At 35.0% G+C, this 72,089-nt stretch overlaps 3 protein-coding genes across 3 annotated transcripts in view; 1 reads left to right on the top strand and 2 right to left on the bottom strand.

The window, feature by feature from the left end:
* edar (ectodysplasin A receptor) overlaps positions 1–5,909 on the top strand; it is a 59,432-nt gene extending 53,523 nt beyond the window's left edge. The window contains exons 11-12 of the mRNA XM_048194801.1: positions 3,495–3,555; positions 5,171–5,909. Of these exons, the coding sequence (XP_048050758.1) occupies positions 3,495–3,555; positions 5,171–5,514 (405 nt within the window). The 3' untranslated portion in view covers positions 5,515–5,909. The remainder of the gene's footprint in view (positions 1–3,494; positions 3,556–5,170) is intronic.
* A 17,524-nt stretch (positions 5,910–23,433) lies between these two features.
* LOC125270818 (coiled-coil domain-containing protein 138-like) lies at positions 23,434–48,505 on the bottom strand. The gene is given in 16 exon segments (XM_048194800.1): positions 23,434–26,369; positions 27,805–27,943; positions 30,512–30,688; positions 37,503–37,659; positions 38,006–38,122; positions 39,644–39,796; positions 40,198–40,296; positions 41,537–41,614; positions 42,697–42,816; positions 42,976–43,026; positions 43,028–43,135; positions 45,316–45,473; positions 45,561–45,622; positions 45,706–45,775; positions 45,857–45,902; positions 48,349–48,505. Coding segments are annotated over 16 exon segments (1,755 nt in total). The 5' UTR covers positions 48,427–48,505; the 3' UTR covers positions 23,434–26,227.
* A 945-nt stretch (positions 48,506–49,450) lies between these two features.
* Positions 49,451–63,395, bottom strand: LOC125270817. Its single transcript, XM_048194799.1, has 11 exons — positions 62,850–63,395; positions 61,328–61,423; positions 60,730–60,963; positions 60,304–60,481; positions 58,481–58,723; positions 57,677–58,396; positions 52,697–52,852; positions 50,894–50,982; positions 50,607–50,704; positions 50,013–50,289; positions 49,451–49,865 (listed from the first exon to the last, which is right to left on the bottom strand). Exons 1-10 carry the CDS (start codon positions 63,393–63,395, stop codon positions 50,097–50,099), a joined length of 2,553 nt encoding a protein of 850 aa, XP_048050756.1. The 3' UTR covers positions 49,451–49,865; positions 50,013–50,096.
* Positions 63,396–72,089: the final 8,694 nt, after the last annotated feature.

Here is a 72,089-nt window from a genome sequence, read left to right as displayed (position 1 = left end):
TAAAATAATCTTATTTCAAACTGAAAACAAGATTATTTTGCTTTGGGAGGAGAGTATTTAAATGAATTATTTGTGGGAGGAGAGTATTTAAATGAATTATTTGTGGGAGGAGAGTATTTAAATCAATTATTTATGGGAGGAGGAGAGTATTTAAATGAATTATTTGTGGGAGGAGAGTATTTAAATGAATTATTTGTGGGAGGAGAGTATTTAAATGAATTGCGCAACACAGTTTACTAATGTTTGAGCTAGTCAATTTACTGGTATTTGCACCATTATTTAACGCCTAAATAAAAAGCATGTCTTAACCCATTTTGCGACATGGCTGCAATTGTTGCTGCTAGGAGGAGACACCGCAGAGAACAGAGAGCGCATGGTAAATATTTTCCACTCGTATTCATTTCTTTGAAATGCCAGAGGAAGACGTTATCCATATATTAAATGTAACAAGTTGGGCCTGTGTCGACGCGCACCTGATGAGCATCAGCTCTGCTTATTTGCAACCCAACGCTAATTGCCCAATTGCGCTGCTTTTGGAAGATTGCGTTGGTCATTATGTAAATGATTTGACTGCGTCTGTGTTCTTTAATTTGCGCGTCAGCAGATCACGCGCAGAATTTACCACTCCCATCGGCGCATTTTTGGAATTGCACTCTCACGCTAATTTGCAGCATTTAGTAAATCTGGCCCAAAAAGTCATAATTGACATACTAATTTGAAATTAGGACAGTCAAAATTGACATTATGACATACTAGGTCATAATTATGACATACTAAAGTCTATGAGAGAAGAGTCGAAATAAAGATTAAAAGTCGAAATTGACAAAAAGTTAAAATTGACAAAATCAAAGTTCACTTACTAAGTCAAAATTCATATACTAAGTTGAAGTTATAACATAAAAAGTAGAAATTGACTTTCAAAGTCGAAATGAACAAAAAGTCAATTATGAGAGAAGAGTCGAAACTGAGATGAAGTCTAAATTATGAGATATAATTGACATACTAAATTGAAATGATGACAGTCAAAATTGACATTCAAAGTCGAAATTATGACATACTAAGTCGATTTTGAGAGAAGAGTCGAAAGTGAGATGGAAAGTCAAAATTGACAAAAAGTTGAAATTGACAGTCAAAATTGATATAGTAAGTTAAAATTATAACATAAAAAGTAGAAATTGACTTTCAAAGTCGAAATTGACAAAAAGTCAATTATGAGATAAGAGTCGAAACTGAGATGAAGTCTAAATGATAAAATAAAAAGTTATAATTGACACTAATTTGAAATTATGAGTCAAAATTGACATTCAAAGTCGAAATTATGACATACTAAGTCAATTTTGAGAGAAGAGTCGAAAGTGAGATGAAAAGTCAAAATTGACAAAAAGTTGAAACTGACAGTCAAAATTGATATACTAAGTTAAAATTATAACATAAAAGGTAATGATTAAAAGTTAAAATTGTCAAAATCAAAATTCACCTACTAAGACAAAACTGATATACTAAGTTGAAATTGATGGTCAAAATTCATATACTAAGTTGAATTTATAACATAAGTAGAAATTGACTTTCAAAGTGGAAATTGACAAAAATTCAATTATGAATTATTGAAATTGACAGTCAAAATTGATATAGTAAGTTAAAATTATAACATAAAAAGTAAAACTTGACCTTCAAAGTCAAAATTGACAAGTCATAATTATGACATACTAAAGTCTATGAGAAAAGAGTCGAAATAAAGATAAAAAGTTAAAATTGACAAAATCAAAGTTCACTTACTAAGTCAAAACTGATATACTAAGTTGAAATTGACAGTCGAAATTCATATACTAAGTTGAAATTATAACAAAAAAGTAGAAATTGACATTCAAAGTTGAAATTGACAAAAAGTAAATTATGAGAGAAGAGTCGAAACTGAGATGAAGTCTAAATTATGAGATAAAAAGTCAATTGACACTAAGTTGAAATAATGACAGTCAAAACTGACATTCAAAGTCAAAATTGACAAATCATAATTATGACATACTAAAGTCTATGAGAGAAGAGTCGAAATAAAGATAAAAGGTCGAAATTGACAAAAAGTTAAAATTGACAAAATCAAAATTCACTTACTAAGTCAAAACTGATATACTAAGTTGAAATTGATGGTCAAAATTCATATACTAAGTTGAATTTATAACATAAGTAGAAATTGACTTTCAAAGTGGAAATTGACAAAAATTCAATTATGAGGTAAGAATCGAAACTGATTAAGTCTAAATTATAAAATAAAAAGTTATAATTGACACTAATTTGAAATTATGAGTCAAAATTGACATTCGAAGTTGAAATTATGACATACTAAGTTGATTATGAGAGAAGAATCGAAAGTGAGATGAAAAGTCAAAATTGACAAAAAGTTGAAATTGATATAGTAAGTTAAAATTATAACATAAAATATAACATAAAGTCTATGAGAAAAGAGTCGAAATAAAGATAAAAAGTTAAAATTGACAAAATCAAAGTTCACTTACTAAGTCAAAACTGATATACTAAGTTGAAATTGACAGTCGAAATTCATATACTAAGTTGAAATTATAACAAAAAGTAGAAATTGACTTTCAAAGTTGAAATTGACAAAAAGTAAATTATGAGAGAAGAGTCGAAACTGAGATGAAGTCTAAATTATGAGATAAAAAGTCAATTGACACTAAGTTGAAATAATGACAGTCAAAACTGACATTCAAAGTCGAAATTATGAAAGTCGATTATGAGAGAATCGAAAGTGAGATGAAAGGTCGAAATTGACAAAAAGTTGAAACTGACAGTTGAAATTGATATAAGTTAAAATTATAACATAAAAAGTCAAAACTGACAAGTCATAATGACACTAAGTTGAAATTGACAATCAAAATTGACAAAAAGTCAATTATGAGAGAAGAGTTGAAGCAGATTAAGTCTAAATTATAAAATAAAAAGTTATAATTGACACTAATTTGAAATTATGAGTCAAAATTGACATTCAAAGTCAAAATTATGACATACTAAGTTGATTATGAGAGGAGAGTCGAAAGTGAGATGAAAAGTCAAAATTGACAGTCAAAATTGATATACTAAATTGAAATTATAACAAAAAGTAGAAATTGACGTTCAAAGTCGAAATTGACAAAGTCAATTATGAGAGAAGTTGAAACTAACATGAAGTCTAAATTATGATATAAAAAGTCATAACTGACTTTTGGTCGTAATTTCTAATTTTTACCTCATAATTATGACTTAATATAATGTTTAGATATTTGTACTGGAAAACAATAAATACTTTGTAAGAATCTTTTTGCAGTTTAAAGATTCAAGTCAGTGAAACTGATGTGAAACACTGAAAAGTATAAAGCATATCCCATCACGCCTCTCACATCTTAAAATCTTCCCATTGTCTGCTCTCCGTCTGAACGAGTGCTGCGGATTCACATTTGTCTCTTTCTCCGTGTGACTCATCCAAACATTTCCTGTTTCTGCAGATTCACAGCAGAAGGAAAAAGATCCTGGACTTGTACTCAAAAGCCTGCAGTGTTGCGGAGGGTGAGTGAGACTTTACAGCGCTGTGGCTTCATAAAGACTGTGTGAAGCCTGTAAAACACAGACAGCTGTGTGTGAATATCACTGCAAACACACTTCACACTTCAGCTGCAGCTTTGAGGAGAATATCAGACCTATCTGTGTTCATCCTCCAGGCCAAATACATTTTACAATACATTAAATCATCCAGAAATCAAATGAAGCAAGAGTTGCTCTTGTTGGTAAAAATACTGATTTCTTATAAAGTCAAATGCATTTTAACATCATTTATATAATAAATAAATTACTCAAAATTAAATCTTTCAATTCTAAGGAATACAATACTTTTGTACAATAAACAATTCTGGTACTATTATGATTATTGCATATATTAAAAAAATATTGTAAAATCATTCAAAATGTAATAATAAAATAAATATATATTTTTAAAATAATTCAAAATGTACTTATATTATTAGTATTATTATTACTACATTTATTTAAAAAAAATAATTGTAAATTAAACATTATGTTTAATAAAAATAAAAATAAATGTAAAAAAATAATGATTTATAAACCTTAAAAAAAAAGAATAAATAAATGTAAAAAAATATTTTTTAAAAGATTTTTGTTACCTTTGTACAATAAACAGTTCTGGTACTATTGTAATTATTGCATATATATTAAAAATATATAGTAAATTAATAAAAAAATGTTACTAATAAAAATAAACATTTTTAAAATAATTCAAAATGTACTTATATTATTAGTATTATTATTACTACATTTATTTTAAAAATAATTGTTAATTAAACATTATGTGCAATAAAATAAAAATAAATGTAAAAAATAATGATTTATAAATAAATCTTTAAAAAAGAATAAATAAATATTTTATATATATATTTAAAATATATATATTTATATTTATAAATATTAAAAAAAATTATATTTATTTATATTTATATTTTTAAAATATTTTTGTTACCTTTGTACAATAAACAGTTCTGGTACTATTATTATTATTATTACTACACTTATTTTTCTAAATAAATAATGATAATTTTAAATTAATTTAATAAATAAAAAAATATAATACAATTATATATATATATATATATATATATATATATATATATATATATATAATTGTTTTACTTTTGTGCTAAAAAAGTTCTGGTACTATTATTATTATTATTATTATTATTATTTTTAAATAATTTAAAAGTAACTGTAATACTAAAAATAAATATAATTTTCTTTGCTGCTTGTGCACAATAAACAGTTCGACTACTACTACTATTATTATTATTATTTCTACTACTACATTTATTTTTAAAAGGAAATAATAATTTTTAATTTATAAACCGTTCTGGTACTATTATTACATATATTTTTTAAAATAAATAATCGTTCTTAAATAATAATTTTTAAAAGTAAGTGTAATAATAAAAATAATAAATATAAAATAATAATAATAATTCAAATTTGTATTACTTTTGCACAATAAACAGTTCAGGTAGTGTGTTGGTTGTCAATGTTTTTCCTGATGATGGTGATGATGATGCGTTTTACTCCGATGATGATGATGATGATGATGATGATGATGTTCTAAGGCTCGTGTTCTTCATCTGCGCAGGTCTGAGTCCGACCGAGCTGCCGTTCGACTGTCTGGAGCGCACCAGCCGCATGCTCAGCGCCACCTACAGCACAGACAAGGCCGTGGTCAAGACGTGGCGGCACCTCGCCGAGAGCTTCGGGCTGAAGCGCGACGAGATCGGCGGCATGAGCGACGGCATGCAGCTCTTCGACCGGATCAGTACGGCGGGTTACAGCATCCCAGACCTCCTGACCCGTCTGGTCCAGATCGAGCGGCTGGACGCGGTGGAGACCCTCTGCTTCGACATTCTGGGCGGCCCGGAGAACAGCGTCCCCCCATCCAGCCACCATCCGACCCTGACGTCCCGCTGCGCCAGCGTCTGACAGACACATGAAGGACCCGACCTGAACATCCCAGACCCATGTACATTTGACCGGCCAGTTTGTTTCTGTGGTCCTGACTGAAGTGGATGTTCAGCAACATTTCCAGCTCTCAGACGTTTTCTACATATAAACACAGACACGAGACTGACACGGTTGCATTAATAACCCAATGCAAGTACACGTTTTATTCTCTTCAGCGGTCGGTTTTCTGTTTCGACTGCAAAAACAGTTTGAAGAGAATGTGTTCAAGTTAGTTAAACTGTCTAATTTTGTATAACTAACAAAATATATCGGCCACCATATCGGTATCGGCTGATATGTGTTCAGTGTTATCATTATCGGCCCGATAAGAAAATGTGGCCGATATATTAAAGCTGAGACTCTTCAGATGTGCACCGTTCACCATGATGGTTTTGACTTGCATGAAATATGACTGAAATCACTTCAAAAAGCAAAATACAGTTAAGTGCAACATGTGCAGTGCAAGTCTGTCATATAGACTACATAAAATTATAATGAGAACATTATAATTGTGTGTTTGGGACATGGATTTTAATGGTGAAACTTTTGTTTTTGTAACAGGCTCTCAAAAATGCTATAAAAAATGTTTGATTTAGATTTATCGGCCAATATATCGGTTATCGGCTTTCAAATATAAAGGATTATCGGTTATCGGTATCGGTCAAAATGTTGCATCCCTATAACTAACTGTTATAATGTGTGTTTTAAGGCAAGACACTACAGGTGAATAGAGTAAAAACATTAACTATTAGGGGTGTAACGGTACACAAACATGACGGTTCGTTACGTACCCCAATATTGAAGTCTCGGTTCGGTACAGCAGGGGGGAGAAAACTAAACATAAAATTGCTTCTTTTTTATTAAACAGTGGTATTAAACTGAGTCTCTCTATTTAAATAAATTAAATTATAATTAACATTTTTTTAAGGATAAATCTCAGCTAATGCTGTAAACTATATACAGGGAGCCCTTTCTTGAACATTACTATAATATTAAAAGTTACAATTAACAGCAGAGCCCAAACTATTAAATTCAGTTGCAATTTATTTTTAGATATAATAATCAAAACTCAAATAAATTGCACATAAGTCAGATTTTACATTAATTACTCCAATTCATTAACACAGTTACTGTCATAACTTGTTTCCATGGCAAATTTATTTAAACATATATTAAATAATTAAGACTTTACTAACAGGTAAAGTAAATATAATGAATATATAAGCCAATATAGTGCATATATTAAGTGAAATGCTGCCCTCTAGTGTTCATTTCTAACATGCTGTGGACACTGAATGACTTGCCTGAGGTAAATGTAATGCTACATGAGATATTATTATCAAGCTGTTTTATTGATGTCTTTTTGCAGTTTAAACATATATTTAAACCGCAAATGTATTTAAACATACATTTAAACAAACATATTTCCTCGCATGTGACCTGCAGGGGGGAAAAAAGTAAATTGTGCCCATGATTTACCATTTTTATTCCCTCCGTTTGCTAAATCGTGCGCAAGATTTATTATTTTGTTCTCTCGATTTGCTTAATCGTGCGCACGTTTTACTATTTTATTCCCTTGATTTACTAATTATTTCCCTTTTTTGTAAATCGTGCGCTTGATTTAGCAAATCGAGGGAACGAATTAGTAAATCATGCACACAATTTAACATATTTTTGTAATTATGTGCAGGGCTCCGTAGAAACACTGGTTGAGAGATTACACGCGTATCTAGATCATCTGTTCTTCTTCTTCTGCTTTTTTTCCTGCGGTTAGCAAACAGCATTGCATTACCGCGTGCGCCCCCTTCTGGATTGGAGTGTGGATCCCCTGTGACCGACTGTATTCGTCGTCTGACTGTAATGTCCGTATGGTTCGGGACGAATACATGCACCGTAACACCCCTATAGATATCATATAACCATACGGATTAATCAGTAAATTAGTATGTTTTCTGAAATGTTATGTTTAAATATGCAAATGAGGCAGTATCTAATTAAATATGCACTTTTCAGAATAGGAATCTAAGCATTGGATAAATCCAGGTTCAAAACTCCCGATTTTATCGATATATATTAGAGTTAAAGGTTTTCATCACTCCAGAAATCAGAAATTCTGTCAAAAGACAAAATAAGATATATTTTTACAAGTAAAATGTTCTTTAAATCAGGCGACTGATATAGAGTCTCAACAAACCTTCAGAATATAGAATAAAATTGTAAAGTTTGGTGAATGTAAAGCTGCTGAAGTGGAGATTTCTGACTCAAACTCACTGCCTTTTTAAAAACTGAAACCTACAGATGCAAATGTGCAATAAAATAAAATTGTATTTTGGATGTTTACTTTCCACTAGTCTGGAATAAGACATGTTATGGAAGCAAAATAGACCAAAACTGACCAGTGCATTAAAAAAATCAATGGTTTTGCCTGTAGTGTCTTGCATTAATGTCACAGACATGTGAAGGAAGCTCTATCACACACGTCACATGTGCATCAGGGCACATGCATGTTGAGTTTCTGACCCACATCTGAACTCGCTGTATCTGCTTCAGTTTCTGGACTCAATCAGAATATGGACTCAATGAAATACATGTCAAACTGACACAGACATAAATCTGTTGAACAGTGTGTGTGTGTGTGTGTGTGTGTGTGTGTGTCCTGCGGCTAGCCGCTGCTGCCGGGACTAATTGGCTGGAATTGGTGGTTTATGACTCCTAGTGCAAAGTGCCTGTGATTTCCAGCACCTCATTAACTAATAATCCAAACGGAAAAGCCATAAAGTGTCCGATGGGAAGCCGAGGCAGCTGTATAAATGTTTAACTGCATGCAAAAGGTAGAAACGGGGGGAAAAGTCTCCGGTGATTGTGTGCAGTGAGCTGCGGGTGACCCCGTTTTAATGATCTGCCACTCTGTAACATGTTTAATTACTTTTTTGCCATTATATGCCTGCTTAACGTGTTTCACACAGCTCGTGTTTTTGACCGAATCACTCCGAAAGTTATGATTAGACATTTTGTAGTAAAAACCATCACAAATGGTGGATTTCGAATGAATGGAGCAGGTCTCCAGTTTCCCAAAGAATCACACAACTTCATATTCGTGCATCACAGTTAGACTTTTTTGTTGTTGCATCATGTTTGTTTACCCTTCCTCATGACCCACGGTAACATATATTTATATATATACTGTACAGTATCAATGAACCATGAGTTTATTTTATGTTAAACCTTGTAAAGGCCACGTCGACCTCATCAACACGTTTATAGCGGAGCACCTGGATCGATGCAACAAACACAACCATTCAAATGAAATACAAGTGTATATATAACTTATTATTGTACATATGCACCATGTATAGAAGTATCAACTAAGAAATAAAATGAGAAAATTATATCATAATAATGTTGTCCCTTGTTATTCTGTGCCACACGAGTCGAACATGTTTTCAGAAGCTCAAAATCAGATTGAAAACTAAAGGATTCCTTCAACTGATCATCAATGGATTAAAGAGATCCTTGATTATGATTTCTCTTTTTTAACTTTAGTTAGTGTGTAATGTTGCTGTTTGAGCATAAACAACATCTGCAAAGTTACGACGCTCAATGTTCAATGCAAAGAGAGAGATTTTCTATACAGAAATCACTTTTAAAACACCTGGTAAGAACTACAACGAGCTTCTTCCTGGGTTAGTGACATCACAAACCCTAAAATTTACATAAACTCCGCCCCCGAGAACACACAACAAAGGGGGCGGGGCCATGTTGGGCTGCTTTAGAGAAGAGGAAGAGTTGTTGTAGTAGAGTGTTGTTGTCATGCCGTCATTTTACGCCGGACTGCTTCACAAACGAGGGTCAATTCAACACAAAAGATGAACATGACGGCACATGCTAGTGGATGAGTTGAATCAACTCCACAGCAACTACATAAATTTATCCACTAACCATTCAGAAACGTCTAAAAGTTGCAACTTCTTCCTGAGTCTCTCCATCAGTGTCGACTCCGGTTTGAACAATGTAAGGCTGAACACTTTTGTCATTTTGGCTGCGTGAGATTCTCCAGCTTTGTTGTTGTTGAGCTGTTAAAGCTCCGCCCTCTTCTGGAAAGGGGGCGGGAGCAGCAGCTCATTTGCATTTAAAGGGACACACACAAAAACAGCTTCACACCCAAATATGGGCAAATTTGACAAGCTATAATAAATGATCTGTGGGGGATTTTGAGCTGAAACTTCACACAGACATTCTGGAGACACCAGAGACTTATATTACATCTTGTGGGGACTCAAGAGGTTCAAAATCTGCTGCATTATGGCCATTTTATAGGACCAGCAGCACCATTTCTTCTCAAACAATGATATAGTATTATCCCAATACACAATGTTTAGCAGATACACAAGCCACATGACAGCAGCCAAAACCACTGAAGCTCTTCTGAAGGTCCTGATTGACAGATTGTCTGGTGTTTCTCTCACGAGAAGTAGAATCACACAGGCCTGACACCATTCTGAGGGTTTTGTGGAGGTTCAGCGCTCAGAACGCTCCAGCAGACAGACCACATGTTTCAGCACTGCGAACGACGATGAAATAAGCCGTTCTGCCAGTTTGAAAAGGTGATCCATCAATGAAGGGCATTACCTCACACACACAATGCAAATCATCACAGTTTTATGGGATCTGTCAGTAATGCATTCATGAGTTTGGAATATTCTGACTGGACTTTTCAAGATCTCCTTAAAGAACTGAGAATAATAACTAGAGCTGCAGACGGTTCTCTCTTCACAGCGTCAGAGAGAAAATCAGAACCAGGCCAGATTGAAGACGAGTTCAAGAACTGAAGAGCATCTAAAGGGAATGGTTGGTGCTGTTTACTAAAGCCCTGGGTATACTTTGTTTTTTTTATATGCACGCTAATGTACGCACAGCTGTGTGCTTATAAGTATACTTCATTTGACTCATACGCGTACACAGGCGTTCGACGCATGCGCGTACAATCCATATAAAGGTCTTTGTATTCTTTCATGCTAGAGTTGTACAAATGAGGGTACTTTCTAACCTCTTCACACATTCTCTCGTCTATGTAGGCCTCCATCGTCACTGTCAAGTCAAGTCAAGTCACCTTTATTTATATAGCGCTTTTTACAATGCAGATTGTGTCAAAGCAGCTTTACATTGATAACTAGTACATAATTTGGCTGCACAGCAGCTCTTAAATAATAGTGTCAATGCAGGCAGATCAGAAGCACTGTTGAATAAATGTCAAGAATACTATTGAATATCAAATGTCAAGTGTCCCCAACTAAGCAAGCCAAAGGCGACACTGTAGCTTGCATGCGTTCTGGCAAAGAGTATAGAACCCAAGAGGCGACACTTTGATACTTTTTGGGTAACAGTCACTAGATGGCGCTGTGATAGCGCAGCCGCCATTATGGGGTGAAAATACTAACTGGACCATAGTATCCTTCACATCTTACGCGAATTTCACTGCCAAATCAGATGTGTCAGATGTATGCTACTTGCATAGCATACATCTACCCGATTAGCCTGCTAGCTTAGCTTATATTATATTAGGTATGTTTTTTGCTTCCAATATCTGTTTCCAGTTTGTTTTATTATGCAATACATATGCATTCATTTTATATTTCAAGCATGTTGTTTGTGCACTTACTGTAATAAACTTTATACAATAGTGAAATAGTAGAAATAGTAGAGAAGTATGTAGGTGCATCCCAATTCACGTACTTATGCACTATTCTATGATGTTTTTTAGTATAGTGCGAGTAGTGCATTTACACAGAAAATTCCAAAAAGAAAAAGTGCACTTTAAATACTTTGATGATGCACTAAATTAACGGAAAAAAGAAGTTGGACACTTCATGCACTCAGCTGTCGCAGATTTAATTACGTAGTGGAGGGCAAGGGGCTGTTAGACTCTGATGTTAAATGACAAAATAACCTTATACAATTCGTGCACTACATGGATGAGTACATAGTGTATAAGTGCGTCATTTGGGCCGCAATTTTTTTCAACTTTTGATCAGGCATACCGCAGATCAGACCCGATTCCTGGGGGGGGGGGGGGGTGCGATTTGTCATGACACCGGAAGTAGTAGGTAATCCGTGAATTCAGACATACTGTACTTCTTTTGTTGACATACTTTTTGCCCACTATATAGTAGGGAAGTGTGTGATTTTGAATGCAACATTAAGTCTAAGCCTTAAAGCAACGTCCTGCAGCATGTCAAGTCACATTTATTTCTATAGCGCTTTATATTTCACAGATTGTTTCAAAGCAACTTCACATTAATAAAACATGAAAATAACTTTGATAATGACATAAAATTCATCAATTACGAAGCAAATTTCATTTCAGCTATAAGCAGCTCTAAAAAGACGATAGTGTCATTATACAGCTCAATTCAGTTCAATGTTGTTTTAGTTCAGTTCAGTAACTGTCATCAATTACAAAACGAATTCAGTTTCAGCTATAAATCAGCTTTAGAGATGAAGACTGCAGCTGTTCACAGCTTTAAAGATCTAGTTTCTGTGTAGATCAACAGTACAATAATTATAAGACATCGTTTCATTTGTATATTTGAAAAAAAGCTTGATGATTAAATGTAATTCACTGCTTTACTTCAACAGTGAAGGGTGTTGTTTGCATCAGGACACAAAGAACCATGAACTACATAATCACACTGTGCCTCTGCTCACACAAACACACCACTGACAAAAACACTACCAGAAGAAAGAAATGCATGTGATATGAGGGCATGAACTACTCCTTTAAGGGTAACAGAAATAAACTCAAAGACATAATGGTATGAAGCAGTCTGCGTGCAGTGACCTGCCGCCTGCCATAAGCATCATCAATCACTTCCGAACAAACATGGGAAATGGTTTACATTTCCTGAGTTAAAGTGTGCACAGTTGTTCAGTGTGGAGATAAAAACACTCACTTGTGTTTGTTGAAGTCACACTCAATCTTCTGGCGTCCAGTGATGGTACACACAAACACCTGTAGCACAGCTCAGTGTTCTGCTCCTCACACTGATTCAGGCTGTGTTCACAACTGCATACTAACATACTAATCACACTATTTAGTATTCATGCTGTGCACACTACGTGGACGTTCTGTATGGGTTCTTGGGTTACGTACTACACTGCAGTATACTACAAAGCACACTGCAATGCACACTTCATTTGGTACTCTATCCCACACTGCAATGTACCAGGTACTGTATCCCACAATGCAACACACACTACACTGGGTACTGTATCCCACAATGCAATGCACACTACACTGGGTACTGTATCCCACAATGCAATGCACACTACACTGGGTACTGTATCCCACAATGCAATGCACCAGGGTACTGTATCCCACAATGCAATGCACACTTCACTGGGTACTGTATCCCACAATGCAATGCACACTTCACTGGGTACTGTATCCCACAATGCAATGCACCAGGGTACTGTATCCCACAATGCAATGCACACTTCACTGTACTGTACTGTATCCCACAATGCAATGCACACTTCACTGGGTACTGTATCCCACAATGCAATGCACACTTCACTGGGTACTGTATCCCACAATGCAATGCACACTTCACTGGGTACTGTATCCCACAATGCAACACACACTACACTGGGTACTGTATCCCACAATGCAATGCACACTTCACTGGGTACTGTATCCCACAATGCAATGCACACTTCACTGGGTACTGTATCCCACAATGCAACACACACTACACTGGGTACTGTATCCCACAATGCAATGCACACTTCACTGGGTACTGTATCCCACAATGCAATGCACCAGGGTACTGTATCCCACAATGCAATGCACACTTCACTGGGTACTGTATCCCACAATGCAATGCACACTTCACTGGGTACTGTATCCCACAATGCAATGCACCAGGGTACTGTATCCCACAATGCAATGCACACTTCACTGGGTACTGTATCCCACAATTCAATGCACACTTCACTGTGTACTGTATCCCACAATGCAATGCACACTACACTGGGTACTGTAACCCACAATGCAATGCACACTTCACTGGGTACTGTATCCCACAATGCAACGCACACTTCACTGGGTACTGTATCCCACAATTCAATGCACACTTCACTGTGTACTGTATCCCACAATGCAACGCACACTTCACTGGGTACTGTATCCCACAATTCAATGCACACTACACTGGGTACTGTATCCCACAATGCAACGCACACTTCACTGGGTACTGTATCCCACAATGTAATGCACACTTCACTGGGTACTGTATCCCACAATGCAATGCACCAGGGTACTGTATCCCACAATGCAATGCACACTTCACTGGGTACTGTATCCCACAATGCAATGCACCAGGGTACTGTATCCCACAATGCAATGCACACTTCACTGGGTACTGTATCCCACAATTCAATGCACACTTCACTGGGTACTGTATCCCACAATGCAATGCACCAGGGTACTGTATCCCACAATGCAATGCACACTTCACTGGGTACTGTATCCCACAATGCAATGCACACTTCACTGGGTACTGTATCCCACAATGCAACACACACTACACTGGGTACTGTATCCCACAATGCAATGCACACTTCACTGGGTACTGTATCCCACAATGCAATGCACACTTCACTGGGTACTGTATCCCACAATGCAACACACACTACACTGGGTACTGTATCCCACAATGCAATGCACACTTCACTGGGTACTGTATCCCACAATGCAATGCACCAGGGTACTGTATCCCACAATGCAATGCACACTTCACTGGGTACTGTATCCCACAATGCAATGCACACTTCACTGGGTACTGTATCCCACAATGCAATGCACCAGGGTACTGTATCCCACAATGCAATGCACACTTCACTGGGTACTGTATCCCACAATTCAATGCACACTTCACTGTGTACTGTATCCCACAATGCAATGCACACTACACTGGGTACTGTATCCCACAATGCAACGCACACTTCACTGGGTACTGTATCCCACAATTCAATGCACACTTCACTGTGTACTGTATCCCACAATGCAACGCACACTTCACTGGGTACTGTATCCCACAATTCAATGCACACTACACTGGGTACTGTATCCCACAATGCAACGCACACTTCACTGGGTACTGTATCCCACAATGTAATGCACACTTCACTGGGTACTGTATCCCACAATGCAATGCACCAGGGTACTGTATCCCACAATGCAATGCACACTTCACTGGGTACTGTATCCCACAATGCAATGCACCAGGGTACTGTATCCCACAATGCAATGCACACTTCACTGGGTACTGTATCCCACAATTCAATGCACACTTCACTGGGTACTGTATCCCACAATGCAATGCACCAGGGTACTGTATCCCACAATGCAATACACACTACGCAGGGTACTGTATCCCACAATGCAATACACACTACGCAGGGTACTGTATCCCACAATTCAATGCACACTACACTGGGTACTGTATCCCACAATGCAATGCACACTACAGAGGGTACTGTATCCCACAATGCAATGCACACTACACAGGGCACTGTATCCCACAATGCAATGCACACTACACTGGGTACTGTATCCCACAATGCAATGCACACTACACAAGGCACTGTATCCCACAATGCAATGCACACTACGCAGGGTACTGTATCCCACAATACAATGCACCAGGGTACTGTATCCCACAATGCAATACACACTACGCAGGGTACTGTATCCCACAATGCAATGCACACTACACTGGGTACTGTATCCCACAATGCAACGCATACTGGGTGCTGTATCCAACAATGCGTATCCCACAATGCAATGCACACTGAGCAGGGGTACTGTATCCCACAATGCAATGCACTCTGGGTACTGTATCCCACAATGCAACACAGGGGTACTGTATCCCAGACTGCTGTGCATTCGACTTTGATTTGCAAATGAACAGGACGTGAGCTTATTTTCTGTACTTTCTTGACTCATTATTTGATTGGCCTGAATTATAAATGCAAAATAACTAATTAGCTGCTGAAGTAAAAGTCATTATTCACATTTTTTTTTTATTAAGTAGATATAGATGTGTTGCATATACATTATGTATAGCATAAATGTCCACTGAAGGCTCATTTCCATCAGTTCATGTGATCATTGTGTTCATTTTTGAAAGTTCAGTGCTCAAGTAAATACTGTACAGCTGTAATGCATCATCATCATCAACCTGTCAAAGTTCACAAGTGCCTATAACTAACAATTTAGTGCTAACTAAGATTAGTCTAATTTCAAGAAACGTCCTCCTTCAGTTCATAACGCTGAGGTCTGACAGCACAGAGCCTGTAATCAGTGTCAGACTGTGTGTGGCTTTATATGTGCAGTGGTCATTGCTGTTACAGAGATGGTGAACTATAACGATCTGACTGCTGAAGCATGAACACTTTAAAATGTAAATAAATGTTTAATGAGGACAAACAGCCTGAAACATGGCTTCCACTGCAGTTACGGTCAGCCAAGAATCTACAAATATAAATCACACAAACCAGCGTTCTGTCGCAGATGTCTCAAATGGAGATATTAAACAGAGCTTATATACGCTGAAGCACTTAAACACCAGCCTTAAAGTAATGAAAAGGAATAAATCAGCCTGTGACAGTTCAGGGAGGGAATCAGAGCTACTTATAACCTTTGGGCTGCTTATTAAAACTAATGAAAGATGCTCTGAAACTCAATACTGTGCCTATAAAATATTCACTGCCCTGGCATTTTTTTGGGTCCGTCTTTTTCTCATTTTAACTGCATAAAATCATGATGTGTCACTGACACCACAAATCAGTAAAAAACACTATAAATACTAATTTAAGTCTGACTTCAGCATGACTAAATTACATCTGACTACATTAATAACTACATGTGCACCTGGGAACAATAATCATTAACATATATGCAGGTGCTGGTCATATAATTAGAATATCGTGAAAAAGTTCATTTTTTTATTGTAAATTATTTTTAAAAATGAAACTTTCACATATTCTAGATTGCCTACATGTAAAGTAAAACATTTCAAAAGGTTTTTTTTTTTTTTTATTTGTTTATTAGAGCGTACAGCTCATGAAAGTCCAAAATCCAGTATCTCAAAATATTAGATTATTTCCTAAGATCAATCAAAAAATGGATTAAGGTATGTTCATTTGTGTACTCAATACTTGGTCGGCAGCACATATTACAGCAAATGACTTGCTCCTAGCACAAATTACAGCATCAGTGAAGTGTGGCATGGAAGTGATCAGCCTGTGGCACTGCTGAGGCACTATTGAGCCTTCAGATCATCTCTATATTGTTGGATCGACTGTTTCTCATCTTTCTCTTGAAAATATCCCATAGATTCAAGGGTCAGGCATGTTGGCTGGCCAATAAAACACAGTAATATCATGGTCAGCAAACCACTTGGAAGTGGTTTTTGCACTGTGGGCAGGTGCTAAAGTCCTGCTGGAAAAGGAAATCAGCATCTCCATAAAGCTTGTCAGCAGATGGAAGCATAAAGTGCTCCAAAATCTCCTGGAAGATGGCTGCATTGACTTTGCACTTGATAAAACACAATGGACCAACACCAGCAGACGTCACGGCCCCCCAAATCATTACAAACTTCAGAAACTTCCCACTAGACTTCAAGCAGCTTGGATTCTGTGCCTCTCCAGTCTTCCTTCAGACTCTGGGACCATGATTTCAACATGAAATGCAAAATTTACTTTTATCTGAAAAGAGGACTTTCGACCACTGTTCACTGTCCAGTTCTTTTACTCCTTAGCCCAGGTAAGATGCTTCTGATGTTGTTTCTGTTTCAGAAGTGGCTTAGTAGTTCTTTTCCTGAAGACGTCTGAGTGTGGTGGCTCTTGATGCGCTGACTCCGGCTTCATTTGACTCATTGTGAAGCTCTCCCAAGTGTTTGAATCGGCTTTACTTGACAGTATTCTCAAGCTTGTGGTCATCCCTGTTGCTTGTGCACCTTTGCCTACCCAATTTCTTCCTTCTAGTCAACTTTGCATTTAATATGCTTTGATACATCACTCTGTAAACAGCCACCCCATTCAGTAATGACCTTCTGTGAATTACTCTCTTTGTGGAGGGTGTCAATGATTGTCTCCTGGACCACTGCCAAGTCAGCTGTCTTCCCCATTAGTGTGGTTTCAAAGAACAAGAGATACCCGGAATTTATACTGTAGGGATGGTCATTTAATAAAACTCAAATGTAAATATTCTAATATTTTGAGATACTGGATTTTGGACTTTCATGAGCTGTACGCTCTAATCAACAAATTTAAAAAAAAAATTTTTTGAAATGTTTTACTTTACATGTAGGGAATCTAGTATAAATGAAAGTTTCATTTTTTAAAATAATTTACAATAAAAAAAAAGAACTTTTTCACGATATTCTAACTATATGACCAGCACCTGTATATGTGTGTGTGTAAAATTGTGGAGTTAATTTTCAGAAAGTTTTGGAATATTTTTCCTCTCCCCAAATTTGTCACTACCCAAACACAATAATTAACAATTTAATAAGAAGAGTTATATTGACCTATTAAGCTTTTGTTCACATCTACCTTGTAAATATATATATATATTTTGCTATTTTATTAAACAGTTTTTACAGGTAAATCAATAACAATTACAATTTTAACAATATTTCCAGTGTAATTTATGAAATTTGTTATATTTAGAATAAAATTTTTCTTGGTAAAAGGCATAAAGTTTATCAAACTGATTTCAAAGTTATGTTTGAATATACATTGAACCAAACAATATCATAACATCTTAGTTGATCATTCAATATACTTTAATTTTGACAAAACATCCTATGTTTCAGTCGTGACTGCACATTTTCAGTAGTGACCACATCACATGACAGAATTTAACTCACATACTAAAATTCTAATGATTTGCATAACTACTAAAATTGTGTTTATTTCCCCCAAATAAACGATTATGTGTTCCCTTTTGTCACTAACAAAACAATGATGTCACTACAGAAACAGTCACAACCGAAACATGTGGTGAAGTTTCGGTAGTGACAATTTCAGACACTTTTAAGCCGCTTAAAGAGGATAATCAGCACATGGTTAGTAACAGTCCTGAACAGTTGTGCACAGAAAAAAAAAAAAAAAAAAAAACTAAATTTTATCAAATTACCACCAAAAAACGATGTCACAACCGAAACTTCACCACAGGTTTCTGTCATGACTGTTTCGGTAGTGACAAATATGGATGCTTTTTAGATATGTTTCGGTAGTGAAATTTTAGATACTTTTGAGCCGCTCAAATATGCTAATCAGCACATGGTTATCTAGCACAGCTCTGAACAGTTGAACACACATAAAAACGACATTTTATGGAATAACAGCCAAAACAGTTTGCTTAATTGCAGAAAAAATGACGTTCCATAAAGCTCCACACAGATTTTCAGACTTTTGAACACAATTATCTCAGAATGATGATCTATGTACTGTGAAAGAGAGGCTGTGAGAGGAGGAACACAGGAATATTTCCTGATCAGAAATGTAGAAGTGTGTTAAAATCAGTCTCAGACAATGACTCAAACACACACTGTTTCGGTAGTGACATGAAAATGTGGGACACATTTTACAAATGACTCGATTTACAAAGATAAAATATTTTTTTAACTTTGCTTTTTTTTTTAAAAAACAAAAAGATATTTTTAAAAACAACAATAGAAAAAAATGAAAAAAATATTTCAATATTTTCACAAGTTGAAATTTAGGGGTTAGGGTTCAGGACACACACCTCCCAATTGAAAGTACCCAATAAATGATGATTTTATATATATTAAGCTTACGGATATTTTAAATATTATTGTGGGATTCAATAGATAATAGAAGGATCTTAATAAACATCTAAAATTTGAATACTTAAATGCTTTTTAAATGTATTTTATGGTTGTTGGACAGCAGTTTGCACCAGTTCTGTAGAACGGCCCATATATTGTAGTCAACATTTGAAGTGGATCAAAACCTTTCATCAAAGATGTCCTAAAACCTTCTTCTTAAGATAACTTAGTTCTTAGGACAACTTTGATTAACTTTTTCAGTCCACTTCAAATGTTGACTACTGTATATGCATACGTATATTACATGCATACGTATATTACATGCATACACACACATATACAATATATATATATATATATATATATAGTGCAAAGAAACCGTTTTAGTCAATGGTTCAGTTACAGTTTTGGTTGAATTGAACTTCAGTATTTTTAAACTTGCAAAATGTCCTTGTTTCTATAAATCACGTGTCTGTATAGAGGTATATAATAAATCTATAAATAAGTTTGTTTAGATCTCAATCTGTTAGTGTTCTCATTAATCTCAGTGACAGTTTCTCAGCTAATGACCCTGCTGAAGTACATGACCTGTTCTTTGCTTCACTTAGTTCACCCAAAAATGAAAATTCTGTCATCATTTACTCAAAGTTAAGTTCTTCCAAACCTGTATGAATTTCTTTGTTCTGCTGAACACAAAAGAAAATATTTGTAACCAAGCAGATCTCGCCCCCCATTGACTACCAGAGTATTTTTTTCCTACTATGGTAGTCAATGGGGGGCGAGATCTGTTTACTTCCAAATATCTTGTCATAAATGACTCTAGTTACCAGCAAGGACTCGCCAACCTATGCTAACTAGCCGAACCTGACACCAAACACTTCAGAAAACAGTCATTATTTTTGGAGTTCTGTTTGGTGACGCTAGAAATGACGCAGATCACCTTAAAGAAACGCTGCAAAAGACGACGGGATGGAGAATTAAGTCCTTTTTCAGACAGTCAATAGACTTAAAATCTCTAATATTCTGCCTGAAGTATTACACCACATGTGCGTAATACAGCATTAAACCAACACTCTGCCGTTACAGAAGGATCATGGGGCTTCGCTGAAGAGAGCCAGCATGAGCGACAGTATCTAGCAGAGGTTTTCTTCATTACAACAGGAACATGTTTCCTGGACGTGTGATTGAGAACAGACTCGCAGAGACATTCGGTCCAGTCCAAACCAAATCCAGCTCCATCTGGACTAAACATCAGTGCGCTCAGGCCTGGAACTCATTCAGCTCAAGCAAACATTCATCATGCTGATAAACAATGTGACAGGAGAGGGAAAAAAAGAAACACCAGTCCAGCTCGACCGGACCATCTTGAAAACACAATCCAACAGAAACGGCGCACAACATCCGACCGAAGGAGGACGAACAGACCCCTCGGCGCACGTGCTTTCAAGGTTACAGGATTGTAATACTAACAGAAAACTCTGAAATGCAATGAGGAACGTCTTAAACAAATAAATGCCAGTTAAAACAATATTTGGAGAGAATAAATTCTTAAACACGTGTGCAAGAGAAACTGGTGCGAGTAATTCTGTTCAGATAGTTTGTGGTGAAAGAGTTTAATGTTCAGAGTCATTGTAATACCGTGTCCTAACCAGACGCGAAGCGATACAGTCAATCAAAAATCACAGCCAATCAGAAGAGTGCATGGGCGGAGTCTCGTGGCAAGCTCCAACGGCACTCGCAACGAAATGGATGTACATAATCAAATTCATGTTTCACAATATTAATCTGACAGATCCACTTCTGACTCAACCAATCACGTGAGCTCACCCGTTTAACGGACCAATGATGGGGGAGTATCATCAGGAAACCTGTTTGAAAACAGCCATTATTGCAATAGCGCTAGGGTTAAAACACTGTAATACTTTAAAACAATCATGCTATAGAACAGTAATGTGAAAAATTAACCATACTAGAGTCATATGCAGTCATAAATGTAAGATTTTGAATTGTAAATTTCTATGCATTTGGATTACACAGTTTTAACAAACTAATGAACTTAAGGTGATGCATATTTGCCAGTCGTACATAAATGAAACATAAATGTACTCAGAAATACAAACCCGATTCCAAAAAAGTTGGGACACTGTACAAATTGTGAATAAAAACAGAATGCAATGATGTGGAAGTTTCAAATTTCAATATTGAATACAACATAGATGACATATCAAATGTTTAAACTGAGAAAATGTATCATTTTAAGGGAAAAATAAGTTGATTTTAAATTTCATGGCATCAACACATCTCAAAAAAGTTGGGACAAGGCCATGTTTACCACTGTGTGGCATCCCCTCTTCTTTTTATAACAGTCTGCAAACGTCTGGAGACTGAGGAGACAAGTTGCTCAAGTTTAGGAATAGGAATGTTGTCCCATTCTTGTCTAATACAGGCTTCTAGTTGCTCAACTGTCTTAGGTCTTCTTTGTCGCATCTTCCTCTTTATGATGCGCCAAATGTTTTCTATGGGTGAAAGATCTGGACTGCAGGCTGGCCATTTCAGTACCCGGATCCTTCTTCTACGCAGCCATGATGTTGTAATTGATGCAGTATGTGGTCTGGCATTGTCATGTTGGAAAATGCAAGGTCTTCCCTGAAAGAGACGACGTCTGGATGGGAGCATATGTTGTTCTAGAACTTGGATATACCTTTCAGCATTGATGGTGCCTTTCCAGATGTGTAAGCTGCCCATGACACACGCACTCATGCAACCCCATACCATCAGAGATGCAGGCTTCTGAACTGAGCGCTGATAACAGCTTGGGTTGTCCTTGTCCTCTTTAGTCCGGATGACATGGCGTCCCAGTTTTCCAAAAAGAACTTCAAATTTTGATTCGTCTGACCACAGAACAGTTTTCCACTTTGCCACAGTCCATTTTAAATGAGCCTTGGCCCAGAGAAAACACCTGTGCTTCTGGATCATGTTTAGATATGGCTTCTTTTTTGACCTATAGAGTTTTAGCCGGCAACGGCGAATGGCACGGTGGATTGTGTTCACAGACAATGTTTTCTGGAAGTATTCCTGAGCCCATGTTGTGATTTCCATTACAGTAGCATTCCTGTATGTGATGCAGTGCCGTCTAAGGGCCCGAAGATCACGGGCATCCAGTATGGTTTTCCGGCCTTGACCCTTACGCACAGAGATTGTTCCAGATTCTCTGAATCTTTGGATGATATTATGCACTGTAGATGATGATAACTTCAAACTCTTTGCAATTTTTCTCTGAGAAACTCCTTTCTGATATTGCTCCACTATTTTTCTCTGCAGCATTGGGGGAATTTTTATACCCAATCATGTTGCTAATTGATCTAATAAGTTGTAAATTGGTCCTCCAGCTGTTCCTTATATGTACATTTAACTTTTCCGGCCTCTTATTGCTACCTGTCCCAACTTTTTTGGAACGTGTAGCTCTCATGAAATCCAAAATGAGCCAATATTTGGCATGACATTTCAGAATGTCTCACTTTCAACATTTGATATGTTATCTATATTCTATTGTGAATAAAATATAAGTTTATGAGATTTGTAAATTATTGCATTCCTTTTTTATTCACAATTTGTACAGTGTCCCAACTTTTTTGGAATCGGGTTTGTATATATGGCACAGTTTATGAATTATTTCTACCTATTTGATTTTATTTAAATACTCATATTTTTAAATGTATTTATTCAAATTGCTTCAAATCTGTTTATTGTGAAAACAATTAATTTAGTTAAAAACTATGAAGAAATATGTCTAGCTGTGGAACAAGCAATATTCAGTTTTAGATTTAGATATTATATTTACTGATGATAAATATATTAAAACACAGAGTTATAACAGTGCTATAACAGAAATCGTACCAGTTTCATTTATGCATGACTGACAAATATGCATCACATTACGTTTTAAAATGGCATAAACCAAATGGATGGAAATTTTATATGCAATTCAAATATATAAAACTTAAATTTAGGCCTAAATGATCAAATCAAACCAGGCACATTCTCTCCACATCACTAACCAGAGACAAGTTTAATTGAGTTAAATGTATTAAATCACTGAATCATAAAACATCAAATTCATTATTGCAATGTATACTAAAAAATAAATAAAATTGCACTGCATAAAATCCTGCTATTTTCCTAATATTAACTGCTCTTTGCAGTGGATGATGTTTTAAAAAGGCCAAAAACACCATTTAAGTATCATAACAGCATACATACATAGATCCATAAACCTCATTGATTATTGTTCACTGATAATCTTCCTCTCCAGAAGACTTGAAATACAGTGCAACGTTCTTTTTGGAGCTTGATAGTATAAAATCATCCTGTTCGGTGTGGAAAACAGCAGCTCGGACATTCTGCACAACACAAAAAGCATCAAGGCACAGAGGTGTGATGAATAATGACGATGTGAGTGTGTTATGAGCGTGTTATGAGCATGTAATGAGTGTGTTATGAGCGTTATGAGCATGTTAGCGTTATAAGCGTGTTATGAGCGTGATATGAGCGTTATATGAGCGTGTTATGAGCGTGTTATTAGCGTTATGAGCGTGTTATTAGCGCTATTAGCGTGTTATTAGCGGTATGAGCGTGCTATGAGCGTTATTAGTGTTATGAGTGTGTTATTAGCGTAATGAGCGCGTGTAATGAGCACGTGTAATAAGCATGTTATGAACGTTATGAGCGTTATGATCGTGTTATGAGCTTGTTATGAACGTTATGAGCTTGTTATGAACGTTACGAGCTTGTTATGAACGTTACGAGCTTGTTATTAGCGTCATGAGCGTGTTATTAGCATTGAGCGTGCTATGAGCGTTATTAGCATAATGAGTGCGTGTAATGAGCACGTGTTATGAGCGTGTTATGAATGTTATGATTGTGTTATGAGTGTGTTATGAGCTTGTTATGAGTGTTGAGTGTTATGAGCGTTATGAGCGTGTTGTGAGCGTGTTATGAGCGCGTTATGAGCGCGTTATGAACGTTATGAGCGTGTTGTGAGCGTGTTATGAGCGCGTTATGAGCGCGTTATGAGCGTGTTATGAGCATTATGAGCGTTATGAGCGTTATGAGCGTGTGTTATGAGCTTGTTATGAGCGTGTTATGAGCGCTTTATGAGCTTGTTATGAGTGTTGAGAGTGTGTTATGAGCATTATGATCGTGTTATGAGCGTGTTATGAACGTTATGAGCGTGTTGTGAGCGTGTTATGAGTGCGTTATGAGTGCATTATGAGCTTGTTATGAGCGTGTTATGAGTGTGTTATGAGCTTGTTATGAGCGTGTTATGAGCTTGTTATGAGCGTGTTATGAGCGTTATGAGCGTGTTATGAGCATTATGAGCGTTATGAGCGTGTTATGAGCTTGTTATGAGCGTGTTATGAGCGCTTTGAGCTTGTTATGAGTGTTGAGAGTGTGTTATGAGCATTATGATCGTGTTATGAGCGTGTTATGAACGTTATGAGCGTGTTGTGAGCGTTATGAGTGCGTTATGAGTGCATTATGAGCTTGTTATGAGCGTGTAATGAGCGTTATGAGCGTGTTATGAGTGTGTTATGAGCTTGTTATGAGCGTGTTATGAGCGCTTTGAGCTTGTTATGAGTGTTGAGAGTGTGTTATGAGCATTATGATCGTGTTATGAGCGTGTTATGAACGTTATGAGCGTGTTGTGAGCGTTATGAGTGCGTTATGAGTGCATTATGAGCTTGTTATGAGCGTGTAATGAGCGTTATGAGCGTGTTATGAGCGTGTTATGAGCTTGTTATGAGCGTGTTATGAGCGTTATGAGCGTGTTATGAGCATTATGAGCGTTATGAGCGTGTTATGAGCTTGTTATGAGCGTGTTATGAGCGCTTTGAGCTTGTTATGAGTGTTGAGAGTGTGTTATGAGCATTATGATCGTGTTATGAGCGTGTTATGAACGTTATGAGCGTGTTGTGAGCGTTATGAGTGCATTATGAGCTTGTTATGAGCGTGTAATGAGCGTTATGAGCGTGTTATGAGTGTGTTATGAGCTTGTTATGAGCGTGTTATGAACGTTATGAGCTTGTTATGAGCGTGTTATGAGCGTGTTATGAGCTTGTTATGAGCGTGTTATGAACGTTATGAGCGCGTTATGAGTGTGTTATGAGCTTGTTATGAGCGTTATGAACGTTATGAGCTTGTTATGAGCGTGTTATGAGCTTGTTATGAGCGTGTTATGAGTGTGTTATGAACGTTATGAGCGCGTTATGAGTGTGTTATGAGCTTGTTATGAGCGTTATGAGCTTGTTATGAGCGTTTTATGAGCTTGTTATGAGCGTGTTATGAACGTTATGAGCGCGTTATGAGCTTGTTATGAGCGTTATGAACGTTATGAGCTTGTTATGAGCGTGTTATGAACGTTATGAGCGCGTTATGAGTGTGTTATGAGCTTGTTATGAGCGTGTTATGAACGTTATGAGCGCGTTATGAGCATTATGAGCGTTATGAGCGTGTGTTATGAGCTTGTCATGAGCGTGTTATGAACGGTATGTGTTATGAGCATGTTATGCGTGTGTTATGAGCGTTATGTGTGTTATGAGTGTGTTATGAGCATGTTATGAGCGTGTTATGAGTGTGTTATGAGTGTTATGAGTGTGTTATGAGTGTGTTATGAGCGTTATGAGTGTGTTATGAGTGTGTTATGAGCATGTTATGAACGTTATGTGTTATGAGCATGTTATGAGTGTGTTATGAGCGTTATGATCGTGTTATGAGTGTGTTTTGAGTGTGTTTTGTGTGTGTTTTGAGCGTGTTATGAGTGTGTTTTGAGTGTGTTATGAACGTGTGAGCAGGCCCAGGTTGAGCAGGATGGAACTGAGGTTGATGTTGAGGAAGGCTTGAGAGCGGTCAGCGGTTCTGTGCATCTCCTGCAGCAACAAATGCAGCGACGACACTTCAAACAGACGCTTGTTCTTCCTGCACCAAAAAACACACACAACAGAATCACAGCTGAACCTCCCGATACACACATGACCTACAGCTGATCCCTCTTTAACTGGACCGACAGGAAGAAGGTTTTCCAGTGAAGTCACTGCACTCTAGAGATCTTCTGACACTGTTTAGAAAAACCAAACTAAACTAATGAGTCGCTTTTCCCTTGTAGAAACAACCAATATGATGATGGCTGATTGGATCAGGGGTTTTCAATCTTTAGATGCCACGGATCCCCAAATATGATCATCCTCGTGCGAGGGACCCCCATCCTAAAACTGAAAAGGCAGCTATATATTCTCCTATATAAAATATAATGTGAAAAACCGATATTATAAATGTGTAAAATATCATTTGAAAAATATTTAGTTTCTGTTACATCATTGCACTGTACTATTAGATGTTATTTAATAAATCAAATTTTATTAATATTTATTTTTATTAATGCATTTATTTTAATCACATTTATTAATTTATTTGAATATTTTTTTAATTTAAATGTTTTTTTTCTTTTAGTTATTTATTAAAATATTTTATTTATTTTTATTCAAATGTATTTAGTTAATTAGCTTTATCTTATTTTAATTTTTTTTATTAATTTTTTTTAATTTATTGTATTCAAATGCATTAATGTATTAGTTAAGTTAATTGGTTTAATCTTTTTTAATTTTTTTATTTAAATTATATTTTTAATATTTATTTTATTTTTTTATTCAAATGTATTAATTTATTAGTTATTTTAATCATTTTTTATTTTAATCAAATGTATTTAGTTAATTGGTTTAATCTTATTTTTATTTATTTCAATATTTTGTATATTTATATATTTTATATTTATATATATATTTAATTTTAATTTTACTAAAATTTGTGATTTATTTTAATATTTTATCAAACTTTATTTTATTTATATATATTATATTTATTTAGTTACTTAATTGGTTTAATCTTATATTAAAAAAATATTTATTTAAATGTATTTGATTCATATGGATTAATTTTTTAGTCATTTGAAATGTGATTTATTTTAATCATTTTTTTAAATTTAATCATGTATTTATTTATTTAGTTATTTGTTTTAAACTTATTTTATTTATTAATTATTTCACATTTTTTATTATATATATATATATATATATATATATATATATATATATATATATTTTTTTTTTTTTTTTTTTTTTTTTTTTTAATTAAAATATATACATTTATTATTATTATTTTTTTTTTATTTATTTGATTCAAATATATTAATTTCTTAGTTACTTGAATCAAATGTGATTTATTTGTTTATTTATTTAGTCAGGTAATTAGTTATTTGTATTATTTATTTATTTATTGCTACACAATTTTTCTCTGAACGTTTGTCCCCTGTGGCCTGGATCCCCTGAGTTAGATGAGGGAAGTGTGAGAGACTAACCGGACACTGGAGAGCTTCTGCAGGAGCATGAGCATCTTCTCCATCAGCGGCGGCTCCAGACGAGGGTTACGGAGGAACGTCGAGGCGCAGCGGAAGAAATCTTCAGTGCTGCACTGATCCAGAAAAGCCGACAGCATCCCTGATGGACAGAGGAACATTAGTCTGTGATTCTCATTGTGGAAAAGTGATTCTCGAGTGGATTTATGGCTTTAAATCGTGTGCGTGAAACGCTGCTGTATAGTTTACATCCAGTATAGGTTAAAAATTGACCAGTGCATGAAAAGGCAAGACATTTCTGCACTTGAGAAACCAGCTACAGTCTTCTGGTCATTTCCACAACTTCTAGTTTCTGTCCGAGCTCCACTTCCGCTGTCTCTTACAGGTCTAGCGCGAGTCTGTTAAAGTCTTTTGTCTGAGCTGATTTAGGAGCTGCACATGGACACATGGAGCGCATTAAAGCGGACGGCAGAGCTTCGACCAGACAACCGCAGCTGACCTCAGACGTGACCTCCCGCTCCACCCTTCACACGTTCCCATAATTATCCTCCTGTAAAGCTCCCTAATTGCCAGACCAGCTCACTGTAAAGCGCTCGGCGCTGCGCTGCTCACGTCTGTTCAGTGTCACCGCGTAAGAAAGTGAGCGGCACATTCCTGGCCCGTCTCGTAAACGCGCTCGCTTTAACGACTCACGAGTGTTTCTCACCAACTCACAGTCCAGCGGGGCTGAGAATGTGCAACGCCCTATCAAAATCACATCGGTGACCTGATACGTGTACGCCGCCATTACTGTGATGGGAATTTAATTCAACCCATTATTGAACCACAAAAACCATGCGCTGGTTTACTGACCCGCAGAATCGCTTGAGGGTCCATGGAGGAGTTTAAGAAATAAGATTAAACTAAAATAAATTTGATTAAATAAAAAAAAAAAAATCAAATATCATTATCATTTAAATAAATAAAAACAACTAAATAAAACATTTTATTAAGATTATTTAAATAATTTAAAAAAATTGTTTTATTTAAATTATTTACATAAATTCAATTTGATTCAAATTAAGTATATTTTATAAATAATAGATAATAAAAAAATAAATAACTAAAAATATACATTTTATATACAGTTTATAAATATATTATATACTTATATTATATATTAAACAATAAAAAACAAATAAATTATTAAACTAAATGATAAAAACAAAAATAAATAATTTTAAAATAAATAGACTCAAACAAATAAATTAATTTGTTTTCAATAAACAATAAATAAATAAACAATTATTTAAATAAATAAAATACTTAAATGCATGAATGCATTTTGTTAAAATAAATAAAATAAAATAAATAAATTAAAACAAATGAAAAATATTTTTTAATTTAATCAAATTTAGTTAATTAAATTAATTGATCAAATAATAAATAAATTAAATAATTATTTATTATAAAGTTAATAAAATTAATATTTTAAATAATTAATTTAAAAATAAACAGACTGTAACAAATTAACACTTTGTTTTCAATAAATAACAAATAAATAAGCATTTATTTAAATAAATAAAAATACTTAAATACATAAATGGATTTGATTAAAATAATTAGATTAAAACAAATAAAATTGAAAATATATAAATAAATTAACTGATAAAATAACAAATAATTAAATAATTATTTATTATAAAGATAATTAAAATAAATAATTTTAAAATAAATAGACTGAAACAAATAAATTAATTTGTTTTCAATAAACAATAAATAAATAAACAGTTATTTAAATAAATAAAATACTTAAATGCATAAATGCATTTTGTTAAAATAAATAAAATAAAATAAATAATTAGATTAAAACAAATGAAAAACATTTTTTAATTTAATCAAATTTTAAAGTATTTTTAAAGTTAATTAAATTAATTGATCAAATAATAAATAAATTAAATAATTATTTATTATAAAGTTAATAAAATGAATATTTTAAATAATTAATTTAAAAATAAACAGACTGAAACAAATTAACACTGTTTTCAATAAATAACAAATAAATAAACATTTATTTAAATAAATCAAAAAAACTTAAATACATAAATGGATTTGATTAAAATAAATTAAAATAAATAAATACAATTTGATTTAAATAAGTAATAAATTAACAAATATGATTAAAATAATTAGATTAAAACAAATAAATAAAATTGAAAATATATAAATAAATTAACAAATAAAATAACAAATAATTAAATAATTATTTATTATAAAGAAAATTAAAAGAAATAATTTAAAAATAAATAAACAAATTATTTTTGTTTTCAATAAATAAAAAAACATTTTTTTAAATAAAAATAAACAAATGGATTGGATTAAAATAAATTAAAATATATACATTTGATTTAAATAAGTAATAAATCAATAAATTGGATTCAAATAAAATAAAAATATATAAATAAATTAATTGATTTAAAATGAACAATAAAATTAATAAAACAACACATCTAACAGTACAGTATTTTTCACAGTATTAACTGGGTCTTTCTAAATAAAAATATTTCATTGTGTTTTAAATTTTAGGATGTAGGATTATTCCCTCGCTTAAGGATGATGATCATATTTTGGGGTCCGTGGCATCTAAAAGACTGAATACATCAGTGTTGTGACTCAGCAGAATCACATGACACACATCACACAATGCTGAGCAACAAGAAGGGTTCCTCACGTGATTCTGAGCTCATCTGTAGCAGGACGTCTACGGACGGAGCCAGCAGGCCGGGACTGCCACCTCTCAGCAGAGCCAGAACCGCCGGCAGAGCCCGGTACTCCAGGAAGAGCGTCTGTCCTTCATCGGTCCGCACCGCACAGGACACAACGTCCACAGCCTGAGCCAGAACGTCCACTACAGGACAGAGAGAAGAAGAAAAACAACAGTTCAGGAAGGAGAAATGATGCAACATCGACACCGTTACTGAACCAAACTAAATCACTACTGTCTTCTGTAGAGCGGCTTATAGCTGAATTCAACTAGTTTCTGATGAAGTTTGAATCATTGTTTCCTGTTTATCACTGTGAAGCTGCTTTGAATCGATCTGTATTGTATAAAGCGCCATAGAAATAAAGGTGACTTGAAACTATATGCTACATGCAAATAATAAAATACAAATAAACACAGAATAGTTCATATTTAGCACTGCAATTACAAGGAATCTTCATTTATTTTTGTACGATAAAACGTATTATACTAAACTGAATCAACACTGAACTGAATTAGGCTGAATAAAGACACTGGCTAAATAAATACATTTGATTAAATAAAAAATAAAAACATATATATAATAAAAGTTGATTTAAATAACTATTATTAAATTATTTAAATAAATAAAAATAACCAAAAAGTTGTATTTAAATTTTTTAAATAAATTAATTCAATTTAAATTTTTATTTTTATTTCAATAATTTTAATTAAATGTGGTCAGTTATTTAAATCAAATTGCATTTATTTATTTAAATCATTTAAATAAAACATATATTCCTTTTTATTAAAATAATTTTAAATAAATGTGTTTAGTTATTTAAAAAAAAAATTAATTTATTTATTTAAATAATTTAAATTAAATAATTTAAATTAAGTTTTGGTTATTTAAATTACGTTTTTATTTAAATTATTTAAATAAATTAAATTTGATTTAAATAAATAACTAAAAACATTTAAAATTATTTAAATAAATACAAATAACCAAAAAGTTGTATTTAAATTTTTTTAAATAAATTAATTCAATTTGATTTAAATAAACACATTTATTTAAAATGATTTAAATAAAAAGGAATACATGTTTTATTTAAATGATTTAAATAAATAAATGCAATTTGATTTAAATAACTGAACACATTTAATTAAAATTATTGAAATAAAAATTAATAAATACATGTTTTATTTAAAGTAAAAACATTCAATTAAAATTGTTTAAATAAATAAAAATAACTAAATAAGTTTATTTAAATTTAAATAAATGCAATTTGATTTAAATAGCTGAACATTTAATTAAAAATATTAAATAAATAAAAATGAATAAATACATTTTTATTTAAATAAATTAAATTTGATTTAAATAAATAACTAAAAACATTTAAAATTATTTAAATAAATAAAAATAACCAAAAAGTTGTATTTAAATTTTAAAAATAAATTAATTCAATGTGATTTAAATAAACACATTTATTTAAAATTATTTAAATAAAAAGGAATATATGTTTTATTTAAATGATTTAAATAAATAAATAAATAAATAAATGCAATTTGATTTAAATAACTGAACACATTTAATTAAAATTATTGAAATAAAAATGAATAAATACATGTTTTATTTAAACTAAAAACATTAAATTAAAATTGTTTAAATAAATAAAAATAACAATAAGTTTATTTAAATTTAAATAAATGCAATTTGATTTAAATAGCTGAACATTTAATTAAAATTATTAAATAAATAAAAATGAATAAATACATTTTTATTTAAACAAATTAAATTTGATTTAAATAAATAACTAAAACATTTTAAATTATTTAAATAAATAAAAATAAATTCAAGGTATTTAAAATATTTAAATAATTCAATTTTTTTTAAAATAACTAAACACATTTAATTAAAATTATTTAAATAAACAGAAATGAATACATACATATTTTTACTTAAATGATTTAAATAAATTCAGTTTGATTTAAATAACTACATTTAAATAAATAAAAATAAATAAGTTTACTTCAATGAATAGATTCAATTTGATTTACATAAGTAATACATTTTATTAAAATAAATAGAATGAAAAACAAATGAACAAAATTTTATTTCAATAAATAACTAAATAAACATTTGATTTAAATAAATAAATAAACAAATAAGTTTAAAATTGTCTTTTAGAGCTGCTTTACAGCAGAATTTGAATTCATCTGATATTTGATGTAGTTTGCATTATTGATTCTGTTATTTCATGTTTATCACTGTGAAGCTGCTTTGAAACGATCTGTACTGTATAAAGCGCTGAAGAAATAAAGCTGACTTGACTTGATTTGACTCGGTCGCCACTTGATGTTCAATGACCTGAAACCTGCTAAAAAATATTATCATGTTACAAGAATGAAGTGAACCCAAACTGCTAAACGAGTGCAGGAGCATCATCCCAGAAATCAGTGAAGGAGTGTGTTGATCTCAGTGTGCCGACAGATCTGCTCAGCTTCACTCGCAGCACAACAAACAACGGCTCGAACTCGTCACCAGTGTTAAAGAGCCACATGTGTGCAGAGCCGTGAGACACACACTCATCCTCACTCAACACAAACTGCTCCATCACGCACTTCTCCGTCACACTCACAGATTCCTGTAGGATTACTGGATGAGGATTCTTAACTTAATAACTAATAATTAGTGGATTAGTGATTCATGTAATACAGGGATTCTGCAACGTCCAACATACATTTATTGGAGATGCAAAATGACTTAACCCTTGTGCGGTCTTCCTTTGGGAAGCACACTCAGGGTCTTTGGGGTCTCCAGACAGGCAACAAAATGTAATTTTATAACAAAATATTTTTTTTTATTTTTTTTTTAAACAAATGTAATTTTACTCTGTTTATTAATGTTTTTACTTCACATTTGTGCAATTTTTGGAGGCTTTATCTTTTTTTTTTTTTTTTATATAAATAAATAAAAATAAATAAATAAATAAATAAATAGGTTTTTATACAAAAACAGCTTTTTATGTAAAATTCACTTTATAAAAGACCCACATTTCTAACTTTCATTCATGGGGATAACATGGATAATTTGACATGGTTTAGTGTGAGATTTTTGCCCATCTTTTGGAAAATGCAGTTATAAAAGTAAAAAAATCATTTTTACCAGTAGATGGCAGCAGAGCTCCACTATTTGCTATTTGACTGACTGAAAGACATCTTTTCACAAGTATTTTCAGCTGGATTCATATCTAAATATTATGAAATTATATATCTAAATCACAATTATAACAATAAAAATTACTTTTTGTCAAAGTTTATCTTTTTTTTTTTTGTACTGCAAAAAATTTGTTTTTCAATAATGTTGATTTTGAGGATGAATTTTGTCCATTTTCTAAGCCTTTTTTTCCATTACGAAAAATACTAAACTTTGACAAAAAGTAATTTTTATTGTTATAATTGTGATTTCATAATAGATAGATATGAATCCAACTGAAAATACTTGTGAAAAGAGTCTTTCAGTCAGTCAAATAGCAAATAGTGGAGCTCTGCTGCCATCTGCTGGATAAAGTGATAATTTTTTACTTTTAAAACTGCATTTTCCAAAAGATGGACAAAAATCTCACACTAAACCATGTCAAATTATCCATGTTATCCCCATGAATGAAAGTTAGAAATGTGGGTCTTTATAAAGTGAATTTTACATAAAAAGCTACGGAAGAGGATTAGGGCCAAGCAATAATAAAAAAAATAAAACCATCTCGAGATTAAAGTTGTTACATTTTGAGAAAAAAGTTGAAATAAAATGTTGAGAATAAACTCATTAAATTACGAGAAAAAAGTTGTTAAATTATGAGAACAAATTCGTAATTTAACGACTTTGTTCTCATAATTTAACGTGTTTTTTCTCGTAATTTAACAAGTTTATTCTCAACATTTTATCTCGACTTTTTTCTCGAAATTTAACGACATTTTTCTCATAATTTAACGAATTTGTTCTCGTAATATAACGACTTTTTTCTCATAATGACTTTATTCTCAACATTGTATCTCAACTTTTTTCTCGAAATTTAACAAGTTTTTTTCTCGTAATTTAACGAGTTTATTCTCAACATTTTATCTCGACTTTTTTCTCGAAATGTAAAAACATTTTTTTCATAATTTAACAAATTTGTTATCGTAATTTAACAACTTTTTTCTCATAATGACTTTATTCTCAACATTTTATCTCGACTTTTTTCTTGAAATTTAACAACTTTAATCTTGAGATGGTTTTATTTTTTTATTATTGCTTGGCCCCAATCCTCTTCCGTAAAAAGCTGTTTTTGTATAAAAACTTATTTTAAAAAAATATTGTTTAATTTATTTATATAAATTAAAAAAAAAAGATAAATCCTCCAAAAACTCCACAAATGTTGAGTAAAAACATTAATAAACAAAGTAAAATTACATTAGTTTTTTAAAAAACAATTATTTTGTTACAAAATTACATTTTGTTGCCTGTCTGGAGACCCCAAAGACCCTGAGTGTGTTTTTTTTTTCCTACACTAACATAAAAACAAGATATCACTCCAATTTTTTTTTTTTAATTTGTAGATCTAGAAAGTGTTAACAACTGTACAAAGTTTCATGTCATTTGGACAAAGAGAACATTTGTTTTTATTTTAGCAAATGTCGTTTATAAGACCCCAAAGCCCCTATAAGTGTTAAGAAGACTTAAGATGATGTAAAGTCTCGTTTTCTGAGTTTATTCTTAAAACAAGAACAAATATCTGCCAATGCAGTCAGAAAAATCAACTGGATCCAAAGGGGAAAGTTTTTGTGCCCCACTGACAAATACTTGTTCTTGTTTTAAGACCTTAATTTATGGAAGGGTGAATTTAAGACCCGCAGAAACGCTGTAATAGAGATCAGATTAATGTTATTGAGATGTTTTAGACATCAGTTTATACTGACTAAAGGAATGTTCATGACTTCAACATGTTATTGATTTCCATGAAGTATCTCCAGGTTTTCCATGACTTTCTGTGTCAGGAATAAACTATTTATTAATGGGAAACTGACTTTCTGTGGCTTTTTAAGCATATAAAAGCAAAGCAAATAAAGTATGAGATGAACTGCAGACTCGTGTACAACACTGCCACCTGCTGCAGACACCGTGAAAGAGCAGAATGTGAATGTGAGCAGACCTCATTTATAGACATGCACAGAAAGATCCTAAATGTGAACCTACAATTCCTGCATGAACCATTTATAAAACGTCCATACACAAAAAGTCCACTTCATAAATTCTTAAATTCTAGCTTAAATTAAGAAAAAGGTTATTTTAAATTGTTTTATATATTTATAAAACGATTTGTACTTGTCCTTGATTCTGATTGGTCAATAGCTGTGTTTTATTCACGATAAAACACGGCTATGACCGCTTCACCCAACGGTTCTGTGTATCACTACACAACACCCTTAGCAATGTAAACGACTGATATTGTTCATTGAATCTTACTGTAGAAGAGTATTGTGAGAAAGAGGTCGAGTGAGCGAGTTTATTACCTGCATTCAGATTTAGCATTTTCCTTCAGGTCAGTCCTATGTTCATAATAAAAAATCTGTTTAAATATCCGCTGCAATATCTTGTCCTTTTAACATTTAAGGGGTTTTCCGTGACTGACAGCGCTAGTCAAAGCATTTATCAGTTGCATCTTGTTCCGTTTTCAAAACAATTCAGTCTTTTCAATATAAAAGTCTTCGCTACTGACTGACACACTCGTAAAGACAGTCTTTGCTGCCATCTAATGGCGTAATAATTTAACTTCTGTTGCAGTTCACAGTCAGGGACTATTTTTTCCGGCGGAAGGAAGGCTTTTAGTGAAAGTTTACTTCATGAAAGTTGCATTGATGCATATTTCTGGCTTTAATATTTGTATTGTGTGTTTTATAAAAGCAATAAGGTACTCGAGGCTAGTGCTGTATCGTGAATAAGTCAAACTCCTAACAACGCCCTTCAGCCGTGACTTATTCACGATACAGCACTAGCCTCGAGTACCTTATTGCTTACATATATATACAATTAATATTTTTATATGTACATACATGTAGTGGCCAAAAGTGATGTCCAGCCTAGGAAAATTGACATATTCACCCTTTATTCAAATATTATTAAAAAATTGCATAGTTGTGCATGGAGTCGATTGTTTTATTTGTGATAATAATGCAATGAAACATTGCGCCAAAATAATTTTTATCCAGACTGCCATACAAAGAAATTATAAACACATGCAAAAACAATGAAATATTAATGCCTGATTATGTTGTAGTCAATGTTTGCTTTTTCCTGTCAGCTTTTTGTTTTTTTATGCATTTGTTCTGCATAGTAAAATAAAACCTCTAGCTGTAGTTGGACTTTTTTCCCCAAATAATTTTGCCAGACAAATACCTTAACCAAGTTTAGTGTTTTGTTATTCTCTCATATTTTAAATATTTTTAAAAAACCTAATATTTTTCTCATATTTTGATATTTTGATGGTTTAATTGAACTTGTAGGCTCATTAAAAACAAATATCTCCTCTGGACTTTTGGCCACTAGTGTGTGTGTGTATATATATATATATATATATATGTAATAATCACAAATATTAATATTAATGCATATAATGATTGTCTATTTATCTTAACATTGTAATAAACAATGTTCAATTATTTAATTACTGGTATATATGAGCACAAAAAGACAACTTTTGATTTTAATAATGCATTACTAAATGTTGAAAGTAACATTAAGATTAATAACTGCTTTAGAAGTATTTTCATTGTTAGTTCAAGTTAACTAAAGCTAACAAATGAAACCTTACTGTAAAGTGCAAACAGAAAACAGATCTTTTTGCACAATATGAAAACTACAGAAACTGCATGATAATTCTGAGTGATTCTTGACCATTAGACTCATTTCAGGACAAAATAACACATTTGCTCAAACATGGATGACCTTGACTGATGGTTTTGATGATGATGAGGCTGCACAGGAAGCGCGTGTGGAGACAGGAGCTCTTAAACAGCGGACAGGCCCGCGGGCGAGCCGGGTCACATGATCCACGAGACACCTCCTCACCCAGCCTCCTCAGCGTGGAGGTCAGGACAGAGTGCTGGAAGAGAGAGAGAGAGAGATGTGGCATCAAAACACACTCTACAGCCCAAATGAAATAAAACAGCTAGCAAAATTAGGAAACGTGTACATTTTTTGTGCAAAACGTCAGACAAAGCTAGTTCTTGGACATGCAGAAGATGAAAAAAGTGTAAAACTTGTGATTTAAGCAGCTCCCTTCAAACTAAAGCATATGGAAACACACTGAACTGTGAGAGATGAAGATGACAATGAAGCGTCTCCTGCCGCAGAGTGCAGCTAGACACAATTTTTAATGAGATCCCATTCATTTGTTGATAATGTAAGATGCTATGGTACTGTGATGAGACGCGGGGTGTGTCTGGTACCTGTGAGCTGCGCTCCAGAAGCAGCAGGCAGCAGTAGACGCAGCGGAGCAGAGACAGCAGCAGTGACGGCTCCATCGCAGGGGTCTGATGAAGCTGCTCCACCAGCACAGGCAACGCCTGACAACACAACATGAGAATGATGACAGCCGCTTCAAAACATCATAACCTTTGTTAATGTTCATGTGAGTACAACTTTTGAATTTATTAGTAAATGTTGAGACTAACATTAAAGGGTTAGTTCACCCAAAAACGAAAATTATGTAATTTATTACTCACCCTCATGTCGTTCCACACCCGTAATGGTGCGTTCACACCAGACGTGAATGAAGCGTTAAGCGCGAGTGATTTACGCGTTAAGCCGGGGACACACCTAACGATTAGCTGAAACATTCTAAGACTGAACTGAACACACATAACGATTGTTTCCTGCGACTGAAGCAGATTTATATACTCACACATGGAATTTGAACACCGACTGTAATCGCAGACTGAACGCAACTGGCTCTGACTGGACGCGTTTGAGCGCGGTCAGATGTCTATTCAGGTGTGGAACGGCATGATGGTGAGTAATAAATGACAGAAGCTTAATTTTTGGGTGAACTAACCCTTTAAGATTAATAAATCCTGCAGTATTGTTTATTGTTAGTTCATTTTAACTAAAGTCGCTTATACATGTTAACAAATGAAACCTTATTGTAAAGTGTTACAGATTCATTTTCACTGCAAAATAAAAAACTGTGAAATGTGATCTGGACATGTTTTCATGAAGTTTTTTAACAGCAAAGCTCAGTGAAAGTCTGTGATGAAACACGTTTAAAGGTCCCGTTTTTCGTGGTTTTTTGAAGCTTTGATTGTGTTTATAGTGTGCAATATAACGTGTTCATGTTTCGCGTGTAAAAAAACACAGTATTTTTCACATAATTTACTTATCTGTATACCGCTGTTTCCACTGTCATAAAAACGGGCTGATGACTTCCTTGTTCTATGAAGTCCCTCCTTCAGAAATACGTAACGAGTTCTGATTGTGCCAGCGGTTCCTGTGTTGTGATTCGACAGCAGTTTAGTGCATCTTGCCCGGAAAGGTCACGCCTCTTACCATAACGTGGAGATGCACGCGCTCAGTGTTATTGTAAACATGTCTTTAATTTTACCCTATCAATTTGAGCCGGAATCAGACCCGGTGATTGGACTGCGGGATGAAAATAACAGCGTTTCGACGACATGGCGACAAACACACTCTACAAACGCAACTCTTGTGTATTCCTGTGGGCGGAGGTTAGTCAAAAAACTGTTTTAGTGACGTCATTAAAGAAGGAAGTAGAGGGATGTAGTCCAAACTGGCCGTTCGATGTAGGCGACTTCTGTTAAATAAAATATCTCGCTTGGCATTGAACTTTGAGCTTTAAAATTTTACAGATTTTATTTATACTCTAACAACAACATGACACACTAACTAAAGTTTGAAACATGGGATCACGAAGAACGGGACCTTTAACAAATGAAACCTTATTGTAAAATGTTACAGATTCATTTTCACTGCAAAATAAAAAACTGTGAAATGTGATCTGGACATGTTTTCATGAAGTTTTTTAACAGCAAAGCTCAGTGAAAGTCTGTGATGAAACACGTCAGACGAACCTTGGCACATCTCTCATGCAGTGAGGGGCGCAGTGTGGCGTACGGCTCGCGGCCGGTGAGGTTTGACCCGTCTCTGACCTCTACCAGCTGACCATCCACAACCCAATCCAACAGAAGCGCCAGCAGCTTCACCGAGGGGCCGTGAACGCCGGCCTGATGTCAGACAAAAACATGATTAAGTTATGGAAATGTTATTCTGAATGTTTTTTTTTAATGTTTTAAAAATGTTTTCTTGTCTAAGCGAAGGTTAGCAAAAACATGCGTTTCATTTTATAATTTCACAAACATTATGGGAACATTAGGTTTTGAATATTGTTGATGTCTTTCTCTGTATTTGCCCATGTGACGTCACAGATCCTGCAATATCAAAACCAACCGTTTTTGGAGCTTGATTAAATGAACGCCTTGTTTATAATGAGGAGGATTAAACTTGCAGGATGTTTTAATGGTACTTCTTGAATGTCAAAAGATCAAGGCAAATTTACGCTGCGTCACACTTTCATTAAATCAAACCCACGACGGTGAACTGAGAACAGAGCTTGTGCTCGATTTACCTTGCCTGCTGCTTTATTTGACGGAGGATTTTCTGGTTTCCAGGCTTTGGGAACAGCAGGTTCTCGGCCCCGGTGTGTCGTGAAGGACTCGTACTTTCTCTGCGAGCACAAAAACACCGGTTTATATTAGCGATGCATGAGCTCAAAGCTTCACCAAACACAGAGAAATGTCCCAGAGGAGCTTTTGTGAACTCCCAGAGTTCAATTGTGCTGAAGCTTGAAATAATTACGATTTTTAAGTTTTTGAAAGAGGCTCTTCTGCTCATCAAGGCTGCATTTATTGATCAAAAATACAGTAAAAATGTGTGAAATATTTTTATAATGTAAATCAGCTGTTTTCTATGTGAATATATAGTAAAGTGTAATTTATTCCTGTGATCAAAGCTGAATTTTTCATCAGTCTTCAGTGTCACATGATCCTTCAGAAATCATTCTTATATGATGATTTGCTGCTCAAGAAACATTTATGATTATTATCAATGTTGAAAACAGTTAAATTTTTTGTGGAAATTGTGATAATTTGTTATTTTCAGGATTTTTTGAGTAATAGAAAGTTCAAAAGAACAGCATTTATTTTAAGTCCTCCTGTAGTCAATAATTTTATCCATTAAAACTCATCTTTGATCACCAAGATGACATATTTAAACGTTTTTTTCCTGTGAAAAAAAGTTCTTCATGCCTTAAAATAGCTTAAATGTAACTCTACATTTAATATATGCGGATCTATGAATATGCTAATTAGCCCCGCCTCCACTCACTCTCACAAGCTCAGACGAGATCCACTCGGTCAACTTACTGAGGTAAACGCTGCACAATGGTATCGCTTTTTACAACATCGGACACACAACGGTAATTAATATGATTAGTCTTTTGCTTGACTATGTTATATATACAGCTAATAATGCATCATAGTTAATGATATGCTAAAGCCCGCCGGCATGTAGATTTAATTGGTTACAAGGTAGTTTGTGACATAAGAAACACTAACGATTACAGGTTTGAGACTGTCTTTGTTTTAAAGTGTTGACTTATGAATTTGCACATGGTTTGTCTTAAAGCATATTAAAAACACCACATAGACATATAAACAACATTAAAAACTTGATTTTCACCACACGGGGACTTTAAAACAGAAATCTTTTATAACATGATAAATGTTTTACTGTCATTTTTGATCAATTTAATGCGCCCTTGGTGAATAAAAATATGAATTTCTCTTTTTTTTATATCTTATTTACCCCAAACTTTTGAATGGTAATGTATCATAGTTTCCACAAAAATATGAAGCAGCAAAAACTGCATTAATAATCATAAAAACGTGCAAGTGCTTGTCACGTACCTGCAGGTTCTCCAGGCGAGCTTGAACTTTCCGAGACTGACTTTCCAACTTCCTGTTCTGCTCACTGACCTCATTAAGCTGCACAAACAAACTCTCGTTACTCATCATGAGAAACAGAAACAAACACACGTGCAGCAATGCAACTGAGCCAAATATACAGTGTGATGACGAACTGACACCAGATTTATCTCATACTACAAAAGATTTATAATGTTACAAAAGATATACAGTACAGTCCAAAAGTTTGGAACCACTAAGATTTTTAATGTTTTTAAAAGAAGTTTCGTCTGCTCACCAAGGCTACATTTATTTAATTAAAAATACAGTAAAAACAGTAATATTGTGAAACATTATTACAATTTAAAATAACTGTTTTCTATTTGAATATATTTCACAAAGTAATTTATTCCTGTGATGCAAAGCTGAATTTTCAGCATCATTACTCCAGTCTTCAGTGTCACATGATCCTTCAGAAATCATTCTAATATGCTGATCTGCTGCTCAAGAAACATTTAATGTGTACAATATTTTTTTTCAGGATTATTTGATGAATAGAAAGTTCAAAAGAACAGTGTTTATCTGAAATCTAATCTTTTGTAACATTATAAATGTCTTTACTGCCACTTTTGATTGATTTAATGCATCCTTGCTGAATAAAAGTATTCATTTCTTTCATTTCTTTTCAAAAAAATAAAAATAAAAATTCTTACTGACCCCAAACTTTTGAACGGTAGTGTATAATGCTACAGAAGCTTTGTATTTCAGATAAATGCTGTTCTTTTGAACTTTCTATTCATCAAGGAATCCTAAAAAAAAAAGTACACAACTGTTTTCAACATTGAAAATAATCATAAATGTTTCTTGAGCAGCAAATCATCATATTAGAATGATTTCTGAAGGATCATGTGACACTGAAGACTGGAGTAACGATGCTGAAAATTCAGCTTTGCATCACAGGAATAAATTACTTTGTCAAATATATTTAAATAGTACACAGTTATTTTAAACTGTAATAATATTTCACAATATTACTGTTTTTTACTGTATTTTTAATTAAATAAATGTAGCCTTGGTGAGCAGACGAAACTTCTTTTAAAAACATTAAAAATCTTAGTGGTTCCAAACTTTTGGACTGTACTGTATATATATTTAACACACACCTGTTTCTTCATAGAATCATTTAATTCCTTCATGGAATCAAAACTGGACTTCATCCTCTTGTTCTCTTTGGTCTTCTGCTTCAGAGCAGCTTCCAGCTCATTTGTCTCTTGCTGATATTGCTGTAGAAAAAACCCAAACATATTTGGAATTAGCCTCATATTTGATGAAGTTTGCTGTTATTTGTTGTGGAGTGTTACTGTGAAGCTGCATTGAATCGATCTGTATTGTATAAAGCGCTATAGAAATAAATGTTGCTTGGCTTGACTGTGATGCGAGACCTGCTGCAGCGACTGGACGCGTCTGAGCACTTCCTCCTCCACTGCTTTGAGTCCTGTGAACGCTGCGCTGGTGCTGCAGTAGTGTGTTTTCTCTCTGCTGGAGCTCACGCTCGCGCTCACACAGTTCTGCCGCCCACACCTGCTGACTGAGCCGCTCCGCCTCCACACACACACACACACACACACACACACACACACACACACACACACAAAAACCATTAACGATATGACTAGAGGCTGATAATCAAGTGATATTTTTAACCGATATGCAGACTTTTGTACTGGATCTTTAATATCTGGACCACCGATAAATGTCATTTTTTCATCAATGTCATCACAGTATTAAGAATCTTTTTTTTTTTTTTTTTGCTGAAGTTTGATATTAATTTTTATTTCAGTTTTCAGTATTAGCTAATTTAATACATCAATTTAAACTAAATAAAATTAGAAATGCTGCATTGGCAACTAGGTGAAATAATATAAGTTTAAAGGGTTAGTTCACCCAAAAATGAAAATAATGTAATTAATTATTCACCCTCATGCCGTTCTACACCCGTAAGACCTTCATTAATCTTCGGAACACAAATTAAGATATTTTTGATTGAAATCCGATGGCTCAGTGAGGCCTGCATAGCCAGCAATGACATTTCCTCTCTCAAGATCCATTAATGTACTAAAAACATATTTAAATCAGTTCATGTGAGTACAGTGGTTCAATATTAATATTATAAAGTGACGAGAATATTTTTGGTGCGCCAAAAAAAACAAAATAACGACTTATTTAGTGATGGTCGAATTTCAAAACACTGCTTCAGGAAGCTTCAGGAGCGTTAAATGAATCAGCGTGTCGAATCATGATTCGGATCGCGTGTCAAGCTGCCAACGGCTGAAATCACGTGACTTTGGCGCTCTGAACCGCTGATTCGACACGCTGATTCATTTGTGCTCCGAAGCTTCCTGAAGCAGTGTTTTGAAATCGGCCATCACTGTACAAGTCGTTATTTTGTTTTTTTGGCGCAACAAAAATATTCTCGTCACTTTATAATATTAATATTGAACCACTGTACTCACATGAACTGATTTAAATATGTTTTTAGTACATTAATTAGGTCCCTATGAATTCCGTTTAATTTTTTTTCCAAATTCCATTTTTTCCGTTTTAATTTTTCTGGATTCCGTTTTTTTCCATTTAAATTTTTTTGGACTCGATTTTAATGGTTAAATTAAATTTTAATAATCAAAAAGAACGTCTAATTAATTGAATTCTTAAAAACAACAAATGTATTTATTAAAAAAATGTATTTTTTGTTTTTTCAGAAATTCTGTTGCGTATTTGAATTTTTCTGGCAATCAAATGAACGGATAACATTAATTTAATTTATCTTTTAATCACGAAATTAAACTTTTTTTTAATCAAACAAAGTGCTGCATTACTGTTAAAATTAAAACAGGAAGAAAAACTGAGATTGTTCCTTAAAAATATAGTTTTAATAATTTATTATTATTTTTAAGTCTATTAGTGTTAGCATTATGATTTCATTAAAATGTATCTAAATTCTACTGTACAACAGTAATATGTTTCTCTCAAGTTAAATCAAACTTTTATTTTGAAGGTTTGCCAAGAGCTTTGAGTTTCTGTGTGTTTATGGTATGACGATAGATTTTCTCAAATAAAGCGATAAAATGCTGATGAAGTGACTTTTGAAGATGAATTTTGTGCGTTCATGAGGATGAAAACACAGCGAGCGTCACGTGCTTCAGTGTGTGTGTGTGTGTGTGTGTGTGTGTGAGGTAAATGAAACCGCGCTTCTGCGCCATTGCATTAATTTCAGAGACACACAGACATGCAGGATTCATATATAAATAGTCTTTTTGCGGCTTAATATTCACAGACACTAGTCTATATCGCAATTTAATTTAAATGTACTGACCTGCTTTTAATTCATTTATCAAAAATTTGACAAATTCCGTGACATTCCGCGTTATATAGTAAATTCCGTTTTTATGAATGGATTCCGCGATTCCGTCCGCGTTTTCTGCATCACGGAAATCATAGGGCCCTAATTAATGGATCTTGAGAGAGGAAATGTCATTGCTCCCTATGCAGGCCTCACTGAGCCATCGGATCTCATCAAAAATATCTTAATTTGTGTTCTGAAGATGAACGAAGGTCTTACGGGTGTGGAACGGCATGAGGGTGAGTAATTAATGACATTATTTTCATTTTTGGGTGAACTAACCCTTTAAATTTCTTTTTTTTTTTATTTCAGTTATTTTATTTCAGATTGACACACAGGTCATTTCACACTTCTTCTACATGCAGATATGAATGAACATTACCTGCAGCTTCTCATAAATGTGCAGCATCTCCTGATAGACGTGAACGGCTGCCGCTGCGCCGCTGCTCGGGCTCGGGGTTTCATCCATGACGTCCTTCCCTCGGCCGTTCAACACAGAGGAACTTGATGAACGGGCCAGATTTGATGGCAAGGTCACATCTGGAAAGGCACAAATGAGCATGTTTCAGTATTAGATGAAGATGACTCTCTGAGCTCCGTCAGATTTGATTCTTTATGCCGTGTGACCTGTCTCTGTGCATAATACGTTCGTTTCTTCAGGAGAATCATCTGCAGCACTGTCAGGTCTCCTGGAACATAAGACGACAGGTAAATTCATTGCAATAATAATAATAATAATAATAATTCAAGCAGATCATATTTGACCCCTGACCTTCGAGTCCTGTAGATCTCTCTGAGGGCTTTCTTATAATCTCTCATCTCTCTGCGCGTCTGACTCCTCACTGCAGAAACACATGAAACACACAACTGCTGAGAGACTCAACAGGTAAGATGTGTGAGATCCACTACATCATTACACTCACCTCGACCTCCATCATCAGCTGACGGCAGGGCAAATGTGTCTGGAACCTGCTGAGACACGTCAGTTTGGGTTATTTTTAAGATAAAATAATAACAATAATAGAGGAATAATAATCAAGGATCCTAACGAGAAAAACTATAAAAACACAAAGTTGCTAATAACACTATCATGACTCTCAACAGAATAAAACACTCATTTAAGGACTGTAAACTTTAATATCTCATCTGTATGGAAGCCCATTTCTGACAAATTAGAAAAAAGAAAAAAACATGCTTTTGCACAATCATAATTAATTATGACATAAAATGTTGATATGACATACTAAGACCAAATCATATTTATGAGATGAAAAGTCATAATTATGACATAAAAAGCTGAAATTATGATATACTAAGTAATTCACGAGATGAAAATCAAAAGTATGACTTAAAAAGTCATATTTATAACATAAGTCCAAATTATAACTTGAAAAGTCATAATTAAGCAAAAAAGTAGAAATTATGACGTATATATGAAATAAAGTCGTAATTATGACGAAAAAAGTAAATTATTACTTAATAAGTCATAATTATGACATAAAAGTCAAAATTATTACATATCAAGTCAAAACTTTGACAAAATATATCATAATTTGGACTTTTTGTTATAATTATGATGTAAATAGATAAAAATTATGACTTGTGTCTTGATATTTGTCATGACTTATGTTATAAGTATATCATAATTTTGATTTTTTTTGTCAGTTATGATGTAAAAGTCAAAATTAAAATTTAAGAAGTCATAATTATAACAAAAGCAGACATAATCACTTATTAAGTCGAAACTTTGACAAAATATATCATAATTTGGACTTTTTGTCATAATTATGATGTAAAAAGATAAAAATTATGACTTGTGTCTTGATAATTGTCATGACTTATGTTATAAGTATATCATAATTTTGATTTTTTTTGTCAGTTATGATGTAAAAGTCAAAATTAAAACTTAAGTCATAATTATAACATAAAAGCAGACATAACCCCATATTAAGTTGAAACTTCAACAAAATATCTCATAATTTGGACTTTTTGAAATACTTTTTATGAAACACAAAGTCATATTTATGAAATAAAGTCGTAATTATGACGAAAAAAGTAAATTATGATTATACTAGGTCAAATTTAAGGGGGAAAAGTCATAATTATGATGTAAAAATCAAAATTAAAACTTGAGAAGTCATAATTATAACATAAACGCAGACATAATCACTTATTAAGTCAAAACTTTGACAAAATATATCATAATTTGGACTTTTTGTTATAATTATGATTTAAAAAGATAAAAATTATGATTTGCGTCTTGAGAATTGTCATGACTTATGCTATAAGTATATCATAATTTTGATTTTTTTTGTCAGTTATGACATAAAAGTCAAAATTAAAACTTAAAAAGTCATAATTATGCAAAAAAAATAGAAATTATGAAATACAAAGTCATATTTATGAAATAAAGTCGTAATTATGACGAAAAAGTAAATTATTACTTAAGTCATAATTATGACATAAAAGTCGACATTATGACACACAAAGTCATATTTATGAAATAAAGTCGTAATTTTGACGAAAAAAGTAAATTATGATCATACTAGGTCATATTTAAGGGGGAAAAGTCTATTATTAGGTAAAAAAAATCTAAATTATAACTTAAGAAGTCATAATTATAACAAGTAGACATTTTCACATGTTAAGCTGAAACTTCAACAAAATATCTCATAATTTGGACTTTTTGTTATAATTATGATGTAAAAAGATAAAAATTATGACTTGTGACTTATGCTATAAGTATATCATAATTTTGATTTTTTTGTCAGTTATGACGTAAAAGTCAAAATTAATACTTAATTTCTGCTTTTTTTGCATAATTATGACTTTTTATGAAATACAAAGTCATATTTATGAAATAAAGTAGTAATTATGACGAAAAAAGTAAATTATGATTATACTAGGTCAAATTTAAGGGGAAAAAGTCATAATTATGATGTAAAAATCAAAATTATAACTTGAGAAGTCATAATTATAACATAAAAACAAACATAATCCCATATTAAGTCAAAACTTTGACAAAATATATCATAATTTGGACTTTTTGTTATAATTATGATTTAAAAAGATATGACTTGCGTCTTGATAATTGTCACGACTTATGCTATAAGTATATCATAATTTTGATTTTTTTTGTCAGTTATGACATAAAAGTCAAAATTAAAACTTTAAAAAAATCCTATTTATGCAAAAAAGTACAAATTATGAAAAACAAAGTCATATTCATGAAATAAAGTCGTAATTATGACGAAAAAGACATTACTCATGTCTTAATTATGATTTAGCAGAGCTTCTCGTGATCTGTGATGTCATTCGCTGTTCTGTCAACACAAGTTCTGATATAAACACACACAACATCCAACAGAAAGTGAACTCATGAGCGAATACACGCTTTTAATTCACCGGATCTCACCTGATTCCTCCTCTGCAGATATTTCTGTTTTAATAACTCGATTCTTTCATCGAGATCAGAATCAGATTCGTTACTCATGTTCTTTCAAAACAGCCGCCGCTCGTCTCCAAAACACTCGCACCAGTCACCGGAAGTGAACGCGCCACACAGAGTCAAAATAAAAGTCACGAGTTCCTGTATTTACTTAATATATTTATTTACTTCATTTATTTAATTAAAAATACAGCAAAAAAACTGTAATATTGTTAAATATTATTACAATTTAAAATAACTGTTTTCTATTTGAATATATTTCACAAAGTAATTTATTCCTGTGATCAAAGCTGAATTTTCAGCATCATTACTCCAGTCTTCAGTGTCACATGATCCTTCAGAAATCATTCTAATATGCTGATCTGCTGCTCAAGAAACATTTAATGTGTACAATTGTACAAAATATTTGTGTACAATATTTTTTTCAGGATTATTTGATGAATAGAAAGTTCAAAAGAACAGTGTTTATCTGAAATCTAATCTTTTGTAACATTATAAATGTCTTTACTGCCACTTTTGATTGATTTAATGCATCCTTGCTGAATAAAAGTATTCATTTCTTTCATTTCTTTTCAAAAAAATAAAAATAAAAATTCTTACTGACCCCAAACTTTTGAACGGTAGTGTATAATGCTACAGAAGCTTTGTATTTCAGATAAATGCTGTTCTTTTGAACTTTCTATTCATCAAGGAATCCTGAAAAAAAAAGTACACAACTGTTTTCAACATTGAAAATAATCATAAATGTTTATTGAGCAGCAAATCAGCATATTAGAATGATTTCTGAAGGATCATGTGACACTGAAGACTGGAGTAACGATGCTGAAAATTCAGCTTTGCATCACAGGAATAAATTACTTTGTCAAATATATTTAAATAGCAGACGAAACTTCTTTTAAAAACATTAAAAATCTTAGTGGTTCCAAACTTTTGGACTGTAGTGTATATATCTATATCTATCTATCTATATCTATCTATCTATCTATCTATATATATATATATATATATATGTATGTATGTATACTGAATAACAACCTTGGTACACAAAAAAAGAAACAGTAAATGTGTTTATAATCTTATTTATTCAAAGATTACATCATCTCGTTTCTCCAGAAGCATATTCTGAAATAACCCAAGACCTTTACATATATGTAACAAAAATAAATTTGCCATTGTGCAAATGATTTCAACAAGTTTACTAGTGTTCAACAAATAGTAGTGTTGTTTACATTCAAACCGAGAAAAATACATAGAAAAATAATGGCTTTAGCTGTCATCTTCAAACATTTATATATCATTGTTCTAACATTAATATTCTTTCAAGCGTGACCTCTGACACAGGTCATTAACCAGCTTTACTTTTTCAACTGGTTGCATGAACTCTGACATGCGACTTTGACAGTCTGTAAAGGTTTTTGTGAAGGAAACAGCCAGTTCTGGAGTCTTAAACTTGACAGCAAACTGCCGTAACACAGCATCTCCCTCTGTGGGAAATACAAACACATGTGTCAGTGCAGTCAAATCAATAATATACTGAATATTAAGTGTCTTTAAACTTTTAAAGAACTAACAAAAAAGATCAACAACTTTTCTTTAAATATGTTATTGTAAATATTTAGTAGTTTGTATACCTGAGGAGTCAGCAGCTGTCCACGTCACTGCGCTTGTGGAGGTGTTCAGCCGTTTCAGATGAATGGCTCTGGTGATACAGTGGTTTACACACACCTTTTTATCCCCTTCTTGCCACATAAACACACGGTAGAGCTTCCTCGAGGGATGGAAAAGGATCTTAATGTCTCCTTCACTGCGGGCTTTCCACTTCTTAATATCACAGTCCCAGCGGTAAAGTTTGGTCCACTCCTTGAACAACATCTCCTCTTCATTCTCCTCAACCGATGGTAGTTCCACCTTGAAAGAAGCAATGACATAATAAACCAATAAACCCCAAGAAGCTGTGGTTTACAGCGAATTTAGAACAGCTAAGAGGCGGAGTCAACCAATCAGTATCAATGAACAGGAACTATCCGTTTTATAATGAAAATACAAATGTGTGTTAAGAAAAACTATACGCTGGCTTGACAGAGGTTCAAGCAGGGTTATTATTGTTAAACTAAAATTTAAAACTATCAAAACATTTTTGTTAAATGAAAAAAAAATTCAGTACACTTCAATATTACTTCAATACACCTTTACACAGGCAAAACTAAAAGGGAAGTGATATCTACATGTACAGGTGCTTCATCATCATCATCATCATCCTCTTCCTCTCTGTCACTTTGCGTCTCTGTTGCGGCTCCAGCATTTTCTCGAGGATGATTTGCATCTATAGAAATAAACAAGACTTTATTATTAACACAGAAAGACAAGACTGGAAGCAGCCGATGACAGAGCCTTAATGATGATTGATGGTCTTGTTTTCAGTGCACACTCTTGTCAGATTTATATCTGTTGTGTGACATAGAGATGTGCATTTTTGGCAGTATTTAAGTAAACTGCAACTAGAACAACCTACCATGACCAGCAGGATGCATCTTCCTTGGATGGACAGACCAGGATACAACTTTCCCTTCAAAGATTTGACTGCCTCCTCAAAATCTTCATCTGAATAAGAAAAAGTATTTCAATCAAGTAAATATGTCATTGAAGTAACAGTTGCCGGTTGAGGGAGTTAAATGTAAGAGCAATAACAATACACTGTGTGCAGAATTATTAGGCAAGTTGATTTTCTGATCATATTTTTTTTCCAAGCACATTTTACCAATTCCAATCCACATCAATCTTAATAACTACTATTAATATTGTTTTTAATCATTTATAAGTGATATATAATTGTTCATGAAGGCTGGAAATGAAAAATGCCTTATATTCAGGTGTGCAGAATTATCAGGCAGGTTTTCTTTTACAGGCAAAATGAGCCAAAAAAGATATTTAACTCTGACTGAAAAGTCAAAAATTATTAAATATTCATGAGAAGGACGCAATACTAATGCAATACTAGAAATTGCAAAGTTAAAGCATGACCAAGGGACAGCAAAATGCTCATTGAGTCAGCAGGGTCATACAAAAACAAGTGGAGAAGAAAAGACACATGTTAACTGCAAAATAATTAAGAATTAAGGTGAGGAATTAAGTGTGAAACCATCAGGAACCCTTTAGTCTCCAGCGCCACCATTTTCCAGAACTGCAACCTACCTGGAGTCTCCAGAAGTGCAAGGTGTCAGGATCTCAGAGACTTGGGTTAGCTAAAGAAACCTAAAAAATGACCCGCTCTTAATAAGAATCACAAGCTGAAGTGTTATAAAATACATGAAGACTGGGTTTTTATAGACCTTATAGACAGACGGCTTGAGAATGACTCCTGAAGGACCAGCACCACATCCTCTTGTACCACTGTTTGAAGAATTTATCTTCCAAAATCTGGCAGTAAGTTTTGGAAGATCATTTTTAGTCCATCTCTGCAAGACAGACATTTCAGGATAATAGATAGACTAAAAGTGAACTCCCACACCTTACTGCCAGATTTTGGAAGATAAATTCTTCAAACAGTGGTACAAGAGGATGTGGTGCTGGTCCTTCAGGAGTCATTCTCAAGCTGTCTGTCTATAAGGCCTATAAAAACCCAGTCTTCATGTATTTTATAACACTTCAGCTTGTGATTCTTATTAAGAGCGGGTCATTTTTTAGGTTTCTTTAGCTAACCCAAGTCTCTGAGATCCTAACACCTTGCACTTCTGGAGACTCCAGGTAGGTTGCAGTTCTGGAAAGTGGTGGCTCTGGAGACTAAAGGGTTCCTGATGGTTTCACACTTAATTCTTCACCTTAATTCTTAATTATTTTGCAGTTAACATGTGTCTTTTCTTTTCCACTTGTTTTTGTATGACCCCGCTGACCCAATGAGCATTTTGCTGTCCCTTGGTCATGCTTTAACTTTGCAATTTCTAGTATTGCATTAGTATTGCGTCCTTCTCATAAGCATTTAATAATTTTTGACTTTTCAGTCTTGAGTTAAATCTTTATTTTTGGCTCATTTTGTCTGTAAAAGAAAACCTGCCTAATAATTCTGCACACCTGAATATAAGGCATTTTTCATTTCCATCCTTCATGAACAATTATATATCACTTATAAATGATTAAAAACAATATTAATAGTAGTTATTAAGATTGATGTGGATTGGAATTGGTAAAATGTGCTTGGAAAAAAAAAATATGATCAGAAAATCAACTTGCCTAATAATTCTGCACACAGTGTAGTGATGCTTGCCTTAGCAATGCAACTAAGTATCTAAAAATGGTTCCAGCAGTTTATATTTCTTACCGTCATCCTCATCGCTTACGTATCCCAGCTGGTTTCTGTAACAGAAGAACGTGTGAGGAAGCATCAGTCTGGTCGCCAGTTCAGCTTGTTCTGCTGTCGGCTTACGCTCAAACACGATCTCAACATCAGCGTCACACTGGTCCTGGGTGCTCTTTCCTTCTCATTGAGAAAACAAATGACACATTTAAATGAGAGTAATGATACTATGTTTTATCAATATAATGATTTAAATAACCATAAACAACAATAGGTCAATGTGCTGCTTACTGAACCAGACTTTAACAGAACAGTCGATCTATACATTTAGAAATTAAAGCATTTCTGTTTGGCATGGTAATGAGTATGACAATGTTAATATGTTTGGTCTTGGTGGAATACATCTGCTACGCTGCTGCTGATTTTATTGCTGGTACTGTTATTGCTGCTGCAGTTATTGCTGCTATGGTTATTAGTGCTGCTGGTAATGTTTGTTGCCGCTGCTACTGTTTTTGCTGCTGTTATTGCTGCTACCGTTATTGCTGCTGCTGCTATTGCTGCTGCAGTTATTGCTGCTGCTGTTAATGTTTGTTGTCGCTGCTACTGTTTTTGCTGCTACTGTTTTTGCTGCTGCTGTTATTGCTGCTGCTGTTATAGCTGATACTCTTATTGCTGCTGCAGTTATTGCTGCTGCTCTTATTGTTGCTACTGTTATTGCTGCTACTGTTTTTGCTGCTACTGTTATTGCTGCTGCCGTTATTGCTGATGCTCTTATTGTTGCTACTGTTATTGCTGCTGCTGTTTTTGCTGCTGCTGTTATTGCTGCTACTGTTATTGCTGATACTGTTATTGCTGATACTGTTATTGCTGATACTCTTATTGCTGCTGCAGTTATTGCTGCTGCTGCTATCGCTGCTGCTGTTATTGCTGCTGCTGTTATTGTTGTTACTGATATAGCTGCTGCTGTTTTTGCTGCTGCTGTTATTGCTGTTACTGTTATTGCTGCTGCCGCTATTGATGCTACTGTTATTGCTGCTGCCGTTATTGCTGCTGCTGCTACTGTTTGTTGCCGCTGCTGTTATTGCTGCTGCTATTGCTGTTGCCATTAATGCTGCTGCTGCTATTGCTGCTGCTGTTATTGCTGCTGCAGTTTTTGCTGCTGCTGTTATTGATGCTGCTGTTAATGTTTGTTGCCGCTGCTACTGTTTTTGCTGCTGCTGCTGTTATTGCTGCTACTGTTATTGCTGCTGCTGCTGTTGTTATTGCTGCTGCTGTTAATGTTGTTACTGATATTGCTGCTGCTGTTTTTGCTGCTGCTGTTATTGCTGTTACTGTTATTGCTGCTGCCGCTATTGATGCTACTGTTATTGCTGCTGCCGTTATTGCTGCTGCTGCTACTGTTTGTTGCCGCTGCTGTTATTGCTGCTGCTATTGCTGTTGCCATTAATGCTGCTGCTGCTATTGCTGCTGCTGTTATTGCTGCTGCAGTTTTTGCTGCTGCTGTTATTGCTGCTGCTGTTAATGTTTGTTGCCGCTGCTACTGTTTTTGCTGCTGCTGCTGTTATTGCTGCTACTGTTATTGCTGCTGCTGTTGTTATTGCTGCTGCTGTTAATGTGTGTTGCCTACTGCTACTGTTTTTGCTGCTGCTGCTATTGCTGCTGCTGTTATAGCTGCTACTGTTATTGCTACTGCCGTTATTGCTGCTTCTGCTGTTATTGTTGCTACTGTTATTGCTGCTGCTGTTTTTGCTGCTGCTGTTGCTATTGCTGCTACTGTTATTGCTGCTACGGTTATTGCTGCTGCTGTTAATGTTTGTTGCCACTGCTACTGTTTTTGCTGCTGCTGCTGTTATTGTTGCTACTGTTATTGCTGCTGCTGTTATTGTTTGTTGTTATAATGCTGTTATCACTGCTGCTGTTATAGCTGATACTCTTATTGCTGCTGCTCTTATTGTTGCTACTGTTTTTGCTGCTACTGTTATTGCTGCTGCCGTTATTGCTGCTAATGTTATTGCTGCTGCTGCTTTTGCTGCTGCTGTTATTGCTGCTACTGTTATTGCTGATACTCTTATTGCTGATACTCTTATTGCTGATACTCTTATTGCTGCTGCAGTTATTGCTGCTGCTGCTATTGCTGCTGCTGTTATTGCTGCTGCAGTTATTGTTGCTTCTGTTAATGCTTGTTGCCGCTGCTGTTATTGCTGCTACTGTTATTACTGTTGCCGTTAATGTTGCTGCTGCTATTGCTGCTGCTGTTATTGCTGCTCTTAATGTTTGTTGCGCTGCTACAGTTTTTGCTGCTGCTGCTGCCGTTATTGCTGCTGCTGTTATTGTTGTTACTGATATTGCTGCTGCTGTTTTTGCTGCTGCTGTTATTACTGCTACTGTTATTGCTGCTGCCGCTATTGATGCTACTGTTATGGCTGCTGCCATTATTGCTGCTGCTGCCGTTATTGCTGCTGCTGCTACTGTTTTTGCTGCTCCTACTATTATTGCTGCTGCTGATATTGCTGCTGCTGTTATTGCTGCTACGGTTATTGCTGCTGCAGTTAATGTTTGTTCCCACTGCTACTGTTTTTGCTGCTGCTGCTGTTATTGCTGCTGCTGTTATTGTTGCTACCGTTATTGCTGCTAACGTTATTGCTGCTACTGTTATTGCTGCTACTGTTATTGCTGCTGCCGTTTTTGCTGCTGCTGTTAATGTTTGTTGCCGCTGCTAATGTTTTGGCTGCTGCTGCTATTGCTGCTACTGTTATTGCTGCTGCAGTTATTGCTGCTACGGTTATTCCTGCTGCTGTTAATGTTCGTTGCCACTGCTACTGTTATTGCTGTTGCTGTTATTGCTGCTGCTGTTAATGTTTGTTGCCGCTGCTACTGTTTTTGCTGCTACTGTTTTTGCTGCTGCTGTTATTGCTGCTGCTGTTATTGCTGCTGCAGTTATTGCTGCTGCTCTTATTGTTGCTACTGTTATTGCTGCTACTGTTTTTGCTGCTACTGTTATTGCTGCTACTGTTACTGCTGCTGCCGTTATTGCTGCTAATGTTATTGCTGCTGCTGTTTTTGCTGCTGCTGTTATTGCTGCTACTGTTATTGCTGATACTGATATTGCTGATACTCTTATTGCTGCTGCAGTTATTGCTGCTGCTGCTATTGCTGCTGCAGTTATTGTTGCTTCTGTTAATGCTTGTTGCCGCTGCTGTTATTGCTGCTACTGTTATTACTGTTGCCGTTAATGCTGCTGCTGCTATTGCTGCTGCTGTTATTGCTGCTGTTAATGTTTGTTGCGCTGCTACAGATTTTGCTGCTGCTGCCGTTATTGCTGCTGCTGTTATTGTTGTTACTGATATTGCTGCTGCTGTTTTTGCTGCTGCTGTTATTGCTGCTACTGTTATTGCTGCAGCCGCTATTGATGCTACTGTTATGGCTGCTGCCGTTATTGCTGCTGCTGTTATTGTTGCTGCTGCTGCTACTGTTTTTGCTGCTCCTACTATTATTGCTGCTGCTGCTGTTATTGCTGCTACGGTTATTGCTGCTGCTGTTAATGTTTGTTGCCACTGCTACTGTTTTGCTGCTGCTGCTATTATTGCTGTTATAGCTGCTGCTGTTATTGCTGCTACGGTTATTGCTGCTGCTGTTAATGTTTGTTGCCACTGCTACTGTTTTGCTGCTGCTGCTGTTATTGCTGCTGCTGTTATTGTTGCTACTGTTATTGCTGCTACCGTTATTGCTGCTGCTGTTATTGCTGCTGCTGTTAATGCTGCTACTGTTATTGCTGTTGCCGTTATTATTGCTGCTGCTGTTTTTGCTGCTGCTGCTGTTATTGCTGCTGCCGTTATTGCTGCTTCTGATATTGCTGCTGCTGCTGCTGCTGTTATTGCTGCCACTGTTGCTGTTATTGCTGCTACTGTTATTGCTGTTGCTGCTGTTAAGGACCTGTCAGCCTGTGCCATCTAGAGTTTGATAGAACTTTGAAAATAATTCATAACACAGCATGTTGAGAAAAAAATTCTGTTGATTTGCAAAAAAGTCATAATATTACCTAATCTGATGATACTGAGTTCAAAAATATCAATAAACCTGTCCATAAAGTTCTTTATCAGCATCAATGGTTAAATGAAGATCCTTTAATATCCATCAATCTTTCCATTGCACTAAAGGTTCTTTATAGTGGAAAAATATTGAGAGTCTGAGAGCTGAATGAATAGTTGTAACCTGGCTCAGAGTAAGACAGGAATCACCAGTTTGTCTGGTGATTCAGGGATCATGCAAGACTTCTTCACCTTACAAATGGTTGTCGAAAACAAAAATGCTAGGTAATGCACATCATGCACTGCTAGAAAAATAAGGTTCAATGGGGTTCTATATAGAACTCTAGGATTCTTGACACAATGTTAAAGAACCCTTTATGTCAAAAAGGAGAAGTGTCTTAAATGATTGCCGTAACACCGTAACAAGGGACGTAACAAGTTCCTTTAAGGCAAGTCATTTGACTTGACGCCTCTTGGGCAGCTATTTCAATCATGTAAGCTTCTATCTCTCTGAATGGGGAAACATCAAATTCTCCAAAGCTGTTCATCAAGCTCACGATTAAACTGAGATTCTAACAGCAGCTGCAATGACACAATGACTTTATCAAATGGCGATTGGTTCTTTTATTTAGAAGGCCGGACTTATTCCGCAATATACTATCTCCCATTTATAGCACATCATCTTTGTATATATGAAGACTTTGATAATATTTTCGGGTTATTTAATTTTTTTCTCTAATGATAAAGTATGGTAATTATAATCAAAATAAAAAAAATATTAAAACTAAATCCATAAAATGATCCCATGATGATGAGGCGCCCTTTAAGATTCTATATAGAACCTTAAAGGGCCTTAGTGTATTTTTTGAGAAAGTGATGTGCTAGAACAAAACAGGCACTATTTTTGGAATCAGAAATGATTAAGAAACAAGTAGCCTGCTTTATTTAGCAAATATGATGGATTACAGACGCTCACCTCTCTCTGGTAAACTAGAGGCAGTGGCCACTGCTTCTTCAAAGATTTTCCTGAAAGCATCCGCAGACTCCTGCAGTTTAAACCGCACCGCTAACGTCTGATCCCTGCCTTCTCCATCAGCAAAATCAAAGGCGTTCCACGTCCACGCATTCTCGGACGCTTTCATTGGCTCGAGCTTCATATTTGGAGTAATCCAGTGGTTTGCACATAATTTCAAAACCTGCTCTCTCCTCATCACGAGTCTTGCCCGTCTGGGTTTATCATTTTCAAGTATTTTGAGTTCACCTACGCCTCTTTCCTTCCACTGGAGTAATTCTTTGTCAAAGCGGTATAGTTTGGCTTTGTGACTAAAAACTACTTGTTCATTTTCCTCTCCAGTTGAGATCTCAATAACATCTGGTAATGGTACAGCTGGCTCGTATGTTTCTTCTTCATCATCTGGGCAAGAAGCTTCACTTTGATTTAGCACAGATGTGGATTTAGAGGGAACATACTGAAAACTGAAGTTAAATCCTTTAACTAATTCCCCAAAACGGAAAACATTCTTCTGGTCAAGCTGAACAGAACCACACAAGTCGCTGCTAGTTGAAAGGGGATTACCATCATGACTAGTCTTGTCTGCAGCTGTAAAAGCCTCGTTTTCTTTCTTCTTGTACTGTTCAACATCAAATTTGAAAACAGATGAAGACGCGTTGCCAAAATCAAATCCACAAGTAGATGCTAGAGAAGACATTGAACATGTTAAATCGGTTTGGATGGTACAGGACTCAATCGCTGTCGATGCATTACCTTTACTCTGATCACCTTTACTCTGATCTTTCTGAAAACGAAGACCCGAGTCTTTAAATAGTGTTGCAGCACGTTGGTTGGCAAAACTACCAAAACAAAACTTGCTTTTCATATTTGGCTTTGGCTCATGGCATGCAACACAATGGCTAGTTGTGCCTTCATTTGTCACCAGGCAGATGTCACAATTCCACCGCTCATCTTTTTTACCAAACGCTGGAGTTTCAGACAGTTTCACAATTCCACCAACAGGAGGCAAAACTGAGGAGAAAAGCAAATGACATGTTTACTTCCTACACATAATCATTTTTAGTACATGAAATGTAGGATTTCTCATTTAGTGCACTTAAATCTGTTAACTGTCACTGTCACACCCAAACTACTAGACTAGATGCATAAAAACTAGATGCATAAGGCGCATTCAGACCTGCTCAATGATTTTCTTACTTAGTATTTTTGTCTTGTTTTCCAGTACAAATATCTAAACATTCTTAAATTAAGATATATTTACTGGAAAAGCAAAATGACATGTTGTTTTCAGAAAAATATCTCAAAATTAAGTGAATTTATGAACATATATCTGGCAGTGGGCTCAAAAAAAATCTGTTTTCCGTTTGAATTAAGTTTATTTTTCTGAACCTATTGGCAGATATTTGTTCTTGTTTTAAGTAAAAACTCACTTCATTCTGATTGTCCATTTATGATGGCTCATGCAAAGTATAACACATGTGTGGTTGCTTTCCACGTCTTTTGATTGTTTGTAAAAGGTTGAACATTTGCATAAACTTAAACTTCTATAACCTTTTTTCTATTTCACTTTTAAAACTTTCTTTACTTTAACAGTGTCTTCCATAAAGGATTAGTTCAGTTCAGAATTAAAATTTCCTGATAATTTACTCACCCTCCATGTCATCCAAGCTGTTTATGTCTTTCTTTCTTCAGTGGAAGAGAAATGAAGGTTTTTGAGGAAAACATTCCAGGATTTTTCTCCATATAGTGGACTTCACTGGGGTTCAACGGGTTGAAGGTCCAAATGTCAGTTTCAGTGCAGCTTCAAAGAGCTCTACATGATCCCAGACGAGGAATAAGAGTCTAATCTAGAGAAACCATCGGCCATTTTCTAAAAAAAAATTAAAATTATATGCTTTTTAACCACAAATTCTCATCTTGCACTGCTCTGTGATGCGCCACTCATTACGTAATCACGTTGGAAAGGTCACGCGTGACGTAGGCGGAAGTACCGAGAAAGTGTCTACAAAGTCTACATCACACGTGACCTTTCCAACGTGATTACGTAATGCGTGGCGCATCACAGAGCAGTGCAAGACGAGCATTTGTGGTTAAAAAGTAAATTTTTTTTTTTTTTTTTTTTAGAAAATGAGCGATGGTTTCTCTAGATAAGACTCTTATTCCTCGTCTGGGATCATGTAGAGCTCTTTGAAGCTGCACTGAAACTGACATTTGGACCTTCAACCCGTTGAACCCCAGTGAAGTCCACTATATGGAGAAAAATCCTGGAATGTTTTCCTCAAAAACCTTCATTTCTCTTCCACTGAAGAAAGAAAGACATAAACAGCTTGGATGACATGGAGGGTGAGTAAATTATCAGGAAATTTTAATTCTGAACTGAACTAATCCTTTTTAAAACTTAGTTGAATTTATAAAAACTGTTGAAAATTGCTTAACTTATTTTGATGAGTTAAAGTAATGTAAAAGTCATATGTTGTCATGACTGATCACATGTTTTACAGTGTAACAGAGATGTGGAAAGAACTCAAACATGCATTATACTTTGGTGCTACAAATAAAAAAAAGGAGAATCTATAATGAAGTCTTCCAACCTTTTACAGACTTGATCTTGATCTCGATCTCTGTCGTTTTGGTGACATCCAACAAACGCTCTTGCATTTTAGAAACCAGCATCGTCACGTTGTGAAAAAAAGCATCTGGATGTTCAGAAATGCTGGAAAGATCTTCAAATTCTTCAGACATGGATTCTTCACAGTCAGACGGGTAATTCTAACAAATAATGCAGAATGAAAAATACATTTCAATACAAAAATCTACATACATTCTTTAGAAACTTTGTCAATAGCCTATTTTTTATTTTTATGATATCGAAACGTAAATATAATCGAGTGGTTTCTTCATCAAACAATAAGGACATGCTGTTCTGTTCTTTTATCAACTTAAGAAATTAGAGTTTTATTAATGTCAATCTCTTGATCAGCAGCATATGATTGTGTTTTCGGAGGATCTTTACAAACCTGCAGGAAATGAATGTGATCTTCAGTGGTCATAAACTGATCGAGCTCAGACACCTTCATCTTCATGTCAGCGATCTTCTGCTGGACTTTCTCCTGAACTCCTTCAATATGATTGAGTTCAGCTCTCTGTTGATCTGCAATCAGTTCTTTCACGCGGCAGCTTGTTTTCTGAAGAGACTGCAGCACCTCGCTGAAGATTCGTTCGCTTTCTGTGACTGCTGTCTGTGCTGAACGCTGGTCCAGGAAGAACAATCACAAAGTACATTTATTTTCCAAATACTGGAATCATTATGATCACAACTTGTAATGATTGCTTTAACAAGCTCGTTATTTCTGCCTAATGTGAACTGAATTGAACAAACTAGAGTTTAATTAACAAATTAGATGTTTCTCCTAGACTAAAATGACTACTAACAGGGAATGTTCTAAGAACGTTCTGGCGAGGTTCTCTAAAAGTTATGAACAAATGCTACAGTAGCGTTAATAGAATGTTCATATAAACATCTTTTTAAAGTGTTCTAAAGTAGTTAGCATGAAAACATTATAGATTGTTGATGAATGACAGACAGATGATGAGAGATCTGTGATCAATACTCACACGGATCGACTCCTTAGTCTGCGTTAGCTCTTTATAATCCTTCTCTCTGTCTTGGATGTTCTGCAAAAACTTCACTCGTGTTTCCATCAACTTCCTCTAGCAACAGAAAATAGTTATATATTTTAGTTTTTAACCACAGATAAAACTTTTAGAGACCTGGGGTGCGTTTCCCGAAAGCATGGTTAGCCAACTATGTCGTAAGTCCCATTGAACTCTATTGGTAATGACGGAACATGTGACCATAGTTCGTTTTGGGAAACGCACCCCAGGATTGAGATATTAAAATTAATGAAATAAAAGTCTTAAAAATAAAGGTTCTTTATCTGCATCAGTGGTTCCAGTTTTAACATCCATTAACCGATAAAGGCTCTTGATAACACCTTGCAAATACACAATATAAACAATATATTTTTAAAAGTATTTATTAACCTTTTGTAATGTTAGTTAATAAAAATGTTAATGTCGAAGATTATTAATACTTTAGACCTACTGTATTTTTCATTGTTAGTTCATGTTAACTCATTTTAACAAATGTCATCTTATTGTAAAGTGGGGAAAGGGTCTTTAGATTATTAAAGGGGTGGTTAATTATGGTTATGATTTCACTTTTTTAACTTTAGTTAGTGTGTAAAGTTTCTGTTTGAGCATAAACAACATCTGCAAAGTTACGACGCTCAAAGTTCAAGGCAAAGAGAGATATTTTCTTTTACAGAAATCACTACTAGGGAATGCAACGAGCTTCTTCCTGGGTTAGTGACATCACAAACCCCAAAATTTACATAAACCCCGCCCCAAGAACACACAACAAAGGGGGCGGGGCCATGTTGGGCTGCTTTAGAGAAGAGGAAGAGTTGTTGTAGTAGAGTGTTGTTGACATGCCGTCATTTTACGCCGGACTGCTTCACAAACGAGGGTCAATTCAACACAAAAGATGAACGTGACGACACATGCTAGTGGATGAGTTGAACCAACTCCACAGCAACTACATCAATTTATCCACTAACCATTCAGAAACGTCTAAAAGTTGTAACTTCTTCCTGAGTCTCTCCATCAGTGTCGACTCCGGTTTGAACAATGTAAGGCTGAACACCGTTACTGACAATCCTCATTTTGGCTGCGTGAGATTCTCCAGCTTTGTTGTTGTTGAGCTGTTAAAGCTCCGCCCTCTTCTGGAAAGGGGGCGGGAGCAGCAGCTCATTTGCATTTAAAGGGACACACACAAAAACGGCGTGTTTTTTCTCACGCCCAAATAGGGTCAAATTTGACAAGCTATAATAAATTATCTGTGGGGGATTTTGAGCTGAAACTTCACAGACACATTCTGGAGACACCAGAGACTTATATTACATCTTGTAAAAATAACGTTTTTTTTTAAACATATCAATGAAAACCTGGACGTTCCAAGAACATTCCATTTCATAACTTAATGGGAAAGTTAGCGAAATCCTCAGAACATATTTTTGTTAATGTGACACATAGACTGACAGATATTATAAGCCACTATCAATCTGCCAGGACCTACCTGTCTGTCTGCTCTTTCATCAGAAGCTGAGATGGTGTCGTGACTCTTGTGTTCATATAGTGCACACAGCACACAGACACACTGCTGATCAGTACGGCAGAAAATATCGATAAGTTTCCCGTGCTGAGAGCAGATTTTATTCTGGAGATCCGTGGCATCAGTCAGCTGGTGTTTTCTCCGCGCGTGAAGCTCATCGTGTTGCTCCAGGTGAGTGCTGCAGTAAGAGGCGAGACAGGTGAGGCAGGATCGGATGGCTTTGGTTGTTGTGGAGCTGCAGGAGTCACAGCTCACATCTTCGGCTTCCTCCTCAGCCCGTGTTCTCATCTTCATCAGCTTCTCAGAAAGTTCCTTCGCGTGTAGCCAGTCTGGTCTGTTGTTAAAGGTCTGTTTGCATTGAGGGCATCTGCTCATACCCTGATCCCACAGACGTGTAATGCAGTCCTTACAGAAGCTGTGTCCGCAGGGAATAATCACTGGATTTCTGAAGAGATCCTGACAAATGGAGCATCTGAGAGATTCCCGATCGAGGAAAGCTTCTTCTGCCATTTTGCTGCATTAAAATGAAACTTGGAAGCGTAAGTTTCGTTTGTTTGGAAACTAGTGACTCAACAGGCAATTCCCGAAGAAAGGAATCTCTTTTTATTACTATGTTATTCTTACATTTTATGCACCCACTGTAGCTAATACAGTCAGAAAACATTCATTTTCCAATGCAGGAGAATATTCGACGAATATCAAACGCGAAACTGTGTTTTGTTGTGCCACTCTTTCGATTTTCAACTGTGTATTTACCTGCTGTAGTACCGCGTTTTTCCAGTAGATGGACTCAGTGTCTTGCAGCTGAACTCAGGTTTATTAACCTTCAGAGAAGAGCAACAATTGCTTTTGAACAAGAAATATCCTATCTGTTAAAAGGATTTAATATAGGCGATGTTAGTGATGATGTAGTTAGTAATCCTTATTTGGATTTGTTAAATCATGTCTTGAAAAAACAGACCCTTTCGTCAATATCGTAAATCCTGCAAAGTTTTATATAGTTTCATTTATATATATATATATATATATATATATATATATATATATATATATATATATATATATATATATATATATATATATATATATATATGTAGCCTACATTTGTAACACTATTATATTACCATTGAATCAAATCAAAAAAAAACTAGTTCTGTCAGAGAGTGATGGTAAAAATGACATCTTTTTTTTTAGTTTTGAAAATACTATTGTGGAGTTTTGCTATTTGTGCAAATGGAAACAAAAAAATATATTTAATGAAGTCTCATTTACCCAACTATGATGACTTCTGCTTCTGAGAAACCAGAAAATGTGAAAAAGGGTCATATTGTATGGAAGCGTTTCCGCCACAGAATAAAAAATAAAAAGGAATGGCGACCTTTCATCCAGTGGCGGAGCCAGGATTTTTTCATAGGGGTGGCCAGGCAGGGGCCAGCAACCAGTCCGGGGTGGCACAGAAGTATTCATTATTTCAACATAAAAATGAGTCTGACTATAATGTACTTGACTTTGCAATTTAGATAGTGAATTAGATCATGGAATGCTGAGTGAATTTGACATTTTTTTTCTTTTTTTTTTTTTTAGTTTTTAATCATTCCTCACTTGCAGCCATATTAATAAAGGGGCTCACACTATAGCTAAATCTCAACTTGTTCAGTCAGTTCTGGTACTCAAAACTCCCAATAGCTTGTTCTCCATTGTTGCATCTCCATGGATGAGACATGCAGATAACTACATACTGTACTTCAAAGATTATTCAACCTTCATTGAATTTTATGTATAATCAATGAACTTAAACAATTCTCAGTTTGTCTGTTTCAAAAAGTAACCAAAAAAGTAAACACTAAATGTTTAACTTTCTATATTGTCAAAATAAATAACTGCAACAGTTCTATCATACCCAAATTAAACTCAGTACAAAGAAGAAGAAAAAAGTGTTCTCTTCTGAATTCCCATTTGCTGATGAGGAAGCGGAAATCAACAGCACATATGCCAAAATTTAAAATTATTAGTCTATGCATTTAAATGTGATACATTTTTGTTTGTACTTTATAAATTAACAAAATTAGCATCTTCTAGTACAAATGCACAGTTCTCACATTTATTTATGCATTAAAAAATTACATATCAGCTTGTGCCTATTGTGATCTCACATAGCAGAATATTTTAGTCCAGAGACATTTGGCATTTTATATATAATAGGCCTACATACATGCATGCACAGTTTTAACGCAGCTTTAATCGCCTTTTTGGTTATTTCATGACTTAATAGACGACAGAACTACGACGTTGCATGCTCGTAGTTTCTTTTGCGCTTTATTTATAGTGAGTAATATACAGCGCGCCATATTTGCGCGTGATTGAAAAGTGCGCGGTCTTGCGACCCACCAGTTGAGAAACATTTATGTAAGTTATATATAATGTTCGCTGTTCACTGTTGTTCTTCTGAAGCTTATTCGGTACCTGAATCATTTCCGCGCGCGTTTGACTTGCGCCTGGCGCTGAGGCGAAGTGTGCGCGTCTGAAAAGTCTCCCGTTTTTTATGGTCTTAACGAGACGGTTCTGCGTTTAGTCCTTGTCAACAAAAAAGTAGACAGAAACAGCAGTTTTGAGCGGGGTGGCCAAGCTTAGGCCAAGGGTGGCCACGGCCACCCCTGGCCACCCCCTGGCTCCGCCCCTGCTTTCATCTCGCAATTCTTACTTTTTTTCTGAGAATTGTGTGCTATAAATTCGAAGTTATGAGTTATAAAGTCATTGTGTGATAAACTCGCAATTGCGAATTTAGTCAGAATTGTGATTTAAACTCGCAATTATAAAGTCAGAATTGAGGGTATGCATCGACGTCACTTTCCCGCCGAAAGCGCGCTCCCTCAGCTGGACTGAGTGGCAAAAGAACCTGCTGCATGACTGGATTTAACAGGGAAAACTGTTCAATTTTTCTGTAGCTTTCGGCAGTCTTTAAATATACACCTCAGATTTTGTGTCAAAGCTATTTGTACAGTCAATCACAAAGCTCTTTTCCGTTTTGGGTGTGTTTTTCAAGGAATTCACGCTGAAAACCAATGCTGCCGCTCAGTCTTTTGCGGGCGAGACCCCAGTCGTAACGGTCGACAGTGACGTCACGTGCATACCCTCTATTGACCGTTTGCAAAGACCGCCTCCTTTAGTTACTGTTGCTATGTCTGACAAGCCATGCCGCTCTCACGCCACACGTTCTCACACAGTGAAAAATACATCGCGGATCAAAGAGGACACTGGCAACGTATGGACAGGACAGAGCAGGTTACTTTTGATATGAAACAAAGTCTCAAATTGTGTAATTTTTAAAGAAATTTAAACAGTACCATTTTGCGGCTCTTTAATGTGTTGTGACAGATTGCTGTAGCATCTCAGATCAAGCGGCTCATAAACCGATAATCTCTTCTTAGTTAATTTATATCATCAAATAAACATGAATGAATCACATTTCAACCACAGAAAGAAGTCAGTACACATCAATTTTCATGTTTAAGTCCACCTACATTAATCAGCTAACTCCCCTGACTGCTTTATTGGACAAAATAGCGGATTCGGCGTTATGATTGGATAGATCGCCTGTCAATCAAACTCCCGCGAAGGGTCAATTATAACGCATTCCACCTTTATTTCTTGCAATTGTGAGTTTATATCTCGCAATTTTATGAAAAGAAGTCAGAATTGTGAGTCGCAATTACCTTTTTATTTAGTGCCGAAAACAAGCTTCCATAGAATTGTTTTGTATTTTTGGAAAAAAAAAAAAAAAAAAAACAATCACAACAATTCTCTCATACTAAAGTGGCTGATCTCCAAGACAGGACAGAGGAAAACATCCAAACATGATTTCCTCCTTTTCACATACAAACCCGAGTATGCATTAAGATGATATACTGATGAAATGTAAAGCTTGAACTCGCTGGATAAAAGTGTGTTCTAAACGAATACATGTCAATATAAAATACTGAGCAGATGCACATTGAGCAGCATTTCCAGCCTTGTGTTATATTGCAGGTCTCCATTATATCTAATTTCTTTCCATGCATGTTTGTACTTGTACTAAAAGACATCGAAACCCCTCAATTACACATTTATGTGATTTCCAGTTATCAGCACAATGATTTAGGTTTGTCACATTTAATTTAAATAGTTAGAGATAACTTAAATTATCACACTTTTTTTGTTGATTAATGCCAAAAATGTGCAAAATCTTTCATATTTGAATTTTATTATTTTAATTAATGTCTTTATTAATTTTTCCTTGTTCTGAATCTTAGTAATCTTTTCTTTATGCCTCATGTTACACGATTATTCTTTTACGTTATTGATTTCTCTGATCATTTATATGTATTCTACCATATACTCTAATATGTTTGATTATTCTCAAATGTAAGATCTTTTTTTGTGTCGTCTCTGTGCTGTAAGACTGAGGGGTTCATCCAGAGTTGACGGAGAGTATTTTCCATCAGAATTGATTACGTGATGTACCTTGGTATCAGAATATGTCTGTTTCCATCTCTGCATATTGCAAGATCTGCAATATTCTCTTCAAGGTCTTAGAGGTGTTAAAACCACAATTGCTTCTTAAGTTGTTCTGTATGCCTTATAAGACCACGGTGACCTAATCAGACCTGCTACGTTTTGTCTTAAGTGCGTACATTAAGTCTTTAAATGGTTGCAAGAGAATTCAATAGGTACTTTCCAGCCCCTTCCTCTTACTTAAGCACAGCATATAAAATGTTTAATTTCAGAAGACTCTGGGCTTCTTTCTTCTCTCTTTTCATTCTGCAAATATCTTACTTCTTTTGGGCCTTTATTTCTCTATAGTCTGATCTTCACAAACTTCATCTGTTAGATACAATACTATAAATAGGATATTAATACTAGATTTACTTATCTTGAAACTTATTTGCTATTAAAATTTGTTCCTCATTCAAATTTGACATCTTTGCGTGGGTCTCACTGCATCAGTCTGTGATTTTAAAACAATAAAAAGTATGAAAAAGTCCTTTATAGTCAGATGGTCAGAAAAACTACTTTCATTAGAAATTATGTGAAGCACCACTGTAGTCATAACCAGTTTGGGGAATAATAAAGCTTTGAACTAATTTTGTAATAATTCTTATTAGCGCTTTTTACAAATTTTAAATGTATTATTGTTAAATGCAAAATAAATATGGCATGATGGAAAATGATGTGGTGAAGTAGCCTACAAGATTCTTAGACAATCTACACTGCTGGGTTGTTTCAACCCAAATTTGGGTCAAAAATGGACAAACCCAACTTATGGGTTAAATTTGTAAACTAAATTTTTAACACAACGGTTGGGTTTGTCTATATTTGACCCAAATTTGGGTTGAAACAACCCAGCATTTTTTAGAGTGTATTAATAGCTACACTCTAAAAAATGCTGGGTTAAAAACAACCCAAGTTGGGTTGAAAATGGACAAACCCAGCGATTGGGTTGTTTTAACCCAGCGGTTGGGTTAAATGTTTGCCCAACCTGCTGGGTAGTTTTATTTAAACCAACTATTGTTTAAAAATTGCTATATGGCTAGCTTAAAATGAACCCAAAATAGTTGGGAAATTAAAAACCAGATGCAATTAGAGGCAACAATAATAGACAAAAGGTGAATGTTTATTAATAAGCTTTAATATTTTATTAATATAAATTTAATAGTTTATTAATATAAATGTTTTAATAAGCAATTTAATAAATGTTTATTGTTTAATAATTATTCATTGAACATTAATAAATGTTCATTTCCAACATACTTTGGGTTAATTTTAATTAAGCAATACAGTCATTTTAAACAATAGTTGAGTTAAATAAAACTACCCAGCAGGTTGGGCAAACATTTAACCCTATCGCTGGGTTAAAACAACCCAATTGCTGGGTTTGTCCATTTTCAACCCAACTTGGGTTGTTTTTAACCCAGCATTTTTTAGAGTGTATGTTTCCATCCACCTGTTTTTATGCAAATTTTGGAATATTGCAAAAAAAAAATGCTCAATGGAAACACAAAGATGCGCATAAATTCTCAAAATGCACACAAAAAATCTCATACACTCAATTGACCCTTCACAAAGACCCGCCCCCCTTAGTTACTGTTGCTTTGTCCAACAAGCCGTGGCGCCGTCACGCCACAGAGAGTGAAAAATGCATCGCGGAGCAAAGAGGACACTGACAACACATCGACAGACAAGACAGAGCAGGTTACTTTTGATATGAAACAAAGTCCCAGCTTTCAAACTGTGTAGTTTTTTAAGAAATTTGAACAATAAAAATCATTTTGTGGCTCATTAATGTGTCGTGACAGATCGCTGTCGTGATCTCGTGAACCGATCATCTCTTCCTACTAGTTCATTTAGGGTGCGTTCACACTTGTCATGTTTGGTCCGATTAAAACGAACCCTGGTGCGATTGCTCGGATAGTGCGGTTCATTTGAACATATGTGAACGCTGCCATCCGAACCCTGGTGCGCACCAAACAAGCGGACCGAGACCGCTGAAAAGATGGGTCTCGGTCCGCTTCCAAACGAACTCTGGTGCGGTTCGAATGATATATGAAACGCAACACGGACCAAAGACATGTAACCGAACCAAAAACAGGAAGACGAGACCCTAAAAAGGACAGAATCCTCACGCATGTCGGTTTTTCTTGTCATAGTCGCGAGTTTGCCCATCACAGGCATCAGACGCGCGTCTCCATGCAGCAGATCATTTGTGTGTGTGACGGATGGATTCCCGCCGGTGTTTTGACTCCTTTACACATTTTATAAGCTCTTCACGAGTTCCCAGCTGGCCAAAATACCATCACACGCAGGCTACGCACCGCTACACACACACAACGAGCGCATTTACCTCAGAAAACAGCACTGTTTTGGATGTTCGGTAAGTTCCGTCTCAAATTAGGCAATACGTCATAAAATCCGACCAATCACGTTGTGAATGTATCCCTATGCCTGAAGGTTCGGTATCTTTTGGTTCGGTGATAAAATTACCAATGTGAACGCTAACCGGACCAGGACTAAATGTTTTTTTTCTTCTTTGGTCCGGACCAAATGAACCAAACGAACCGAACTACAAGTGTGAACGCACCCTAAGAGCATCAAATAAACATGAATGAACATCAGAAGGAATGTTGTTTCAAATGCTGAAAGACGTAAATACCATTTTTCAAATTAAAGTCCACCGAGGTTAATCTTCTAACTCCTGAGTGCTTTGTCGGACCAAATTGCAGAATCGGTATTATGATTGGTTAGATCACTTGTCAATCAAACTCCCGGCGAAGGGTCAATTCAGGCAGATAATGTTTTATCTGACAAGATGTGTTCATTAACTTTGATGGAGCTGCGTTCACGCCATATCGTAATTACCGTAACGACTCTGAATTGTAAAAAGTCTTTATGCGCTTGTAGAACTTGTAATCACAACATGCAAACTCGTAATTTCCTACGACTGGTACCACCTGACCACGGCAGATTTAAGGTGTGTTCAACTCGAAGCAGCGCTGTGCATGAGGTGTATGACAGCAAAATACAGTGAGAGTGATTCAAAAGCATACAGAGCATTATGTACCGGTAATTACGACATGGTGTGAATGCAGCAACATCTACCAAATAAATCCCTCGATGTGCAACAACAAACTCAAGTGACTTTGCCTCAGCAGAGACTGTGATTGGATAACTGAACTAACCAGTGGACCAATCGCATCATCTCAAATGTTGGTTTGGTGGTTCTGAAACACCTGAGCCAAAGTCTGTCATCAGAATAATTTGGTTTAATTCCCTCCAGAAGCATCTCACACAATTGTGTTCCCAAACACCAGCATCCGAACGCAAGAGAACATGACAGCGTTTTATTGTGTTTCATCTGACGCTCTGAGATTAACTCATTTATGATGATGAGGAAAAAAGAGTCAGATTGCAGCAACTTCCATTTTTTTTTTTAAAGATATTTTGCACCAATTTTCCAGGACGTGACGATTTTGTTCTCTTGAACACATGGGATGGAATCGCTGCTTTTTCGCACAAGTTAAATTGTGCAACTTTTGATGAAAACATAACTACACTGTAAAAAAGAATTGTTGGTTTAACTTTAAAAAGTAAGTTACCTGGTTGCCTTAAAATTTTGAGTTAACTGAAATTAAAAAATTTAAATTCACACAATGAAGGCGAATTGGTTTATTCAACAGAAACTTAAAAATATTATGTTATCTGAACCACATTAATTATTGAAGTTGATTTGACAGAAAGAAAAAATGTTGTGATAAATCATGAAAATAATTTTTTACAGTGTAGACTAAAGCGATTTGGGGATCAGCCTATTGTATCAAGTGAATCTCTCAGTCACTGCCCTGTCATCCATTCATCAAACCAACAATAGAAAGTCAAAGCTAAATATGTCTTCTCTCATGGACATGTGTGCCTGGCTGATTAAGAACACAGGTGATTCAGACGTCTCACCTCCATGTGTCCCGTCTGATGTCCGATTGGCTCATTATGGTGGCCTGTCATCCAGCAGAACAACATGACATCGTTAAACCTGTCGAGACCAGAGACTTTCGCACCTCTTGTTTGATTGTTCTAGCGCATTTCTCCTGACAGCTGGTAACAATGCAGGAAACTTTTCTTTTCAGTCACTGGAGTGGCTTTCGCACAAATTGGCTTCCGGTAAATTGAATTCATCTGTTTTGGAAATAAGATCTAAACGAGAAGTGTGGCGAGCTCTCGGTGGTCCGACATTTGATCTCTCTCTTGGCATTACAAACTACATCATGCACATTCTAGTTCGAGAATAACAATCACTTTGACCATAAAAACACTTACAAACTTCTCTGGTCCCTGGTCTTACTTTAAGGCCATCTGCGGCCTGGACCACGTCAGCTCCTCTGATGATAATATGCTCCACTACCACTGTTATTTTCAATCAATAAGATGACATGAAGAGCATCTAACTGTTTCCAGGCGGACGAGTATCTATCTGCAATAAAAAAAGCACATGGTGGTCCACAGACTACGGGAGTCAATCTGCCTGCACTTTGATAGGCCAATTGGGAGAACATGACATTTTGTGATGCAATTGTTTTGCAGTTATTGGCTGCATGATGTGTTTATTCATTTCAGAAGAAATGAGAAGAGATTGTCTCTTAAAAGCCCTTCAGATGCTCACAGCAGAGTCATGCATGA

This window comes from Megalobrama amblycephala, linkage group LG6, assembly GCF_018812025.1.
Source record: "Megalobrama amblycephala isolate DHTTF-2021 linkage group LG6, ASM1881202v1, whole genome shotgun sequence".
NCBI lineage: Eukaryota > Metazoa > Chordata > Actinopteri > Cypriniformes > Xenocyprididae > Megalobrama > Megalobrama amblycephala.
This window is presented reverse-complemented; position numbering and strand designations above follow the sequence as displayed.

Bases quoted from the DNA above. Each gene is read 5' to 3' on its own strand.
- LOC125270817 (XM_048194799.1), bottom strand. From the start codon at position 63,395: ATGGCAGAAGAAGCTTTCCTCGATCGGGAATCTCTCAGATGCTCCATT. The intron at 50,983-52,696 runs GTAAGAAATATA...TTTCTTATTCAG, and splicing joins CGTAAGCGATGAGGATGACG to ATGAAGATTTTGAGGAGGCA. The intron at 50,705-50,893 runs GTAGGTTGTTCT...TTATTTCTATAG, and splicing joins GATGCATCCTGCTGGTCATG to ATGCAAATCATCCTCGAGAA.